This window comes from Equus caballus, chromosome 7 (genome assembly GCF_041296265.1).
Source record: "Equus caballus isolate H_3958 breed thoroughbred chromosome 7, TB-T2T, whole genome shotgun sequence".
Classification (NCBI taxonomy): domain Eukaryota; kingdom Metazoa; phylum Chordata; class Mammalia; order Perissodactyla; family Equidae; genus Equus; species Equus caballus.
Window position 1 is genome coordinate 17,510,593 of NC_091690.1, and position 63,988 is coordinate 17,574,580.

Here is a 63,988-nt window from a genome sequence, read left to right on the forward strand (position 1 = left end):
ACCATAAGCCCTTCAGTAAGGGCTACACGGAGGGTAGGAACAAGGACCCTGAGAGCCTGGAGGAGGGGGGACCCAGCCTAGACGGCCTGAGAAGGGCTTCATGGAAAAGAGGACCTGTCAGCTCAGCCTTGACAGACATGTGGGACACCATCACCTGACAGTCTCTCCTTCACCACTATCCCTATGTAGACATATAGGTTTAGTCTGAAGCAAGACATTTTAAGAAATCATCAGTGTGCTAATCAAACTGAAAGTCTTCCCCCAAAGACCAAACATTCTAACATAACCTTTTTTTCACTCAATGACAGTTGTTAACGGTGGGGAGTAAAAACCAAACATCAGTTTTAATTGGTTGCAGAGAATGAAAGGTAATCTCACTCAAAAGAGTAGAAAACCCAGGGGCCGGCCCCATGGCATAGTGGTTAAGTTTGGCATGTACCGCTTCAGTGGCCCGGGTTCGTGGGTTCAGATCCCAGGCATGGACCTACACCACTAGTCAGCCATGCTGTGGCAGCAACCCACATATAAAGTGGAGGAAGACTGACACAGATGTTAGCTTGGGGCTAATCTTCCTCAAGCGAAAAAAGAGGAGGATTGGCAACAGATATTAGCTTAGGGCTAATCTTCCTCAGCAAAAAAAAAGTAAAAAACCCATTGTGGTAATTTAGAATTTTAAAAGATTTATTCCTGCAAATGATCCATGAGCTTGCTCTAAATTCCCCTCCTTTCAGGTAGCCCCAAATAGATAGGTTTGCCTCACCTTAAGAAGACATGACTGTGAAAATTTGGATATGAAGAAATCTTGAATATATTAAGTTATTTAAAATCCACAAGGGGAACTGGTTAATCAAAGAAACCACACAGTGAATGTATTTCCATGAAATCAAAATCTTTTAATAATATGAACCCTCAATTTCTTTATTACATTTTTTACAAAAAGAAGTTTACGTACAGAGTTTTGTAAAGCAGCATACTAGTAGCTGATATCATAATGATGCTACATATTAACACTTCGTATTGATGAAGTATCATAAAAATCGCATGGCACATTACAAATATTTGGTAAAAGTAGTGTAGTAGCCTCTTTTAACCGTCAGGAGAGGGTTCCTAGGTTTCCTGGAGTCCACTTTAATGTTTCTGTGGTACTCACACTTGTATCTCAGGTAGTGCTCCCCCAGCCATTTTCCCGCCACTTGCAGTCACCAGACCTCATCTGTGGCCCAAAGGCTGTGAGGCCCGTGGACAATGACTACCTCAGCAGGACAAAAATCAGAAGGCTCCAACTGAGGAAACCCACTCCCCAACCACCATGGACTGCCCCTCCACCCCACCCCCAGCCCAGCCTGGACAGCCTGCGTTCAGGCCCTGGCCTGAGGCTGGCTCTCATCTGGGTATCTGCCCACCTGCTTTCTCACTTGTGCCTGCGAGACCCCAGTGTGGAACCCACATCTTGTCTGACACCAACAGGTACTGGTCCTCAAACATACAGAAACACAATGCTAGCCTTGGCTTCTGCTCTATTTTGATATTTCTACTCTTGATACATTATTTTGCCTTCCTTTGTAAAATCGAACCACTGGATCCAATCCAGTGCTGTAGAGTTTCACTCTGAGTCTGATAATTTTCCAAGTGTCCCTTCAGCAGGCAGGAGGCTCTGCTTTACCTTGGTGGGGCTCCCGGTTTCCCAGGAAGCCTCGGGCGCTCAGTGTGCCTCCTTCTCCAGCTACAAGACCGCAGAGTGGGTCTCCTGGAGGTTCTCCTCAAGCTTCAGGGCCAGGTTGTCGATACCAATGCTGGTGACCGGTGGCACGCTGCTTTCAGCCGGCTCTGCCGTGCGTGTCGGGGTGGAGCAGTACAGAATAAACCCCACCATGATGACGGTGAAGGACAGGATGTAGAGCCCTGAAAACTAGGAGGAGAGATGAACAGGCTATGGATTGCGTTCCCTCACATACACATCTTTGCTGTTGCCTTTTGCCAACTGTGCTGTGGGTTACCCTCTCATAGTCTTTTTCCTATAAGTTGCCTAGGAAGATGCTAATGCCCAAAACCCTTCCAGGATATACTGGTGGATGCATGGGCGCTGGCAACATAGCCTGGCACATCGGCCAACTGGATCCTTGGATGTCTCAGAAATGGAAACTTTGCCCTTGTCTGTGACAATCCAGCTGCGCCCCACTCCGCAACTAGTCCCGCATGGTGGAGAGAATAAAAGGTCAGCATGGATTCCATGAGAGAGCCCAATTCAGACTCCAGGCACAACTTACAATATCAGTTTGAAACAGAAGAACACGGGATATAAGATAAAACGTGGATGTACAAATGTGACATCTTCTCAACAATCCCTCATGTACGCTATTCCAGTAAAATTCATTTTGTTAAAATTTAACAAATTATCTTGTCTCTGTAGGCAAGTGTTACATAGTAAAATTTATGGTGACCAAGCAGTTCCAGATTTTAGAGCTAGAAAGACATCATTTTTCAGAAGGGTCTCAAGTCCAAAGAGGTCACTGGTGTAAGGTCCAGTAGGACAACCACAGGGAACAGAGCCCTGCAGGAGGCACCTCCTACCCTCTCTGTTCCCAGAAGGACCGATTACAGCAGGAGCCCATTCTGACAGACACATCACAAGACGGATGGAGCTCCCAGTGACCTTCTCCAGCCTGCCCTTTTTCAGAACTGAAAACAACCATCCAGAGCAAAATGCAATGAGGACAGAACACTAATTCATTATGTATTTCTACTGAAAATGACATTCTCACATACCCCAAAGTTTAAATAAATAATATTACGTACTCTATATTTGCTCTTACTTGAAATGAAGGTCCATACAAAGGTTTAAGTATTAAGGAAATTAATATTTGTTTTTAACAGCATAAAAAATAAAACACAGGAAGAGACTAGCTAAAGACTGACCAAGAACAGTGTAGTAAAAATTAGGGAAATTATGTAGCATAATCAAGGTGTAATTAAATGCCCAGGATCATTTTTTTGCTTGGAATAACCAAACTCAACTTATGAATGGTCCTGCTAATCTCATTTTAAAATTAAGAATGGGGCATGCCATTTTACTCAAGCCAATAAATATTTTTCAATTAGCTTAGATTTCATAGTATGCCCAATAAAAAGAGTTCTAATAAGAAGATGACAGAGAAAAGCAATAAGAAAGCAGAATGGATTGGGAAAGAAGAAGAGAAAGACGAGAGGGAGGGCCAGCCCAGTGGCACAGCGGTTAAGTGCGCACGTTCTGCTTTGGTGGCCCAGGGTTCAGCGGTTCAGATCCCAAGTGTGGACAGGACACCGCTTGGTAAAAGCCATGCTGTGGTAGGCATCCCACATATAAAGCAGAGGAAGAGGGGCCTGGATGTTAGCTCAGGGCCAGTCTTCCTCAGCAAAAACAGGAGGATTGGCAGTAGTTAGCTCAGGGCTAATCTTCCTTAATAAAAAAAAAAAAAAAAAGATGAGCGGGAGAGAGAGAAGAAAAAGCTAGACACACTCCTAAAGGTACAAGGAACAACAAAATAGGTTTTTGAAATGAGTCTTAAGTAGATTACTGGTCATCTCCAGCTGTGGGCTTCCGTGGGCCACCACTGGCTTTGCCGTGTTAACTTTTTACAGGTGCTCAATTACCTCTTAACCTTAAACCTTTAGAACTTCTTAAGGAATGGAATAGCCACAGCCCACCCCAAGGCAGGAGAAACTGCACTGGATTCAGTGACGATGTCGAGCGGAGCAGCCACACTAATTTCCTACCATTGGCTTTAACTCTTGGATCCAATAGGCAGCACAGTGCCCAACGCATAGCTGGTACGTACCAAATGTTGGTTGGGGGAAAAAATGTGATTCAGAAAATATTAGGGGAAGATAAAGCTATTGCGAATAGCCCAAACGTTTTGGTGGTCTTAAACGTTTAGAAGAAAAAGTATCGTATCCCTCTTAAGAAGGCAGTGATTAAATGGAGGCACCTGCAGAAGGGAGAGCCTCTGAGGGAGGGAGGTAAGTCTCCTGTATTAGACGCTCTTACCTTTTTGCTTTTTTAAAATTCTACCCTTTGTGTTTGGATCTATACCGGAAGTTTCCTGTGGCTACTCTGTTCAAAAAGTATTTACTCAAGATCAATTCCAAAGAAAGCAGAGTCCAACACAGGTGAGTGGAGACATTTTTAAACCTCTTTTTCAACTGTCTGTTTCAAAAACTCAGAGCCAAAGTTATTTTGGATACTATAATTTTCAAAATTGGTGGTGTAGTGGGCTTACGATTCTGTCTTTATAAACTACTTCTAAAATGCTAGTGATCTTCTTTAAGCTCTGAATAATCTGAAGATCACAGCTGACCTGATCTGTGCTTTATAAGTCTTGAAATGGCCTCTGACCAAAAACAATAAAATCTAATCTGAGTTAAGCGAGAGCATGTATGGGGCCAGCCCAGTGGTGTAGTGGTTAAGTTTGTGCACTCTGCTTCAGCGGCCTGGGGTTCGCTCATTCAGATCCTGGGCGCAGACCTACGTACCGTTCATCAAGCCATGCTGAGGCAGCATCCCACATAGAAGAACTAGAAGGACTTACAACTAGGATATACAACTATGTACTGGGGCTTCAGGGAGAAAAAAAAAAAAGAGGAAGATTGGCAACAGATGTTAGCTCAGGGCCAATCTTCCTTACCAAAAAAAAAAGAATGAGCATGTAGGGCATGCAGACACATAGGGACAAAGAAACATAAAGTGAAAGAACTGGAAAAGAATTTACAGTTTGAATGCTCCAGTTTTAAGAATAATAGTTTAAAAACATGTGGCCAAAAAAATGACACACAAAAAGGTTTTTCATGTTAAAGTTAGGAGCAGTTAAAGAGTAAATATCTATGTTAAGGGAGCTTATAATATGTAGTGACAAATGTACTCTCATTTCTTTAACCATACTTACTCCTTGGACATTATTTTACTTCCGAGGGAAAAGCAAAAGTTAAACTACTGAAGTTAAATCAATATGTTTGGTTTAAAAAAAAAAAAAAGCACAAGTGAATGGGGTCACACGTTATACCACCAAGCTCTCAGGTTCTTTGGGTATGGGTAGCTATCAACTGGCCTTGAACTGCAGAATAGAAACACCATCATCCCCTAGTGGTGGCCATGTGAAATGCAAGCACAGCACCACAAAAAAACAATTCATTTTTAAGGCTGACTTTGCAGCCCTTGGCAATTCCATTCTCAAAGAAAAAAAAATCTAGGTCTGTCAGGATCACTTCTCTGATTCACTCTGACTTTTGTTACTTTTTAATGATGCTACCAAAAAGCTATAAATACTCCTTCAGTCTTAGGTCAGGAATACCTCGACCAGCAAGTTTCCAAAGATAACAGCTGGCTCCTGTCACATGCAACCTTGCGAGGCAACATGGTTTATGCTTCTTAAGCAGAAATATCTGAGAACCCACTGAACTTGGCATTGTGAGTTCATGGCCAGTTCCTGGGAGTAGGGAAAGTCACTGCCAAGGATTTCTGCCTGGATACAAAATTTTACAGGGACAAAGAAATACAGTTGCTATCCCCTACTGAAACTAAAATTATCAAGTAAGAGCCAACATCTTAACTATTTGTTCAAATGACTGTGGGGAAAAAAGCAGATCAATAAGCATTTAGTGAAGGTAAACTAAGGAGAGACAAATTTCTAAGGCAGCAGTTCTCAAAATGTGGTCCAAAGACCTGGAGGGTACCCAAGACCTTTTCAGGGACTTGTAGGGTCAAAACTCTTACTATAATAACATTAAGACGTTATATGCCTTTTAACTTGCATTCTCTTACAAGTGCACAGTGGAATGTTCCAGAGGCTACGTGACATGGGCTATCACGATGCAGAAGGAAGAACCAGATGTGAGAATCCAGCTGTTTCCCATTAAGCCATACATTAAAGAGATTTTCAAAACTGTAAATCATTGCCATTTTTCTCACTGTTTTTTTATTTTGGAAAATACAGTTTTTTCATAAAAATATTTTATGTTAACATATGAGTTTATTATTTTCTTGACAAGTTAGTAAACATTTTTAAAATTTCTCAGCTTTAATTTCCAATATGGTAAATAATAGATGTATATTAGAGTCCTCAATTTTTAAGCCTTTAAAAGGGTCCTGAGACCAAACAGTATGAAGACTGCAGTCCTAACAGCTCTCAAATTAGCTGTGAAGTACAAAAAAATCTACTTATTTGTTCTCTCTGATGGATGAGATTTTTAACTTGATGAATACACAAGCTTGACAGTCTCATCTTAAAGAAAATAAGGAGAAAGGTGCAGTGGAAAGAAGACTGAATTATAAAACTAAAAACTTGGACTTAGGCTTGACTTTACCACTAAACAGCTGCTGATTAAGGGTGATAAATAAATGAAAAGCACTAGGATACATGAGGAAGCCATTTGGTTTAAAACTAATTCAGCCTGACCTTGTTTTTCCAAAAGGAGCTGACGTAGCCTGTTGATGCAGTGTACATCTGCTTTAAATATCTCTGTGTCCCAAAGACAAGAATGATGCCCCAAAAGATAGGGATGTACTTTCCCCATATAGGCATTTGTTTAAGGATGAGCCTCTCTTCCTGGGAACTAAGGATTAATTACCAACCTGCTGTGCTCACCTTGTGACCACTGACCACTGACCACTGACCTACTGTGCCACCTAAGCATCTTGTGACAATTGTAAAAGGGACATTCCTGTCATATGTGATGTATGCTCTTTGTTCCAAGATAGTATATAACCACTCTGTACATCCTGCTTCTTTGACGCCCTTCCTTGCTTGGGGAAGGAAGGCCCCTGGCTAGTCCTCAGATCTGGCTCATTATAAACTCAACCCAATTTTGATTTATAGATTGACAATGGATTATTTGCATCAACAAGGGTAAATCATTTCTGCACATAAACTCCCTAGGCCTTCATTTCCTCATCTCTAAAATGAGATAGTTCAATCAGTAATTCTCACTGGAAGGTGTACCAGACTCTCTGGAGATGCTGTTTTGTCAAACTACATATATGCTCTCTTACTTCCCTTGAAGACACTGATCCATTCTCCGCCCCCTGCTCCTCTTTGGAATTACTACATGTAACAAGAGCTGTTACTGATGGGAGGAGGTTACATTTATGAATACTGTGATGCTGTGGAGACAGGAAAAGTCTGAAAAAACACTAGATTAAATTGCCTTTAAGGTCCCTTCCAGATCTAAAATTACCAACAAAGATGGAACCATTCCAACTACTGCATACATGATAACACACCTATCTCCTTCCTTTCCATCAGGTGCCCCAGACTTTTTATCTGTGTGCCACGGCTTTGCAGCATAAAATTGTATCAAATCAACAGATTGTACACTTTAAACTTGTAAATCAATTATATCTCAATAAAGCTGGGGGGTCGGGGGGAGCTCAGAATGCCCAGCCTAAGTTAGATGGTCCTTCAAGGTCAAGAGCAGCTCTGGGATTGGTTGTTTAACACCTGGCAACATGTATTAGCATTTCCATACGCTAGTGTCCCAGGCCATACCAAAGAGGAAATTCACTACATTTTACCTTTTAGAAAAACCCTAGAAGAGCAAGTCTTATTTGGATCAATTTTCTAATTCAGAAGCAGTACCAAAAGGAGTAAGGACAGTCCCAATGAAATTCTTGCCAAGAGGATGAGGTTTTATTTTTGGATCTAAAATCTTGAAGAAACCCGCTACTTCTTTTGGACTAAGCAAGCGTTCTTATTTGAACGTGACCTGTTTGCTTACCTTATAGCCAAACAGAAAGAGTCCAAAAAAGAGGCTGTAGAGGTCCGCGGTCAGGATGCCCAGGTTGACAGAAGTGGCACTCGTGATTCTAATCACCAGAGGCATGAAGCTGTACAGGCAAAACATACAGAGGGCAAATGCCACAAACAGCAGAGCTGTGAAAAGATGGAACAGCTAATATTATAGGAAGAAATCAGAAGGCAAAGGTGCTTAAGGCTTGGCCGCATTATAAAACTCCCTGATCCTTTAATACGCTATCTACAAAGCCCCTTGTTAACAGTCAGCATTGCAAATGAGACACACCAAGCTCTCAGGAAAGAAAGAATAATAACGAGACAGGATGTCAACGAAGGACGTAAAAACTCAACAAGGTGTTGGATGGTCATGGCCATAAAATCTTGCTTATGGTGTGACTGACTCAACAGCTCTTACCACCCATGTCATCTACCCACCCAGGGAAGAGTGATGCCTGTGATAATAGGTAATAAAAGCAAAGGTCGAGAAAAATCACACATTATCTTTTGTTTGCTTTTATCTGGTGGGTTGGTTGGATATTATTTGTGTAACTGGACTCAGAATAAAGTCTTTTTAGAGCATCAAAGGCATTTGTTAGGTCCGTTATGTTTTTTCATCTCATTAAATTCAGTGCCCCCAGATAGCACAATATAACCACCCTCTTTAGAACAGAGCTGGTTATGTGGGTGCTGACTATTCAGCCAAATCTCTGCTTTGCAACCCCTTCTCCAATCTCACCCCAATACCCAACACACACACACACACACACACACAAGCAATGTAAGTTATTTAATTGAGTTCAATTATCTAAGCATGGTACATGAACTGCAATGGCACTTTACGGACTATTTAACTTCTTTCCACTCTTCATTAAATAAGGTTCCAAGCCTTCCAAACTGTCCTGCCACTGTTTTCTCCTACGTTATTTATTTGTGCAGATGCCTAGGAATCTCACATGGGAGCAGCCACGGAAGGTGGTGGGTGATTACACACCGTCAGACACCGTCAGATTATTCAGGTTCATGCTTCACAAATTCCATCAAGCAGACAACCTTCACAAGAAGTATGAGGACTCCAGATACAGATCTAATTGAAAGGTGTGACCAAAGGTCAGTCTTGTTCAGATTTCCTAATAAAGAAAGGCTATTTCTGAAGGTGAAGATTAAGAATTAACTTCTATGGAATTAAACGGAGGTTCATTTACAAGTTCTCAGAGAAAACTCAGTGTAAACCACTATAGCTCTCTGTGTATTGAACTACCCTGTGATTTTACAAAAATGTCTAAATACTATTAAAATGAAGTATTTCTTGATGCATGTTTTTGTCAGTCAGAGAAAAAGATACTGACTAAAAAGAATTATCATTTATGTACATACCAATTTTCCAGTCCCAGTGAATGCTGGCAATATCCTTATATTCCACAATCAATCTAAGATTAAAACAAAGGGTCACAGAGAGATCCACATACTAATTTTCACGATTTTATAGGCATTTTAGTTGGTCTACTTCGGCTAAGGTAAGGAATTATGTTGACTTTTGAATTTTTCTTGGGGTATAAAAATAACTATCTTTATAAAAATGACCAAGAATAAATCCAAAGGAGCCCATAAATATATATTTGACATCCTTAGGAGCACTCTTCAGTGGCAGTCAGCTACAGGAGGAAAACATGACATGATGTTTTCCCTTTGAATAGGAAGTTAATATTTTCTGGAAATAATTGAAAAAGAAAGTCTTTCCTGGTGATGCCTCTACCACACTGTGAGCAGGAATCCTAAGCATCACACATGTACAAGAAAACGAGGCATAATTCTTGATGTTTCAACAATCCTCTAATAGATATTTAGCAAGTGACTGATTTCAAATGTGAATTTGGACCAAATAAACAATGAAGGTCAGTAGTTGGAAAGTAAGCATTTACGACATATTTGCTTATTTCGCTTTTAAAAAAATTTTAGACTCTTACAGCTGTATGCCGCTGATAAGTGTTCCAAATAAGCCCACCATTCCTAAAAACTCCTGTCTGCTCAGCTTCTTCACGATGTATTCTTCACACACATTAGAAACGGCATAGAGGGAAGCCCCCAGGAGGACCAAGATGTCGCCGATCAGTACATCGCTACCTATGGGAAGTCGCAAAAAGGAACACATTATCAATGGGGAAACCTCTCTAGCCTGTTCCCAAGAGTTTATCTGGCTCAAGTTCATTCAAATATGATTTAATGGAAGGAGAAGCCCTGATTTCTAGAGGTTTAAAGACTCTTGCTCTCCTCACTTTCTGGCCCAATTCTGCTGTGAGGTTTCATATTGTGACTCCTCACAGACTAACAGACTGGAAGATGGTAGTCTACACCACAATGTAAGGCCTCAGAAAAGGGTTCTATGACAGGAGAAACTAATAGAATTTATTGAAGGGAATTAACTGAAAACTATAGAGAAGAAAGCCAGGTAAGCAAGGTCATTTCCCTCTTAATCTAAGGAGACAATGAAGTCACCTATAGATTGGGTGAATTCACAGAGCTTATTGAGATTTTATGCTGTCCATTGTCTGAACTTTGACTCAAAGAATATCAAAGTGTTTTCATCTAGAGTGACTGAAAAAGAAGTCAGCCATCCAGTGGACACCACGTCTCCTTTTTGATTAAAAAAACAAGAATCTACAGTAGGTTTTCCAGTAACTAATCCAAATGTATGGGCCAAAGGAAGATTATCGCAAATATAGAAAGAAACTGCTCTCTCAGGAGACAAAACAAAACTATTTAGTGTGAGAAAAGGGAACCAGGACTGTGGGCAGGTAGGAACATAAAGATTGCTCTGTGGAAGTGGTTACGATACTAAAAGCAAGTAAATCTGAAAATAAAATTTAAAAGATAATTAACCATGGCATGTTTTCTGCCTTTTACTAGGTCTCTGCAAAATAAAAGCGAAAACATAAGCAAAATTGTTTTCTCTGACTGAACCAGAAACAAGGAGCACAGTCTTACCTGAATTGTCCTCCCTCCCTGCTAATATGTCTGCACCAACCATAGTGCCTACGCCCAGCAGACAGACAGCCACGGCAACGAAGTGGATGACTCTGTATCTTGCATAGAGAATAAACCACGAGAGAGCCATCAACACAGGAATCCCAAAGCAATCCAAAAGCTGAAGGAAGGAGAAACAAACAGCTTAAAACATCTCTCATTAGCTAAGAGATGGGGAATTAAGTAACAATAGAAGTTGGCATTATTGAGCATTCATTATTGCAGCTCTGTACTAAATGCTTTACTCAGATTAACTCATTGAACCCTCACAGTAATGCTATGAGATTGTAACTGCAAACCCCGTTTTACACATGAGGAAAACAATGCACAGAGAGGTTAAATGAGCTCCCCCAAATCACACAGTCGAAAGTGAGAGAGCCAGTTGTTGAACCAGGAATTCTGCTTGAGGGCCTGTGCAATTTACCTCGACACTCCCACCTGTGTTTATCCTAAGTCCAGTAGGCAAACTTTCCTTCCTGTGTGTACCCATTCACTCAGTCAATAAATATCTAAGCACCTCACACGTGGAAGACACTCTGAGAGGAGCTGGAATACAGAGAAGAACAAGAGAGACACAAGCCCCACCCTCAGGAGCATATAGAAGGCTAGACAGACAGAATAAATCATCACACAACCAGAAATTTAATTGAAATTGGGCAATGAGCTGCAAAGAAGTACAGGTTACTATGAGAAAGCAAGCACACACCATCTCCTTGACAAAGTGTCCAGCCCCCCATGTGAGACACACACTTGCTCACAGCAAATGCTCTTGCTGGTCTTCATCATATACTCCTCCATCACTGTTGATCCTGGATCTAGAAAATACTTGCTACACCCCTGCCATCTGATATTGCCAGTCTGAAAAGCAGGGGGATGAAGAGTGCCAAAACTACAGCCAATCCAAAATCATTTGTAAGATAAAGGAAAAAGAGAGATTTCATTCACTTGTTTCTTAATTTCACAAATTTTGCAAAGCGCATTCAAGGACAAAATATATTCCTTGCACTAATCATATTCCTGAAACTGCCGTTTTATTGCTCACCCTGTTCTTTTTTTCACCTTGTCCCTGCTTCTCTCTCTGTTTAGTCTCGAACAAGGCAGGACCCTAAATCTCCAGCAGCTTGTGTGATCCTGCCCACAGTTCTTTACTGATTGCCTTTCGCTGCAATGTCATTACTGGGTCCGACGCGCCATGTGTAGGAATGGGCACCTTGCCTGTTATTTATTCCAACTGCAGAACTCTAATCTCCTAAGTGCTTTATCGAGCCTGCCTGAATAACAAACCATTAAACGATGAAAATGATAATAGCCTGTCCCGGAAGACACAGGCATAATTCAGCCATAACGACTTAACAAAGCCTAAACTACATTCCCCACCCAAAGCAAGTCACTCAAAAACTCTCACAGGAGACTCCCAGGGGCCTCAAATTGAGTCTTAAAATCAAACTTAAATCTGCTCTATTTTTAACCAGTTTTGGTGGGCAATGAGTAGCCATATAATGGAGTTAGAGTAAGAAATCACGACATCAGACCAAACGATCTCATGGGTCCCTTCCAACTCTAAAATTCCACGACTTCTCATCCGATAGCTACCACATTCAGTCATTTATCTACATCGATTCTCCTTTTCTAAATGCATTCTTGGTGACAGATGTCTTCTGCTTGATGCTTTTAGTTCCAAGAATCTCCCTATTTAAAAAAATCTTTAAAAATTATTTTACAGTCACAGTAAGCAAGGTACTAAGTAAGACCCTGGGGTGATGGGAGGCAAAGGTATAAAAATGAATAGACTCTATTAGAGACGAAATGGAGTAGAAAGGAGAAAGTCAAATTGAATGAGGCCTTAGAGAATGGAGGAGGGGTCTTCAAAAGGGTTGCATTCTAGAAAGAATAGAGCAGCACAGGAGAGAAGAAGCTGGCTGTGGGTGGGGAAGGGGTAGTGTGGCAGTAAAGTGGGCAGAGACGTGAGAAGGAACCTAGGCCGTGGGATGTGAGTGGCTACATCAGGAACTTCATGGAAACTACATTACTACTTGTAATTACAGAATCTTTAAAGGAGTCTTTAAGGAGATTCAAAGACCATCTAATTCAAACTTCCACCCTTTCTGATTACCCTGGCCAGAGATTTACTTAGGTAGAGAAAGATCTTAAAGAATTCCCAGGACAGGCACGTTCCACTGCTGGAGGGAGCTTTAGCTGTTAGATGTCTTTTTTATAATATACTCCTAGCAAGGACCGAAAGTACATAACTTTTGTTGACCAAATGCTTAGGTTTTTCTAAGAAGCTAGGATGAAAGAAATTATTCATGAATTAGTATAAAGCATGAATTTCAGTCACAAAAAAACCCAACTGTAAGTGTTTTGTTTAGCTGTGTTTAGACCTTGCACCAATTCAAAACTTCTAATCATCATTAGTCAGAGATCAAAGTTTACAGAAATCGTAGTCAAGTAATTAGACTGTGGGTGAGATTATGAGGGTAGATGTGACTAGAAAAATGCCGTTTTCTACATACTTCTACCCTTATTATCCACTGCTAACAGTACACTTAATCCTATCTGTGATGAACTTCATCCTCTAGGTAACTCCTGGTTTTAGTTTTTATGAAAATCTGGGTTTTTCATGTGTCTCCTATGATGTCTGTCTTAACAAATATTTCCTGTCTTGGCTTTTTATCCCATGCCAGTCAAAAGCCAAGAGGTTTGCTGAGGACAATGCTTGGCACAAAGTTATAGAAAAGACAATATTTAATAAAATGCATTCTGGTAATAATAGCACTCAACGTATATTCACATTGGAAAAATACTGAGTTTTCATTAATCCTTATCTTTTCCAAGTGAAACAAGTCTAATCTCACTTCAATTTTTCCACATTCTTAAAATTTGGAGGTCAAATAAGAACATCTCTGTTTCATATAAAAAAGCGATGCATCGAAAGTTATGAATTCATGAAACTGTGAAGTCTAAACCTGGCCCTGGAGTCTGTCTCAATTTCACCTCCATTTATAAAACATTTTGTTGTCAGTAATGGTGACTCAGTGTTATAACACACCCCAGAGCTGGCTAACATTAAGACAACTAAATCAGTCTTCCTCAATTCGGCCAAGTTGAAAAGTACTGCTATACAGGAACATTTTTCTTTCAATCCAGCAAGAATAAACCTAATAAAGGAACAGAAATGTAAGTTTTACTTTAGACTACCATCTCTACCCAAGATGTCTAATAGGTTTCTTCCAATCGCTCCTTTATCTTAAATATCAACTTTATTTACAAAGCTCCATGTTTTCTGTAACACAAAGGTACATCCACTTTATATGCCATGTTTGAGCAACACATAATACAGAACTCTTGTCAACATCACAGCATCAACTGCCAACTAAATATTTATGCTTATTTTGGTAGAAACTGTTCCAATGTGCTATGGCATTAGCAGTGTGGGCACTGACTAACTTGTATATGTTTTCACTAATTCCAAGAAACCTTACTCATTACTGCATATGCTCCACTGGAAAACAGATAGCATCCACCTGTGTTTGGGTTTTCTCCAAGTGAACAGGTTTTCAATAAAATTAGGTTAACACATACGAGTTTGGATTCTTCTGGCGAAGCTGTAAAATCCAAAGTGGTGAGAGGACCCCCCTCTTACCTGGACGCTGGTTAGGGTCGTGTACTGGTACGCTCTGACAATTAGGTAATTAGCTTCCACATCCGCTAGTCCCAGCAGGATGTACTTCCACCATTTTCTTTTCAAGATGTATAAAAGGTTACCGCTGCCTGGTTGAAAGAAATCTGGGTTAGTCCATGTTACTGGAAAATGATACCATGCACATTAATTTAGAGATTAAAGAGTCAAAGCAAAGGTATACACCGTGTCTTTTGAACGTGGCCCCTCCTGATGTCTGTTACTCATAACCCAAACTCCTGCGACAGCTCAGCAGAGTCGGTTAGATTTTTTCTACTATGAGCCCCAAGCTAAGGTGTCATTGCAGACCAAGTATTCCATGAAAGCACCAGAGAGAGAGTAAGTAGGAGAGAAGTGGTTCAATCCCCTTTCCCATTGTAACCGAAATATAATACCCAGATGTGGGTTTGGATTTTGCCATTCCTGACAAGCCACAGATTAGCCTAGGAAAGAAAATGTTTTCCTAAGAATTCATTGGTTATTTAACCTCCATTCATGGGCTTCTTCAAAGGAAACTCTGCATGTGGTCATTCTTTTGGAAGAGATGTGCTTTTAAGTGAAAATTAAGTTGGTGACAAGCTTGGAAAAAAAATTTAGTGCCACCATTGAAATAACACCTTTTATCCCCCAAATTCTATTTATTCAAGTTAACTGCGATTCCCTTCTTCAGAGAACTAGAATCATAGGAGATACAGAGTTGACGTATATATGAGAAAGCTTTATGGTAAGACAACCTACAAGGAAATAAAGGTAATGAGAATCATAACCAAATAATTATCAATAAAACCCAATTCGCAGGGACATCCTGAATACACAGAGTTAGTCTTCCTCAGTATGAGACAGCAGGGAAGGCACCTGACAACCATCCCTTAGCAGGACCTCACTGATGTGCTGGTGAACCACACGGACTTCCTAAAGGCCAACGCTTACAGAGAAAGGCAAAGTCCTGCCTTATTAACCATGTACCACTTCTATTTCCAATTCCTAAAGCTCTTGCCAAATGTAGTGCTTTCCCCTTAAGATGTTTTCCCCGCTCCCACAACTGGTTTCTATTTTCTTTCAAAAATAAGTTATTTATTGAGGCCCGAGGCACAGGGGGTGGGGTGTAAGACTCTCGCCCATGTTCACGCAGCTATAAATAGGACTATTCCACTACTACTTTGTGGATGAATAAACAGGAGGCCAGTTTACACTGACTTCAGCTGAGGGGCTACTCCCCAGGAGTCTGCTTATATCTGCAGGCCCTGATGAAGGAAAAATTCTGAGCCTGCATGACTGAACACCGGGCTGTGGAAATGGGGGTCAAGGGGAAGCCGGCCAGTGGGGTGGGCATCAGCCACCAGCTCTGGGGCTCCTGCCCACCCCCCCACCGCCCCCATCTCCTCAGGTTCCAGCTTCAGGTCCTTTAAACCCACCGGGGGCAGAGGCTTTCAAATTGGCTGGCAGCCTGCCCATGGGGTGGGGTGGGGGAGACCGAGCCACCAGGACTCTGGGGACACCCCCACACCCCCTCCACTAGAGCAGCTCTGCTTTGTCCAAGGTTCTGAGGGCACTTTCAACTGGAAAAAAGGTTCTGCAGTCAAAACAACTTTGGGAAAGCAGTCCCTAACAGATAAACATCCTTGTCAAGCAAAGAGGCCTTCTCGAGTCTACCCTAGTGACATTCAGGGGCTTGAATGCAGTGAATTCTGGGATGGGAGTCACAGGAGGGTGAGCATCTCCGATGCCCTCAGCCAAGTCCGATGTCAAAGCCACCCTGACATTCGTGGCCACAGGTCCCTGCTCTGCACACCGGCCCTGGGTGTGCCCCAAGCTGGGGGCTGTTTGTCTCCCGGGACCCAGCCCTGCCTCTGGGCATTTGCCCACATGGTTTCTTGTGCCTGGACTAAAAAGAGGAACTACCTATGGGCTCCTCTCTCTGACAAGCAATGTGTAAGGAGCTTGTCCCTGTTTTCTGTCACCCTCACTACAGACCTGTAAGCTGTCATTACCCTCATCTTAGGGAGAGGAAACTCAGGTTCAGAGAAGAGAAATGACTCACCTGAGCATTCATACCCCGATTGGTCTGACTCCAAAATATTCTTCCCACCGTACACTCACCTATCACCTCCCACACCCCTGCTTCTCTCCCTCCTCACCTTTATCCAAACCCTGCCCACACTCAGGGCCCGGCTGGCTCTGCTAGTGCACCTCCCTCTCTCTCGCCAGCCCCACCTTTGTAAATGCCATCTCCTCCCCTCCGAACACATTGCCCTCCTCCCACACCCCCTTCACGTTGCTGACTCCACACTGCTTGGGCATCACCTCTTCTGGGAAGCCCTCCCTGGATGCCTGGCCAGGTCAGGAGCCTCCTCTGGGTCCCTCGTCTGAGTTTCCCCCATCACAGATCCAATTGCTCTATCCCGTGGGCATTTGACTTTCTGCATCCTAAGGACACCATAACTTCTTCGGGGCAGGGTCCAGGTCCAACTGTGCTCACCACTACATCTTGTGCTGCCCAGCATGGTGCAAGGCACACCGTAGGTGCTCAATAAACACCTACTGAATGAAAAAAATAATAATAAGTTATTTATCCCGACACATAGGAAGGTAGCTAGTGAGAAATGATAATTCTACAATGAATCTATAACAACGTAACCAGCCAGTGATCAAGACGTGAACTCCTTGCCGATTCCTTGTCTTTGTTTCTCTCACAACAGACTTGATCTGTGTGCAATCAACGTTCCATTTAGCATTCTCCACTTAGCTGGAAATATATATGTTGGAGAGTGAAGTTCTTGACTCTTTTAGTGTTTTTAATATTGTCTCTTAATTTTATCATCCACAGGGAATAAAAATAAAACTTCACTTGCAATGGCACTTATATTTTTTTTTGACAGCTACTGTTACAGTTTGATGCTGTTTATTTTAACCAACAATTTCAGAGAGTTATGCATAATTCTCTAGTCACTATTTTCATAGAATTCAGAGGTGTCATACTTTTCTAATAACTTTAATAAAAATAGCAATAGTTTCCTGTTCTTGGTTTTGCCTCCTTTTATTTTTTAAGTGTCTAGAAGCCAAAAGTTTTTATGAAGATAATGTGTTGAAAAGGTAATTCTCCCATTTGACCTACCTGATTGAAATGTGAGCATCACTGTGTAAACTAGAAAAAGCAGGCAATAGTTGATAAAGCTCTGAAGCATGGGGGTGTTCACTTTGTATTTTTCTGCCAAATACTGGCTGGTGATGGCTGTCCCACATATGCACAAGGACAAGAGCTGACCCAGGGCAATTGTCTTCAAAATATTCCTAGAAAATAAAGGAGGAAATCAGAATAACTTGCAAGTAAGTTACACCTTTGACACACACCACACACACACACTTTAATGCTAAACAAAAAGGGAAACGCTAATTATTCCAGGTGGTTCTTTGTTTCATTTTATTGCTTACTGCATATGCACAAAAATTAAAGTGTTTGGGGGTGGGGGGAGGAGAAAAGGGGTAAGGGCACAGGTGTATGGTGACCAATGGCAACTAGACTTTTGGTGGTGAACATGATGTAGTCTATGCAGAAGTTGAAATATAACGATGTACCCCTGAAATTTATATAATGTTATAAACTAATGTGGCCTCAATTTAAAAAAATAAAAATTAAGGGGCCGGCCCTGTGGCCAAGTGGTTAAGTTCGAGAGCTCGGCTTCGGTGGCCCAGGGTTTTGCCAGTTCGCATCCTGGGAGCACCACTCATCCGGCCATGCTGAGGCGGCGTCCCACATGCCACAATTAGAAGGACCCACAACTAAAATATACAACTATTTACTGGGGGAATTTGGGGAGAAAAAGGAAAAATAAATAAATAAAATCTTTAAAAAAAAAAGGGGGGGGACAGCCTGGAGGCGCAGTGGTTAAGTTCTCATGTTCTAATTTGGTGGCCCAGGGTTGCTAGTTCAGATCTGGGGTGCAGACCTAGGCAATGCTTGTCGAGCCATGCTGTGGCAGGTGTCCCACATATAAAGTAGAGGAAGATGGGCATGGATGTTAGCTCAGGGCCAGTCTTCCTCAGCAAAAACAGGAGGATTGGTAGCAGATGTTAGCTCAGGGCTAATCTTCCTCAAAAAAAAAATTAAATGGACGTTTGTGGAAAAAGTGGTGAATTTCAAGTAAGGTCTGTAGTTCAGTTAAAAAGCACTGCACCACTATTAGTCTCCTGGTTTTGATCCCTGCACTACGGTCCTGCAAGATGTTCACATTAGGAGAAGCTGGGTGAAGGCTACACGGGAACTCTACTATCTTTGCAACTTTTCTGTAACTCTAACTTTAAAATAAAACCTACAAAAAGAAAAAGAGTAAAGTGTTGGATTTTGAGAGACTACATTGTTGTTCTTTTACATTTCTGATTTCCCTTCAGTACCACAAAAATACATATTCCCCCATTTCATTGGCCATCCATTTAGAGATCATTTTGATTACTTAGCTATGTCTTAGACTATTTAAAGTGTGTGTGATTTTTAAAAACTTAGCTTTAACTCTAGTTTTAAAGTCTTCCTATTCATTAAATGTTTAACATTTGTCGTCCTTTCACTCTCCCAGAGACTTGATTTCTTCGATCAGAAGCAGTGGCTTTCAATTTTACCTGCGTGTTAGAATCACCGGGCTTTAAAAACGCCTGCATCGAGGCTGAACCTAAGACCAACTACATCCTCATCTCTACGGGTGGGTCGCAGACATCGGTGACGGTCAAAGTTCCCCGGGTGCCTCCAACGTGCAGCCAAGACTATGAATCACTGCTCCAGGGGCAAGAACTTCGGATGCATAGAAGAAAAGACCCAGACCCTACCCTTTGGCTTTTGAAGAGAGAGGCATCTTAATAACCAACTACAAAACCACAGACAGCAAACTACAAAACAACAGTCTTAGAACAGTGGTGCACGCAGACAGCTGAGAGAACACACAGGTGCTACTGGTTAATTCTGAGTGAGGCAGGGGAAAAATTGGGAAAGGATTCACAGCAGAGGTGATTTTTCAGTTAGGTTTGTAAGTATATAAAGGATTTCTAGAGAAAGAACTGGGGAGGAGGGAATCCAAGAAGAAGTAACTATAGTACCAAAATGCACGGAGGCACAAACATGCGGGGGTGGGTTCAGGAAATATCAAGCGGCCCAGTGTGCCTGGGGCATAAGGGCAGCTGCAGAGAGTGGTGGACAAGAGGCTTGGAAAAGTAAGCAGAGGTCAGACTGTAAAAAGGTCTGAATGGCACACTGAGAAGTTGGGCCTTTGTGCCATTGACAGCTGGGAGCCACGAAGGTTTCTGAACAGAGGGTTTTATGAAAGCAGCACTGGTGGCTGTGAGAAGGAGGATTGATGAGAAAGGAAACTAGGCAGAGAAGCCAGGTAGAAGGCTAATATAATGCTGCAGGCAAAAGTGAGATCTGAGCTAAAGCCACGTCAGTGTGACTGGGAAGTAGAGAACAATATGAAAGACGCCACAGACGTAGAATGTACAGGACCTCGTGACCCATTAAACCTCAGGAGGAGGTAATGAAAATGATCTCTGGGTCTAGACTAGATGACTGGACGGATATGAGGCTGCTGACCAGGACAGGGAATACAGGATGAGAAGCAAGTTTGGGGGAGAGAAGGGCAGTGAGTTCAATCTGAGAGCAGTAGAAATTGAGAGGGCTGGAACATCTAAGAAAAAATAATAAGAGGTTTGTGACAGGTCGACTCTAAGTTGGCCCCCAGTGAATCACTGCTTCCTGGTATTTTTGCTCCATGTAATCTCCTCCCCTTGAGTGTAGGTTGGATCTATGACTTGATGCTAACCATTAAAATACAATAAAAGTGATGAGATGTCATTTCCAGGAACATATTACATAAAGTTATAACTTCTATCTTGCTAACCAACTCTACTGATTCTCTTCCTTGCTGGTTCTCATGAAACAAGCTGCCCTAGAGAGAGGTCCACATCACAAAGAACTGGGGGTGGCCTGTGGCCAACAACCAGCAAGGAACTGAGGCTCTTAGCCCAACAGTCCACAAGGAAATGAATCCTGCTGACATCAACATCAGCTTGGGGCCAGCCCAGTGCCATGGTGGTTAAGCTCACGTGTTCTGCTTCAGCACCCCACGGTTTGCAGATTCAGATCCCGAGCGTAGACCTATACACCACTCATCAAGCCATGTTGTGGCAGCATCCCACATACAAAATGGAGGAAGGCTGGTGCAGATGTTAGCTCAGGGCCAATCTTCCTCATCAAAAAACAAAAAAATCACAGCTTGGAAGCAGATTGCTTCCCAGTCAAGGCTTCAGATGAGACTCCAGCCCTGGCTGACACCATGACTGCAGCCTTGTGAGAGACCCTGAAGGAGAGGGCAGAGCAAAGCCATGCCCAGATGCCTGATCCATAAAAACTGTGAGATAATAAATGTCTGTTGTTTTAAGCCACTAAGCTTGTGGTAATCTGCTTTATGACAATAGATAACAGATACAAAGTTGAAACTCCAGACATTAGAAAGTTAAACCATATCTGTTTTGCTCTCCACTACATATCCAGTGCCTGGCACTTTGTTCTTACTCAATAAATATTTATTGAATGAGTGTAAATGGATAAAGAAATTATCATATATGCCCAAATATATGGTAACCCCAAATATAAGACACTTCCCCACTTTCCCAATGAAACGCAATAATCAGAGAAAGACAAGAAAGTACGATAGTGCCACGACACAGAAGCTGAGAGTGGCAAAACATTTTAAAAAAGGAAAAGATCATCAACACTACAATGTCAAAACCTAGAGAGAGAAGAGGTGGCGTTATGGCTGAAGAAACACAGTTGGATTGTCAAGCTGGAAGGTGCTAGATACCTTTGAAGGAAAGCTTTTTGTTAGCGGTAATGTCCAAAGTCAGATTCCAGGAAGCTGAGTGAGTAGAACATGAACAAGTGAAGGCACCAAACACAAATAGCTCTTTTAAAAAAATAATGAAAAGGAGAAGAGAGATGGGGAAAGAGTTTAGAACAAGCAGCAGAGTGGAGGACAAGGTTTTTTTTAATTATCTTGTTAAAGGATCAAGGAAACTTAAACACGTTCGGGAGATGAGCAGAAGGCAATGTGAGTGAAAACTTGAAGACTGACAAAAAGAGAATTAAAAACAGATGATGAAGACAGACAGTTCCTAGAAGGGTCAGGGACCAGGATTGAGAACATTGCAATCTGTATTTCAAATGTTCTCTGTGTAAAGACTCCTCCCAGAGTTGCTCTAAACAAAGGAGAAAACACCAAAACAGCAGAAGACACAGAATATCTGTTCTAAGAGTTTACAATGTATTCTCTCCTCCGGAATATTTGTTTCAGTAATTTGCAACTAACCTCAAACAATCCTAGCACAAGAGCAGAAAAAGAAACGGGAAGTTTGCTGAGTGAGACAACCCTTAATACACTTTATTTTTTTAATTTTTTTTTTTTTTGTATTTTTTTCAAGGAAGATTAGCCCTGAGCTAACGTGCCAATCCTCCTCTTTTTTCTGAGGAAGCCTGGCCCTGAGCTAACATCTGTGCCCATCTTCCTCTACTTTATATGTGGGACGCCTACCACAGCATGGCTTGCCGCGCGGTGCCATGTCCGCACCTGGGATCCGAACCAGTGAACCTCAGGCCGCCAAAGCGGAACGTGTGCACTTAACCGCTGCGCCACCAGGCCAGCTCCGCTTAATACACTTGTACAGCATCTACCACTCCCTACCATAGTGCCAGGCTATGAAGATACAAAACTGAATACACAGTCTCCGTGCCACAGAGGCTCAGGGACTACTGGGGAGAAACAGTCATGTAAACTAGTAATTAGGGCACAGCCAGACAAGTGCAAAAATGGGCTAGTTTAAAAAAACTTCAAGACTTCACTAGTCAGTCACAGTAAGGAAAGGCATTCCAAGCAGAAGGAATAGCATATACCAAGGCACAGAACCCTAAAACAATATGGCACATTCAGGGGTTTCAAGTCGGTTGGTGTAGCTGCTTCTCAGAGCGTAGGAGAGAAAAATGGCTGCAGATGAAGGTGGAAAAGTCAACAGAAGCCAGATCAAGAAAAGCCTGATACATAATGCTCTAGAGTGGTATTTTATCTTGCTAGTGGTAAGATCACTGAAATCTTCTAACTAGGAGGGAGTAAAGTGATTTGCGAGGCAGGAATTGAGCATTTCTGGGTCCCTAGCTCTGTAATAGTACATATGTCACAGCACATAGCACCAAAACATTACCCTTAATTCCTAACTTGGAAACCATGTTTCTTTAAAAGAAAGTTGGCAGAGACAAAGGAATCTAGAATAACACTGGGTTTTCTGGATCAAATACCTGGAAAGATAGCAACATGGTTAATCACAGTCTCAAAGACAGGAGAAAAAAGCACATTTGGAAAGGCAAATAACTCCATTTTGGACACGCTGGATTTTGCTTAATTGTGAGAAAATCAAGAAGAAAAGGCCAGTAGGCAGTTTGGAGCTGGGAAAAAGGATTGGGTTGGAGAAATAAATTTGGGAATCATAAGCACAAAAGTGGTAATTGAAGTTGGGATACAAATGAGATCACTAAAACATATGTACACCTAAAAACTGAAAAGAAAAGGGGGTGAAAAAGAAACACTCTGGGGAGGAGGGAGTGGGAGGAGGCAAAGGAGTAAAGGGGCACACGGGTACCGTGACGGATGGCAACTGGGCTTTTGGTGGTGAACAGGATGCAGGCTATACAGAGGTCAAATACAAGGAAGTACTCCCGAAATTTACATAATGTTATAAATCAATGCAACCTCAATAAAAAAAAAAAAAGAAAGAAATACTCTGGGAAACAGGAACATTTAAGGGGCCAGAGGAGGAAAAGGAAGTAGAGATGGGGATGAAAGGGTATGGCCAGAGAGGCAGGGAGAGAACAAGGCAGAAAGAACACTCTGGAAGTAAGAGAAGATGGTGTATCCAAGAGGAGACGCTCTACAGTTTGAACTGAAGCAAATTTCTCCTAATTGCTCTTCCCGCTCCACTCCCGCTCTCCACAAATCCAACCTCTACACTATAGCCGGAGTCAACGTTCAGAAGCTGATCCAGTGGGATCGTTCCTATGTCTAAAATCTTTCAGTGGTTCCCCTTTGCCCTTAGATGAAAGCCAAACTTTAAAAATGCCTACACGCCAACCTACCATCTGACCTCTGACCAGCTCTCCAGCCTCATCTTGGACTACTCTCTCAGAGCTTTAATTTTTAATTTAAAAATTTCTTAAAGGATATTTAAAATATAACAAAGTATAATGCATAAACAACCTGTATTCATATATCTATCAGGCAGCTTAAGGAATAAAACACTGGCAATATCAACATATCCCCCTTGTGTTTTCCCCAATCTCTTAGCCCTCCTGAGGTAATACTTTCCAGAGCTTGGTATTTATTATTCCATGCATTTCCATATATTTTAATATTTATATAAGTATTCCTAAGCAATAAATATCATTGTTTTGCTTGTTTTTACATCTCATATAAACAGTTTCATACTGTATGTATACTTTTGCAACTTGCTGTTTTGATCAACACTGTTTGAGAATCATCCACATTGATACATTAGTTCTAGTTCATTCCTTTCCATTACTATACAGTACTCCACTACATGAATATATCACACTTTATTTATCCATACCCTTATTGATATTTAGGTTGTATTCCAAATTTTTTTTTTGCTCTTGTAAACAATGCCTCTACATTCTTACGCATGTCTCCTGATACACATATCTAAGCATTTTTCTGGTTTTTAGCAAACTGGTGCACACGGGTTACTGATGTGCTAAGATAGAATCTCCTCGGCACTCAGGATGGCCTGATGGGGACCACTTAAGGCATCTGCTGGAAGCAGTGAACTCAGAGTACCCTACAAATATAATGACTTTCTATTTGGGTCATGAGGTTTAAAGGAATCATATTTAAGAGTGGAATTATTGGTCATAGGTCACAAGCATCTTCAACTTTACTTGTTTTGCTAGAATGCTCTTCAAGGGGTTCTATTCCCTCACGTAGTTTATTCTGTTACTCTCAAAAGGAAGGAAGTGAAGGAACCTCCACTCTTCAAGGAGGAGGAACAGTATCAGGAACCGGTCAGATCTAAAGACACTTTATTGGGCTAGTGAAGGGGATTTTCACCCAGGTGAGCAAAGGGTTAAGGACTTGCTCCCACAACAGTGTTCTATTCTTCTTTCTAGGGTTGCTCTGTTGTCTCAGGCTGATAAGGGAAACTGGATCTCGAGTTGCTACCTCCTTTCTCTTGTGCCCACTCCTTCCTGAAGGAGGCATGGTTTGCATTAAGTCTGGATTTTAGGCTGCCCTATCCTAGACATAAGAATTCACCACTTAGTCCTACTGGAGGGCACTAGAAGTCTACAAGTGCATGGGGCCAAAGCCAAAGAGTGAAAATTGCTTTCATTTTTGTGTCATTGTCCCCAGTCACATACTGCCCTCAGGAATCATTTGGAGAAGGGCACCTGGCCAAGGAAATGGCTCCAATTTCGTTGTTCAGTTAGTACCATCATAGCACACATTCTCAACATAATCCTCACAACAGCCCTGAGAAAAGTCTTAGCAGACCCCTGTTACAGCTGGGGAAAATGAGACTCAGCATGGTTCCGCAACTCACCCCCAGTCATACAGTTCATAAAAGGCAGAGGAAGTCAGTGCTCTCAGCTATTGAAAGACTACATCAGGAGGTTCAAATTTGCTTCAAGAGAAGAATCTAGGGAAACTTCTCCTCCTCTCTTCCTTGGAAGAAAGTCTCAGAATTGCCCATTTTTTTAAGTTGAAGAGACTGTGGCCCAGAAGATGATACACGAGCAGAGTCAATGCGCAAATTTTCTGACCATTAAACTTCTGCTGTCCCCCTCCAGCACATGGTCTTGGGACAGCAAGTGAGGTCATCCCTCACAGTTGATACCTTCTTATCTTCTGTATCTTTCTTCTCACTCTCCTTTCCCCATGTCCCTCTCTGTAGAGAATGTACCCTCCTTCACTTCTCCATTATGATTTTATAATATAACAGAGCTTATATTAAAAAACCCCTTCTTCAAAGGATCCTTGCTCCTCACCTTCAGGTCAGGAAAGGAGTCTAGCCTCATTTCTCTCCTACCAGTATGAAGATTGCTCCCCTGTATGTCAGGAAGGCATTGGATGTCCAAAGTACAGGGCACCAAAAATAATCAAGTGGCTGACAACCTAATCAAATCCAGAACATTTTTCACATCCTATAAAGGACTCAAAAGCAATTATACATTTGAAATAAGTGAGAATAAGAAGTGTGGAAGCACTAAGCCGTGTTCCCAAATTGACAAAATTCCTCTAGTAAGCTCATATTTGCATTCTAAAATAGCACAATTAAGCAAACTGTCCTCCAACTATAAAGTATAACCATCTTCAAAAAAAAAAAATGGAGAGTCACGGATTGAGTATGGAGATTTAAAGTTACAGGAATGCACTTCACTTGGCTCCAAATCATAATGACCTCATCTATAATGGAAAAGCAAGAGAGCAAGAGGAGAGTGAGTGGGTGAGTGAGCAAGAGAGAGAGAGAGGGAAGCTGAAGGGGATGGAAGTTGAATAAAGAGAGAAGGAAGAGAAAAACACAGACTTGTAGAGAGAGTTATCAAAGCCCTCAAAACATTTTTTGTTACTTATGGCTTCACATTTAAGTATTTGCATTTCACCACAAGGTCCTAGTTTGTATGCATTCTGAACTGAACACAGGGACTCTCTACACCGTAACAAAACCTGTTTCTTTCTAAGGGAAGCTGCCAGACGCAACGTGCATCTAACCGTGGGATATATCCTGTCACGGTTTTTCAAACGGAATCTCCACTGAAGTGAACTTCAATGGCAGGATATGGTTCAACTTCAAGACTTGTTTCCCAAGGCAGCTTCACGCTGTGGGAGCCAGGGCATCAGAAAGCCAAGCAAACAAGAGCTATGGATCATTGCGGGTAGGGCTAGGAAACAGGTGGAAGATAAACTGAGTAAGGTCACTTCTGACCACATTACTATTGGGCTACATTGTATGAATTTAAGCACTTAAGGATTGAAAAGATTTTTAAGGCATTTTATTATTCCCCTTATTTCTTCCAGAGAACCTAAGTACACATCTTAACATCCCTCCCATTCCAAAACACATACTCAAGTACATGCTTTCTTGAAATTACATCTTCTTTTATCTATTTATTCAGTCAGTAAGCTCTTGAGTCGTGTATTCACTAAAGTTTGTTGGGCACCTGATGTGTGCCAAGCACAAGGAATTCAGAATTTAAGACCCACATATTTCCCAGTCGCCAGACCCTCTTCTCCCCAGACCAGATCAGGAGCTCATACTGTGTGCCCTGAAAAAAATACCACATCCCTCTATCCCAGCACCCACCCAGCTTGTGGTTCTCCTTCCCCAATGATGCTACACCCCAAGAGGACAAGGACATTATATCCTCCATGATGAACAGAGTGCCTGGCACATACAAGTGCTTAAAGGATATTTGCCGTTGTTGAACACGGTAAGGAGCTTTCTTTCTAGTGAAGGAGACAGCCCTCCTAACACAGAAGCACAATAAAACGGGAAAGTGTCAAAATCGAGATATGTTTGTAGCCAAGGGGAAGGAAGGGTCAAGACTCTCCAGAGACAGTTCACAGAGGATGAGACACTTGATCACAGACCAGAAAGGTGAACAATTTCCAGGAAGATTCAGGAACAAAGGAAAGGGTATCATGTGTTTCTACCTAATTCAAATACTACATGCATAAAATAAACATTACAGAAAACATACATGCAACACAAGGATGGGAGTGATTCATTTCTTTACTTCTTCATTTGCAACATCGAGTTAGACCAACAGTCCGCTCCTTAGGGTATATTAAAAAAAATCATCAGAGGCTTTAAAAAAAAACACTGACAGCCCAAGCCAGTTGAATCAGACTCTCAGGAGGTGGGGTCCAAATACCAGTCTATTTTAAAAGCCTCCTCGACAAATCTAATACGGAATGAAGATGGCACCACTGAATTATTCTCTCCCTATTATTTGAAGTAAAAAGGAGTTCCAAATGACTGATAAAATGCATTGTTTAAATGCAAACCACACTTTTTTTTTACTTTATGTCTCAATAAATCTGTACTGCTAGGTTGCACATTGTCAGCTAAAGGCAGGATTTACTATCAGAGCTAAAAGACTTCTATAATGCATAGCTTTATTGGGGAGATTTTAAAATCCATCACATCTGCCACCTGTAAATACCTGGTACAGAATAATAACTTCCAGCACTTCCATAAAAATCCTATTATAAATCTGAAAAGAAATATTCATTTAGACCAATTCCTCACATTTAACACACAGGTTATCCAGTGTCTATTACTAGAGCATTTTAAATTATATTGGAAGCAAGCTACAAAAATCAAGAAGTAGTTTTTCTTTACACAGTGAGCAGCAGTCTAGAGGACCTGTTATATTCTTTCCATATCTACATTTCTATGACTCAAAAATTTAGCAATTAGTGTATCGTCTACTTCTAATAAGCATAAGTAGCTAGCAGTTTGGAAAAACCCACATTCTGATGTAATGAAGGCATATTCAAAACTCAAAGTTGCCAAGAAAGCCACATTTCAAAGAAAGAAAAGGCAGTCATATATATTATTACCTTAAAAGGAAGGCAAATTTGCATTTTCTTTTTCCCCATTGGATTATGTCTTACTTAGACTAGGCACTCAGTAAATGTTTATTAAATTAATGAATAAATGCTGCAATTAATTACTGAGATGCCATCATGTTAAAAAGGCAAGGTAGACAAATTTTGTAGATAGGAGATCCTTAGATGTGAACTCAAGGAATGTTATAGTGGAAGGAATATGAGCTCAGGAGTTCGATAAAACTGGGATCTAAATTTAAATTTGAAACATGCAAAATAAGAGAAACAGGAGCAGACAAGTGAAAAACAGTGGTTCGTGTCATTTGTTTTGTTTTGTAAAACGCTGGTGGAGACAGCACCCCAGGTGTAGCCTTCAGGAAAGGAGGAACACAGTGGAAGAAACTCTAGACTTTGAATCAGAGGACCTAACTCCAGCTCTTGTTAGTGTTAAGAAATTGAATAAGTCAGCCTCTCAAAGACTGTTTCTTTTTTTTTTAAATGGGGGTTCAAGGGTTAATTGATGTAACCTATGTAAAAGGACCTACCACTTTAGGTACTCAATGAATTGCATTTTCTTTCTTCCTCTGGCTCACCCAGGCTTTTGGAAACCTCTTGACCAAAGGTGTCCAATAGAACTTTCTGCGATGGAAATGTTGTATCTATGCACCATCCAATACAGCAGCCTCTAGCCATATGTAGCAAGTAAGCACTTGAAACAGGGCTAATGTGAATGAGGAAGTGAATTTTTAATGTTATGTAATTTCAATTTAAATTAAAATAGCCATCTGTGGTTAGAGGTACCATACTGGACAGTGTAGCCATGGCCCAGCATTGTCTAATAAAAGGTACTGCAGTGATAGAAAAGTTTGTCATCCTCATTTCAATAGCCACTTGAAATGTGGCTAGTAGTGTGAACAAGGAACTGAATTTTTCAATTTATTTCACTGTAATTCCTTTTAACTCAGATAGCCACATGTGGCTGGTGGCTACAGGACTGAAGAGCACAGCTCTAGACTAGTGCTTCTCAAACCTTAATACGATATGCATCACCTGAGGACCTTGTTAAATTGCAGGTTCTGGTTCAGGAGGTTTGGAGAGAAGCTGAAGATTCTGCATTTCAAACCTTTCACGTGATGCCTGTGCTGCTGGTCCACGGACCACACTTTGAGTAGCAGTGCTTCCAATTCTGAGGTCTCTCAACTCTAGGAATCCATGAAACTGGCGATGGGAATCCATGGGCTGTTCTGGAGCTGTTTTTTTTTGACACTTCAGAAAGCTTAACAGTAATTCTGACCATTGCTGGTAAGAATGCAAAGTGATACAATCCTAAAGGGGAGGAGGTGGCAATTTCTAGCAGTTTTACTCGTAGGAATCTATCCCAAAGATACTCTGGCAAAAATACAAAAGGCGTATATACAGGCTATTCATTGCAGCACTATTTATAATAGTAAAAGACTAAAGAAAAAACCTGCATGTCTAACAATAGAGGACTAGCCAAATCAACACAAAGGGGTACGGTGCAGCTGTAAAAGCAAGGCCAACGCTCCTGTGCACTGATCTAAAGCAACCGCCAGGATATCTAAAAAAAGAAGCAAATGTGGAAGAATGGGTATGGAATGCTAACATTTACCTATATTTGTTAATATTTTTAAATGGAAAGATAGGACAAAAACTGTTCTTAAAGTCACCTATAGGTCAGGAAAGAGCAAAGTAAAAGATAGATGTCCAAATATACCTTCTTTTATAGATTTGTCTTTGAAGCTATGTAAATATTTTACATAACCATGAAACAAAAATTAAATTTTAAAAAAAGCTGCATCTAAAATAAAAAACAAAACTGAAAATGATGGGGCCAGTCCAATGGCGTAGCGGTTAAGTGCGCACATTCCACTTCTCGGCGGCCCAGGGTTCGCCAGTTCGGATCCCGGGTGCACACATGGCACCACTTGGCAAAAGCCATGCTGTAGTAGGCATCCCACATATAAAGTAGAGGAAGATGGGCATGGCTCTTAGCTCAGGGCCAGTCTTCCGCTGCAAAAAGAGAAGGATTGGCAGCAGTTAGCTCAGGGCTAATCTTCCTCAAAAAAAAAAAAAAAAAAAAAACTAAAAGTGAACTTAATGATGTGTTAAGTTGGTGGCAAAACCAAGCAGAGAAGAATTATTTCAAGTAACTTTAAAACACACTAATTTGGCAGTACCCTCCTAATAGAATATACTATAGAAATAAAAAGAGCTGTAAAATATTTTAAACTGTTTGGAAGTGGCGTTGATATTATTTTGAGACTGTGCATGTGTACTGTGGAATAAAGTAAATAAGAAACTATATTGAAGTATAGATTTTTGCTTCAGGAAGAAGGAGATGAAGATGTAAGATTGAAGAGGTTAAGTTAAAAACCCTATAGTTCTGAACTTTATGAAAGTTAGAATTAACTAATCAGGCATTTTATTATTTTTTAATTTATGTTTCCTATCTCTGTCCATTGAAAAGCCCTGAAACAATGACCAACCAACTAATGAGGAATACTCCTAGTGCCTAGAATATGGCAACTAAATGCTACTTCCCACTAAAAAGAACTAGAGCTCCTTGGAAATGGCTGATTTCAGGCCTGGGGCAAGAAAGGTACAAAATAAGCCTGGAACACCTTACCACACCAAATGGCAAGAGAGCTATCAAAGACTAGTGGAGTGAGGACAAAAAGACATTCTGAGCATCCACACGAATGACTGCAATGGATTGAAACACCCCAAATATGTCAGAATTCATAAGTTAATAGCAATACTTAAAATTAAAATAAAATAACACTCATTGGTCATCTTTGGAGGATGCTAGGGAACCAACCCATTACTTTGAAAACTGGTAAATGAAGGGAAAGAAGCAAACATTTATCCCGCCCTTTCTACACAAATTATACCTCAGGGTAATGAGTTGATGACGGGGAGTTTATCTTTGTAGAAATATGTGGATAATAAATAAAAACGGAATGACAGAATATCATTTTACAGCCCCTAATAAAATAATGAACCTAAGCAGTAAACCTCAATAGTTTCTAAAATAAAAGACAGACGAGCAAACCTTATGCTCCTCCTGATGGCAAGGCATAACATCTAAGACACATTCTTGCCAAAAAAAATAGGACCACAGAGTTTTTGACAGGGGTCCATGGAGCATGTGCATGAAAATATTCCAGGGAATCTATGAACTCGGCTGGGGAAAAAAATACATCCTGATTGTCAGTAACATTTAACTGAAGTTTAACATTCCCTTCAATTACGATCACAGGTAAGAAACTGCAGCAGTACTAACAGTACCTAGGACTTGTTGCCAAAGAATTCACAGACATTTTCAAATCATACAACTGTTGCAAAATTTCAAAATATCATTTACATTCATCACTACTTCAAAATCATGGTAGTTAAAGATCAATTGTGAAACCAGCAAACAGTTAGCCATTGATGATTAAAAAGCTAGTAACTAAAGCTTTTTTTCCTTTTTGCAATTACTGATTATAGCTTTAGCTGTTTAACCCACCCATTGTTAACTGTGCTGTTTAGGCAATACGCTACTGACTCCCACTAGGTTCCTATAGATAACATCTCCCTGGAGCCTGGGTCACCATGGTAAGGGGTGTTTTGAGCTGTTTTTCAGGAATTAGAACCCCTTGCCCACTTCAGGCCGGTTGAGACCACCTCGCCCCCCGCTACTCCATAAATATCCCTGATAAATTTTCAGGGAAGCGGATTTGAGACTCATTCTCTCACTTCCTCATTTGGCTGCCTTGTGATTAAAACCCTCTCTCTGCTGGAATCTCATGGTCTTGGTGTTTGGCTTTCCAGGCAGCGGGCAAAAATGAATCTGGTGCAGTAACAACTGGGAAAACTTGTTATTTAATGAGCTTTTTTTTTTCTTGAGGAAGATTAGCCCTGAGCTAACATCTGCTGCCAATCCTCCTCTTTTTGCTGAGGAAGACTGGCCCTGAGCTAACATCTGTGCCCATCTTCCTCTGCTTTATAGGTGGGACGCTTGTCACATCATGACTTGACAAGCAGTGTGTAGGTCCGCACTTGGGATCCAAACCAGAGAACCCTGGGCAAACATGCAAACTTAACCAGTGCACCACCAGGCCAGCCCCTTTAATGTGCATTTTAAAGGAGAAAAGCACATATATTAACATATATTACAATATGTTTTTAATAATTTAATACCTAAATAGTTGCAATTGGTTTCCATTATAATCCTATGTATTTTATTTTATCCATTTAAAAACATTCTGAGAAGAAGATACTGTAAACCCACCAGAAAGATACAATCAGCAAAACCCAGGATGTGGAAAACTCTACATGATGAATGAACTGTTTCTTCAAAAATAAACTGCAAGAAAAAAACAGCAAGAGAAAAAGGAAGCCTCAGAAGGAAGAGATATAGATATAAGAAACCGTTGAAATGTATGGGCCTCATGTACATCTTGATTTGAACAAACGATTTAAAAATTATGTGATAATTGGGGAAATCTGAACATGGACTAGATACGTGATATTAAGGAACCATTGTTAATTTTCAGGTGGCATAATGGTATTATGACCATGTTTTGTAAGTCCTTATCTTTTAGAGATTAATACTAAAATAATTATGCATGAAATTATATGATGCCTGAAATTTGCTTTAAGATAATCCAGGGGAGGTGAAGTGAAGAGGTGTAAATTAAACAAGATGAGTTGATACTTACTGCAACTGGGTGACAGATACATCACAGTACATAATAGACTCCACTTGTATTTAAACTTTCCCATAATAAAAAGGTTTTTTTAAAAACACCTAACAGAAACCCTACATTTACCTCACATATATTTGCTTTCGGCTATAATTACACCATCCAAGTGTGGGAACACTCATTTCCTCCTGTTAATCAGAAGCTTTAGTGTCTAATTAGTTAAAAGAAAGAGAAAATAAATTATTATTTAACCAATGCAAGTTAGAGGAGTTTCAAAATCTATCAAAATATATAATTCCTGGCAGAAAAACAATCAAAGAGGTATAATGGAGGAAAACCCTAAAGACGGCTGACCTAATACAAAATGCCTCACACTGCATTCTGCTTAAGACATGTGCTTGGCTCCCCAGGTAGGTTGTAGGCTTCTAAAAGGCAGAAACAATGTCGTAGTCATCTTTGTTTAGCCAGCACGTGAATCAGGATGGGCTGGCTGAATTGCTGCAAAGGTGAAAAAATGCCACCAGAGAGAGGTCTTTCTGAAGGCTCTATTAGTCTATCTGCAGCAGGGGAACTACAATGGACCACAAAAAGAAACCATTCTACATTGTAACTTGGAAATGTGTCAACCCAAATACCACCAGAAAGCATTCAACTTTAAAATGAAAACGTAAAATAAGTTGCAATGCACATTGAAATGAGACAGAGCAATAGCGATCTACTCTGCTGGGCAATATAAATTCTAGAAAAAGGAAAGTTGCCAAGTTATCACAGTTTCTCCAGTCCTCATACAGGAGCAAGAGTCCCCTGATCCATTAACAAGTCAATCTCAACTGCCTGGAAGGCAGATACCAAGAGTAGTAGATACGGTGTCATGAAGTAGGGGGTGGGTCTAGATCCAGCACGGGACTACATCCAGTCACTTTAGTTGAAACTCAGGATGTTTTCAACCAAAGTGAACGTCAACCTCCGGGCCTTCCCAACTCAGCTACTTCCTGGAACTGTTTCATTCTATTCTGACTCTGCAGGAACAAGAGAGAGACTAGAGCCAAAGGCTACTAGTGGAAGGGGAAGTCAATGACTACATTGATTGATGGATCAAATTGCCTGATTGAGCCTTAAAATTCACAGAGAATTTGGGTGGGATTAGAGGACATTTTTTGGTTGTTTTCTTCTTTATCCATTTTGTACACAGCAAGGTAACACTGAAGACTTCTTTTTTTTTTTTTTTTTGAGGAAGATTAGCCCTGAGCTAACATCTGCTGCCAATCCTCCTCTTTTTGCTGAGGAAGACTGGCCCTGAGCTAACATCTGTGCCCATCTTCCTCTACTTTATATGTGGGACGCCTACCACAGCATGGCATGCCAAGCGGTGTCACGTCCGCACCCGGGATCCGAACCAGCGAACCCTGGGCCGCCGAGAAGTGGAACCTGTGAACTTAACCACTGCGCCACCGGGCCGGCCCCATGAAGATTTCTGGACTCCTCGTTTTGAGTCCTCATGTTATTGGGGATTCACAGCTCACCTTCCTTCTTTTATTTCTCCCCCAACTCCTTATGCCCTGTGATTCTCTGTTGACAATTCAAGATTTCCAAACTGCTGACTTAAAGCTCCTTGGACTTGCCAATGGGGTATCCATCATCATCAAGTATTATTTATTTATTACACCCATGCTAATGGACCCCATCAGAAGACCTTACTTTATGTTTTTTATAGTGTCTCGCAATTTACAAAAACTATTCTATACCCTATCTTATTTGATTTTTGATCCGTTTAACAATGCTATAGGGTTACAGACAAAAACACTGAGGCTGAGAGAGGTGAATGGGTTGCCTAACTGACGTTGTTCAAAAGCGGCAGAATCAGGTACGAAATACAAACCCACAGCACAAAGTAGAACGCTTCTGCTAGCCCAAGTTCCCTCCCACAGGATTCTGTTAAAATAACTTCAAAATAGAGGATCCATTCCTTCTTTTTTTTTCTTCTAACCATATATTTGATGAAAATGGATGAAGCTACAAAAATACAGGTTGGCTGATTCTAATTCCATCTCTGTCTGTTAATTCCTCACCTTTCATCTGAGCAGTGAATATGACTTCAATATTATATTTTATAATAGAGAATGTATCCTATAACTGCAAACTCAGTTATTATAGAATAAATTAGCAACTATAGAATTATAATTATTTGGCATTTTACTTAGACTTTTGTGTGCAAATATATCCTAACATACTCCAAACAGTTTAATAAATACCGTCCACACTACTGAAGTATGCAACCTTCTGCAGTACCTGACAACTTTAATTATCACATTATTATCCCACAGCTACCAATATCAAATCCTCCGGAAAATTACAGTTAAGCAGAAAATCAAAAGGACTTTAGTTGAAGGGACCAGCACTCAATGCCTTGATTGGCTACTGAACCTTAAAACACACACACAGAAGTGTGGAGAGAGAGAGAAGAGCCACTTGAGGTATTTGAAACTAACTGGACCTATGGACCGGACAGAGCACACCTGGAAACCTGCAGCCTTGTCCAGGTTGCTGATCTAGCTCAGGGACAATCAAATCAAGTGTCTGTTTTCAGGTGAAGCAGGAGCCTTTGCAGTAAGTACACCACTCCAGACGTTCTACCTGGGGCCTGCAACGTGGGAATTTTCCTTGCCTGCTTAGCGGCAAGAGTCCAACCTGGAAAGCAACGTCAACAGCCCACAGTGGCCTTTATTACCGTCCTCGTAATCATACCCAGTTCAATTCAGCAAATATTTTTGTAGTACCTAGTAGAATCCTGACACTGTGCCAGGCTCTGGGAATACGGAGAAACAGAGCCCCTGCCTTCATGGAATTCACAATACAGCAGTGAAAAAAAAAAAGCAGTAAAGAAACAATTAGGATGAGACCATGAGACCTAACCTAATCTGAGATTTCACAGAAGGCCTTACTCACGAAGCGATGGTTCATCTGAGACTTGAAGAATGAAGACAAGTTGTTTGGATCAAGTGACGGGGGACAGGAACTGCTGTTCCAGAGGGAACAGTATTGTGAACTCTCAGCACGACTGGAGCCTGGAAATGCAGCTCATCCAAAGGAACTACCAGCTACCAAATGTCTTCCAACCTGTGGTAGAACTTGAAAAGAGGCTGGCGACTCGTGGTTGATTATTTCAAATGATGAGCATGTGCAAAAGGTTGTGGGTTTAGATGAGCTGAGGTTTTCTGGACATTTTACGAATTATTGCTTACATTTTTACCAACATCCAGGTGGTCTTATTTCTTTGTGCTCTAAAGCTATTTTTATTACAACTATCTTTAGATTCTACCACTAAATGCAGTAGGCAGACTAATGGCTCCCCCCAAAAATGCCCATGCCCTAGTCCCCCGGAACCTGTGAATAAGTCTCCTTATATGGTATGATATTGCAATATAATAAGAAATATATACTTTGGTCTTTGCTCCTGGCTAGACCTCCTAAAACCCTTGTAATTTCCTAAGTGATAAAAGTGTAAGGAGCATCTTTTGTTATACTTGGTTCTTGTCGTCAGTTGCTGAAATAGCTCCAGAACGATAAAGGTGAAAGGAGGGTCTTCTGCTATTCATAACAAGCCCCTTTCAAGCACATCCGAGTTTAGGGTAATGAGGTAAAAGTGACCTTCTGGGTGAAGCCCCTAAGGACGGGGGGTTGGTTGCCAAGGGTACCAACCTGTGATTAGAGGGTTGGAACTTTCAGCCCTGGCCCCAGGGAGGGCAGAGGGGCTGGAGGCTGAGTTAATCACTCATGCCTATGAAAACAAAACCAAAAGGATTCAAGTCCTTCCGGGTTAGTGGACACCTTGAGGTGCTGGGAGGGTGGTGCACCTGGAAAGGGCACGGAAGCTCCATGCCCCTTTCCCCATACCTTGCCCTACACATCTCTTCCATCTGACTGGTCCTGAGTTGTATCCCTTTATAATAAACTGATAATCTAATAAGTAAACTGTTTTCCTGAGTTCTGCGAGCCACTCTAGCAAATTCTTAAGCCAGAGGAGGGGGTTGTGGGAACCTCTGATTTATAGTCAATGGATCAGAAGTATAAGGTGACAACCTGGAACTCATGACTGATGTCTGAAATGGGGAGGGGAGGCAGTCCTACAGGACTGAGCACTTAACCGGTGGGGTCTGCACTAACTCCAGGTAGTTAGTGTCACAACTGAATCATAGGACACCCAATTTGTGTCCAGAGAGTTGGAGAACTGGTTGATATGAGAAAAAAAAAACCCACACATTTGTTGCTGGAAGTACTGAGTATAGGAAAATACAGTTTTTTCCTTTTACATAGCAAAAGGGATTTTGCAGATGTGAATAAGGTTAAGTACTTTGAGATGAGGAGATTATCCTGGATTATCCAGGTAGGCCCAATCTAATCAGACGAATCCTTAAAAGGGAGACCCTTTCCCAGCTGTGGTCAGACGGAAATGTCACTAACAGGAGAAGGGTCAAAGAGATGCAACCTTTCCAGCTTTGAAGATGGAGGAAGGGGCCACGAGCCAAGGAATGCAGGTGGCCTCAGAAGCAGGAAAAGGCAAGGAAATCCATTCTCCCCTAGAGCCTGCAGAAAAGAACCCCACCAACACCTTCATTTTAGCCCATGAGACCCGTGTCAGATTTCTGCCCTACAGAACTGTACAATAATAAATGTGTGTGTTTTAAGCCACTAAATTTGTGGTAATTTGTACTGACAGCAATAGAAAACTAACAGACTAAGTCAACAATGCGTGTGATACTTTAAAACAATATTGGAATCATAATGTTATAACCATTTACATTCATCTCAATGAATTGCCTTAGTAACGAGATAATCACATCAAATAAACAGAGTCTATTAAATAACTGCCGACAAAGCTGCTCAGGAGCCATCCTGGATTAAAACACTTTCATCACTTGCCAGGAAGAAAACAAAACCATGCCATCAAGCCAGAAACTCTCCAACTAGTTTTATGCAAACCAACAAAAACAAAAATTATAAAGCCAGTGATTTCTCCTTATATGTTATGTCCTGCATGACTCTTAGATAGCGAAAAGTACAGGAGAAACATATTAATACTCTTTCACCCTCTATACAGTAAAAGGAAAGGAGGCAAGTGCCAGCCACTATACTGAGCTCTTACATATATGAACTTACTGGATTTTCACACAGCCCTAAAATGTAAGTATCCTTTTGCCAAAGTTCAAGTCTTTTAACCAAGCTCATATGGCAAATAAATAGCAGCACTGGATTAAAATCCAAATAAGATTCAAAAGCCTGTGTTCTTTCCATTCTGCCACATTAAGAAAATGAAATAATTATGGGAAGGAAGAGTAGGAAATGTCCCCAGTTCCAGAATGATGACCTTTCAATTCCTACGGCATTTGGGCTGTAACTGTCTTTCCCCTTTTCTACATCCCGCCTGTAGTGTTTTATATGTTTGTTGCATTTGCTTTACTGGATTATAAATGCAGAAACTGTTTCATGGATATTTCTGTCTTCTCTTATACACATATCTGTACAATGTCTAATACTGTTACTATAGTTACTATTATTATTGTCACTATTACTATTGTTACTGTTGCTATTACTGCTATTATTAACAGTAGTAATAATCATATCTAACACTTACTGAGTGCACCCTCTGTCCCAAGCACTGTTCTAATAATTTCACAATTTCATAGTCCTAATTCATTTAATCCTCCCAAGAATTTTATGAGGTAGGCACTATTATCATTGCTATTTATAGATAAAGAAACTGAGGCACAGAGATGTTAAACAACTTGTGCTATATCACACAGCTAGCAAATGGTAGAACCTGGAGAATGCCCCAAGCAGCGTGGCTCGTAACCACTGTTATATTGGAAGTACACTACTGGCATCTATTAGGAACCCAAAAAACCCCTCTTCTTACTCTAAAAAAAGTGAGGTGACGGGGCCGGCCTGGTGGTACAGTGGTTAAGTTCACATATTCTGCTTCTTGGCGGCCCAGGGTTGCCAATTCGGATCCTGGGTGCGGACATGGCACTGCTTAGCAAAAGCCATGCTGTGGTAGGCGTCCCACATATAAAGTAGAGGAAGATGGGCATGGATGTCAGTTCAGGGCCAGGCTTCCTCAGCAAAAAAGAGGAGGACTGGCAGTAGTTAGCTCAGGGCTAATCTTCCTCAAAAAAAAAAAAAAACCATATAATAGTGGGGATTATGATACCAAGCAGAGAGAACAATTGATCTCTAACAAGTCATCCAGCATCTCTAACAATAGGCACTGACTGATTAACACGACCCCTTTAATTATATATTCTACAATTATTTTAATAAGGGTTTTGTTTTTTTTTTTTTTTGAGGAAGATTAGCCCTGAGCTAACTGCTGCCAATCCTCCTCTTGTTGCTGAGGAAGACTGGCCCTGAGCTAACATCCATGCCCATCTTCCTCTACTTTATATGTGGGACACCTACCACAGCATGGCGGGCCAAATGGTGCCATGTCCACACCTGGGATCAGAACCTGCGAACCCCGGGCCTCCAGAAAGTGCGCACTTAACTGCTGCGCCACCAGGCCGGCCCCAGGGGTGTTTTAATGAAAATGAGAGGATATGAAATCTATTTATGATATCCTCCCTCTGTCTTCCAGTCTTTGATGGGCTGAAATGAGAAAGTGTGAGACACGTTTTCAAATCACCAATCTGGACAGGAGTCAGAGGAACTCGAGTACTACAGCCGAGACGGGAGGAGGGGGTAGCATAAAGTTTGGGCAAAATCTGAGGACTCGGCGTCTCCCTCCGGAATCCTCCGTCCTCCTAGACTCCTCTGTGAGAACGCGGAGAGGGGCGCCAAAGGCCAGGAACAGGAGCTCCCGGAGGGCCGACAAGGGGTCGCAGGGATGGGGAAGGGGCGACTGGGAAGGACAGGATTAGTACTGAGTACCGAGTGCACTGCCGCTTCAAGAGTCTGGATGAGACGCTTGACGACCCTGTGACAGACATACACCCTCTCTCTACCCTCCTCCGTCTGGCACAGGCACTGAAGAGAACAGTATAACCCTGTTCTCAACAGGCAGCCAAGAAGCCACAGCCCATAAATTTTTAAATTCCTAATACTGCTTCCCACTGAGGCAGAATAGAAAGTTTGGAAGGACTATTTTTTTTTAACTATTGTAAAATCTAAATACGACTCCCTGTGAACCATCAAAACAAAAATAGTTTTCAAAACTTGAGGGTTTTGTTTGTTTTTTGTTTTGTGTGATCTGAACTGTAAAATGTAATCCTCAGAAGACAGAACAGAAGAATGAAAGAATAGAAGAATGAAACCAACAGGGACAGCAAAGCACAAATAAAGAGACAGGCAGGGAATCCCGGTGTGGTTTGGGTTCCTGGCTGCAGCTGCTCCTCTCGTCTCTCTGTGGTTTGGCACTTTAGCTTTCTTCGAATTCTGTAAAGTAATAAATCCTCTTTTTTCACCTATGCCAGTGGTGAGCTGGATTTCTGCTAACAACCAAACTAATACACTCATCAAACACCAACCAGGCACCAGGAGAAAAGAGGAATATACGCCTGATCTAGAAAGTTCCTAGAGACTTGGCCTGTGACAGAAACGCCAGGCGTAAGGGAGATTTCCTGTGAGTCATGTTAGCCCCGCCAGCCTTTCAACAGTTCTCCGGCCTCAAACCAGAAAAACTCCCTCCCCTCCTGAATCAGCTTTGACTGCTCCTAATTTCATCCAGCCGACTCTTGACTACTCTCACACGTTTCAAATGAACTGCCATCCAGCAGGAGAAGTAAATGAGCATTAGTGGGGAACCTGATGCAAGCCCCTAATATTTTCAACTTTCAGCTGGTATCTTTTTTTTTTTTTTGAGGAAGATTAGCCCTAAGCTAACTGCTGCCAATCCTCCTCTTTTTGCTGAGGAAGACTGGCCCTGAGCTAACATCCATGCCCATCTTCCTCTACTTTGTATGTGGGACGCCTACCACAGCATGGCTTTGCCAAGCAATGCCATGTCCACACCCAGGATCCGAACCGTCAAACCCCAGGCTGCCGAAGCTGAATGTGCGCACTTAACCGCTGCACCACCGGGCCGGCGCCTCAGGTGGTATCTTTAAAATCCATGTAAACTGCATTGTGTATAGAGCAATCTGTTTAACCTAAAAATAATGTGCAAAAGATGGGTCTTTCACAGGTAATACGAGTATTTCATAGGTAATATGGGTATTGCACAGAAGTGGAAACACGTAAAGCAATAAACATACAGAGACCCAACTTCATTAGTGATCCTGGATATGCAAATTAAGAGATACTCTTTCACATTCATTTCACTGTCAAAAATTTAAAAGTCTGATAAATACCAAGTGTTAGAAATGATGTTTGTTTCACAGGATTTCTCATACTCAGCTGGTGGGAGTGTAAATTGGTACAACCACTTTGGAAAAACAGTTTGGCATTATTTTATGAGGTTGAACAGACACATACCCTACAATCCAGCAATTCCTCTCCATGTAAATGTGCACGTGTGTGTATAAAAAAGCTCTTATCCATGATCAACAGGAGCCATGTAAAAGAATGTGCCTAGAAGTCCTGTTCACTACAGCAAAAAACCTGGAGAAAACTCAAATGCCCATCAACAAAATTAATGAATAAAGTGTGGCATATTCACAGGAAAGAGTATTATCTAGAGTCAAAGGAGGGGTTTTGCAGCATCAGGCAACAATATGGATGAATCTTAGCAATGCGATACGGCAGGGAGGATAAATCCCAACAGATTACATGTAGTATGATATCCTTTTAACCAAGTAAAAAATGATAATAAAAAACATTTTTTTAGAAATACATAGAGGTACAAAACTATGTAAAACCGAGAGCAAGTACGGGCCGGCCCCGTGGCTAAGTGGTTAAGTTTCTGTGCTCCACTTTGGCAGCCCAGGGTTCACAGGTTTGGATCCTTGGTGCGGACCTATACACCACTCATCAAGCCATGCTGCGGCAGCATCCCACTAGAAGAACTAGAATGACCTACAACTAGGATATACAACCATGTCCTGGGGGTTTGGGGAGGAAAAAAAAGAGGAAGATTGGCAAGAGATGTTAGCTCAGGGCCGATCTTCCTCACCAAAAAATCCACAAAAAAAAATTAGAAAATAAAACTGAGGGGCCGGCCTGGTGGCATAGCAGAAGTGCACATATTCCGCTTTGGTGGCCCAGGGTTTGCCAGTTCGGATCCCAGGTGCAGACATGGCACTGCTTGGCAAGCCACGTTGTGGTAGGCGTCCCACATATAAAGTAGAGGAAGATAGGCATGGATGTTAGCTCAGGGCCAGTCTTCCTCAGCAAAAAGAGGAGGATTGGCAGCAGTTAGCTCAGGGCTAATCTTCCTCAAAAAAATAAATTAAATAAATAAATAAAACTGAGAGCAAGAGAATGGTGAAAGGAGGATTCAGGATGGTGACTATCTCTGGGGAAGAAGTGGGTGGAAGAGAGGATGACCAATAGGCGATGTAAATTACTGTCACAATTCTAGTTTTAGAGCTAATGGTGGGTTTACAAGAACTTACTGCATAAAATAATTAATTTAGCCTTTCATGGGCCAATGATGAAAGTGTGTCATGAGCCAGGGATTATGATTAATCCACTTCCATTCAACTGGAGTTCAAAAACTAAATTAAATGATGCTCCAGGAAGATGCATTATATTTATCCTGTGACTTTATATACTCTCTGGAACCCCTGGGAATACAAATATCCCAGAGCAAAAACCCCAGGGAGTAATTTGTCCAAGGCCTGTATTTTCTGTTTGCTGCCCAGCTCACAAGAGGCAGGGCAGCACAGTGTTTAGGAGCACAGGCTCTGGGGCCAGATTGCTCTGGGGAGTTGGAGGTAAAGCCTGGTTGCATTCCTTACTACTGTGTGACTAATCCTGTTAAGGGAAACTCCTTAACCTCTCTGTGCTTCAGCTTCCATATGTATCAAATGGGGCTAGTCAGGATAGTATTATAATTACTGCAGAAAGTTATTGTAAGGATTACAGGAGTTAATCCACCCTGAGGTCCTGGAATACTGTGGTTCCTCTAGGTACACAGAGTAATAAACTTTACTCAGCAAAGATTGGCTTTTATAATTATTTTTCTCTCTGACTTGAGTGCACTGTGAAAAGCTTGGGAAAGCCTCCTCTAAACTCTTCTGGGCAGGCTCATCCCTGCCTTCTCTGGGAAGCTCTGAGTCACCCAGCACAATCCTAGCCTCAAGCTCCCAGTAAGGATTTGCTGGACTGAAGAAACTGAGTCACTGTATTCCTTAAATACTCTGGTTTCCAAGGAATGACTAAAAAGAAGTTTGGGTCTTAACTGTGGTTTTTCATGGAATCTATCTCTGCATCATTAACATAAATAACCAAGTTTTTGTGACATGTCACTTATCTGATTACTTTAATTAAGAGTCCTGTAATAACCATCAAAAGAAAAAAGTCCCCAAATCTGTGCACTAAGTTTTTATAATTTGTTAAAATGAAACCACTTAAATCTTTATACAGGGCCTATTTATACTTTGATTACAAGCACTTCTAAGAAACTGGGTTATGTGGTTTCTACATTGTTAATAGGTTAGAAGTCATAATTTAGAAAGAAGGCTGGCTCCCAGAGATGTGCTCAGTAACACAGAAAAAATCACATGAGACAACTGTGAGAAAAAGTCAGAAAAAAAATAAGACAATTCACGTCAGAGGCCCCTGAGCAGATTACTGCCACTTAGCAGGATAATTAAAGTTCATAATGATAATCCTGAATCATGAAGAAAGGGTGATATGTGAAATATACTTTGTTTATTAAAAGGCAAGTAGTCTCATATATTTGTTTTAGATATACCATGAAGCCTTTATTTCAAAATATCTCTGAAAACTCCTCTTCAGAAATAGCCTAATTTTATTTCAGTCCTAACTCTTACAGTTTATTTACCAAATCTGGTTGTAAATAGGTTTTTATGGTTTCAGTTCACGGCCAGGCACAGAGTAGCACAGATACATCAAAGATGAAGTACTATCTGTGGCCTTAAGGCATTCTCCCAGGTTAGTGCTAATTACCTTGTACGTCACAATATGTAGACGTCATGAGTTAGGAACAGGTTCCCTGAAGGGTACAGAGGAAGGGCACCCAACCCAAGATGTGTGTGAAGAGACCAGAAGGAGCCAGGGAAGAAGACTGCCTGACTTGGTGCTGTCTACAAGAGACTGTCACCAGCCATAAGAAGTCAGATAGGACAAGCACTCGAAGAGAGAACCACAGGAGTAAAGGCGCTGACCACAGTGTGTACGAAGGAATCAGTGGTTTGTCGTAGTTGCTGGAGCACCACGTGAGAGATGGATGCTCTGGGAGACGAGCCTGGAGAGGGAACTGCGGCCAGTGATAGAGGGCCTTGTAGTTCATGTCAAGAGGCTTGAGCTCTCACAAAAGGACAAATATTGCAGGACTCCACTTATATGAGGGAGCTAGAATAGTCAAATTCATAGAGACAGATAGTAGAATGGTGGTTACCGGGGGCTGAGAGAGGCGGACGCAGAGTTAGTGTTTAACAGGTACAGAGTTTCTGTTTGGGATGATGAACAAGTTCTGGAAATGGAGAGTGGTGATGGTTGCACATCATTGTGAATATATTTAATGTCACTCAATTGCACACTTAAAAATGGTAAAAATGAATAAAAAATAAAAAAATTTTTAAAAATAAAAATAAATAAATAAAAAATTTAAAAAATTAAGAAAGATTAAAAAAATGGTAAAAATGGTAAACTTTATGTTATGGTTATTTTACCACAATAAAAACCACTAAAATTCTAATAATGTTCAGGTAAAGAAAGAGGGTGAGGGGAGAGGAAGGAAGGGGAGGGAAGAAGGTTGGGGAACAACAACCAGAAGCAGCAGCAAGAGCTAGTGCTTGAGCTCCATCCAGTAATCAGCAGCCCCCAGATTTGTTTCAGCTGCAGAACCTTTCTTCAGACATCTTGCATAAAAGCCAAACTATAGGGGCCCCATGGCCTAGTGGTTAAGTTCAGTGCACTCCATTTCAGTAGCCCAGATTCAGTTCCTGGGCGTGGACCTACACTACTCATCAGCAGCCATGCTGTGGCAGCAACCCACATACGAAATAGAGGAAGAGTGGCACAGATGTTAGTTCAGGGCAAATCTTCCTCAGCAAAAAAAAAAAAAAGCCAAATTATAAAACAGGCAAAGCAACAGACCTGGTGGGGGTCAGAGGCTGGCCCAGAAGCCCACCAGCTCCTATTTCCAAACTTGCCCCTATAATGGATCCTAAGGAACCTCCAGGGAACCCTAAGAACTCCCTCAGTTTGCAAACCACCGGTGCAGGTGACGGGAGGAAGCCAAACGGTTTCAGCCTGGACATGATGCAATGAGATTTCTGAAATAGTAAAGTGAATCTGGTCTTTAGGCTCAAATGAAACCTCACTTCTCAACTCACATCTCAGCTCTGTCTCTCACCAGCCATGTGCCCTTGGGCAAGTGACCTATCTGCTGTCCCAGAGACTAAAAAAACTATTTTTATAGGTTTGTCATAGGACTGATGAGATGTAAGTAGGATGCCTGATACGGGGTGAATTCTATTTGATGGAGCTATTGATACCCTTTAGTTTTATTTGGCATCGCTCTGGCTCCTGCGTACAGTAGTGAGATGATCTGGGGTAGGTGGAGGCATGGGTGGAAGCTAGGATAAGCATGCTAGTGAAAGACAATAAAAGCCTGAATTGAAACAGTGACAATAGGGATTGGAGGGGGAAGCGGACTCAGAAATATTCTGGAAATGCTCTCAAGATGGGGATTAAGCACTGGCAGCCATCACCTCTTCTTCCAGATCAAACTGAAGAACGGAGCAGAGATAAGCAGAAATAACCCAAGGTTGTCTAGAGCTGGTCTAAGGGAGGGAGACGACTATAGCCTAGGGCAGAGAACAGCCAGAGCCCCAGTGGAGGGCATGCTGGAGAACAGCTTTCAAAATCCGCCCCTACCTCTCCCCTTCACTGCATGGGGACAGTTACTACCTGTCCTTTTAACAACTACCCAGAGTGTCGAGAAGTTAATAAAAAGGTTCAGGCTGTCCACCCTCCCCTTCCAAGCTCCTAGGGCCAATGGGCTACAACTTAACGAACCTGCCTCCCCCTTCTTCTAGAGCAGCTGATGAGAAAGCCATGGTCATAGAATAGCCTGATGGAGGGGCACCCAACAATAGCAATCAACAGTGGTTCTCTGGTACTCAAAGATTCTCCAAGCTGGGGTTCATCTCCTCCCTTCTAATTAAAGTCACCTGGAGAGCCTCAGACCCGGGCATGGCCATTGGCTCCTCCCCAGTACATAAGGGGACACGTACGAGAACGCTCATCACAGCACTGTTTGTGGAGGCTGGGAGTTGGCAGCTACCTGGTCTCCGCCACTGGAGGACCATGGAACCACAGAATACTTTGTAGCAGGTAATTAGAAACAACAGGCTAGATCAGTGGTTCTCAACCACGGGTGATTTTGTCCCCCAGGAAACATTTGACAATGTCTGGAGAGATTGTTGACTGTCACAACTCAGAGGTGAGGTGGCGGGGTGAGTGCTATACTGGCATTGAGTGGGAGAGGCCAGGGATGCTGCCACATCCTACAATGTACAAGACAGCCCCCCCCCAACAAAGAATTATTTGGCCCAAAATGTCAATAAGGCTGAGATTGAGAAACACTAGACTAGATGAATAAAGCAACATGAGCAAAAGACATAGTGCGGAACAGAATTTTTTTTTAAAAAAGAGATGCGGTCTATTATAAAATTCCTATTTGGAATTAGGGATTCATTCAGCCAATCATCTGATGTTCATTGTGTATCTATTCCAAAGCAGGCGCTGTGCTTGGTGGAGTCTACCACTGTGACCAAAACTAGACAGGATTACTCACCTCCCAGAGTCTAGGAGAACCGGCAGATACTAATTAAAATAATCTCACAAATAAAAGGGGGAAGGGAGGAGACATTTTGGAGACTGGTAGGATCTCAAGTTCCCCAATCTCCCACTTGCACAGGCCACATATTTGCTTACATAACACTACAGAACACTACCCTTCAGCAGGGCTCCACACCAGCTTAGGATTGTGCTGTGCACAGTAGATGTTTGTTCAATGAACAGATGAAGGCTGTAGATTCAAACACCACTAACTGACTCCTTCAAAAACTTCTGGGCTGTAACCTTTGAAATGAGGAAACTGAACTGAATGGAGGAACCAAAGGACCAGGCCCTTTGTTGGACAATAACAAGGAGTTCGTGTGTAGATTGACCGACTACTGTTGCTCACTCCTCCTCAAGCCCATGCTCCCCTCACACCAAGCTACTTGCAGTTCCTTGAGCAAACCACGCTCTGGCACCTCCAAGCCTGGACTGCCCTTCCTCACCTAGTCCACCTGGAAAACTCTTATTCGTGCTTCAAATTCCTGATCACCTTCTCTGCTGAGCTCCCTAACCCCACCTCACCCCGGTGGACTTGATCTCTGCCCTCCTTCGTGCCATCTGTACTTTGTGCTCATCTCTACAGCACTTACTATAATTTCTTTCCATAATTTGATTATGAGCTCTCTTGGGAACAGGAACTAAATCCTATTCATCTTTATAGTCCAGAGACTAGTCTAGAATGTAGAACATCATAGATGCTCAAGGTTTGGTGAAATGAAAGAATGAATGAATGAACACATGTCCTGCACTGTGCTACAAAAAGAATGGGATAAAATCTATGCCCTCAAAAAGCTTACCATCTATTTGATGGGAAAAGGATAAATATGTGGAATAATAATTAAAGATTTTTGCTAGAGATATAAACTTGATATTCATTATAAGGAATATGCCTTTTTTTCATGTATGAATTAGAGTATATGTGTTAGGATGTAAACTGCCAGATGGTATACAATTAAATAAATATCCTCAGGTACTCCTGGAAACCCATATCCTCCTATTACAGTATTTGTTATTTGAGTTGATAGCAATAAATGACAAAAGCCGAAATTACAAGCAGAGCCCACTGGGAAACATACAATGCTCGTTATCATGAATGCCTGGCACACAGTGAGTGCTCAATAAACTTTTATTGAATGAGTGATCTGATATTCTTAATCAGAGAAAAGTTATCTGTCCACTAGTGAGGTGGGTAAATGAGGAGTTGGGGTTACCTAGACTATATCCTTCTCATAATGAAAACAGAACCAGCTCCAGCCCAAAACTTGTCCCCTGTATTTAGTATCCAGTTGCCAGAAGGGCTATTCTTGCCCCATTTTGGTAAAAGGAGTAGAAAAGAGTTGTGTGCTAACAAACTATCCCTCTGTATCCTATCCAAGTGGTGATAACATATTCACTCACGAACCTCCCTCCGTCCCCCAGGGTTCCCTGGCCACAGCTGGGGATGCTTGGAGAGAAGCTCAAATTTTGGAGATGAATTTTAACCTTGAGAGTTTAAAATACTGAGTAAAGGAATACTGGATATATGGTAAACTGCACTTTTCTGATTGTTGGGTCAGACAAGGAGAAACCACAAATCAGAATCCAAGTGTCTGGATGGTTGCCAGAGGTAGGATTGAAAACCTTAATGAACAAGAGTTCTGCCAACTGAAAAAAAGCCCCAACTCAAGACCCTTGAAATAAAGATCAAGAAAGGGAAGAGTGCAGGGAGTGTAGCAGACTGGAAAGGAAGCCCCAAGAAGCTTTGTCATCCCTCATTCATTTATCCATTTATGTGCTAAGGGTTATGGGAGATACAAAAATGAAACAGCCTTGATTCCTGCGGTTAAGGACTCCATCCATCAGGAATGTAAGATGCCTACAAATAGCTCTCACACAGCGAAGAAAGTAAAAACCCAAAAGGGAGGTACCAAAAAAGTGTGTTCAGAGACAGAAGTCTCATATAGGAAGCTGTTAGATACTTCTGACAAACATACCAGGATTTTGACAATATTAGAACATCCAGAGAAAAAAAAATCATTGCCAATCCTTGTTACATCTTGCTAAACTGATATCTGCTATTGTCTGTGCCATCATGAGGGCCTCTGGCATCTTCTGGAGCAACACCACATCTTCCCATCACCCAGGAGTGGATAGCTTTTGCTGGGTGACAACTATCCTGTGCAGAGTAGGACCGTGAGCCAGGCTGTCTGCCCACTCCTGTGTAGGCAGCCACTTAATTCTCACAATAGCCCTACAAAGTAGGCACTGTTATTATCTCCATTTTACAAATAAGTAAACTAGTCACAGAGAAGTTAAGTGACTTGCCCAAGGTCACCCATCTGGTAAGTGGGACAGGCAGGATTTGAACCCAGAATCAGTGCCCTTTGCTATTACACTATACTGCCTCCAGCTGAGATCTTGTGGTTAAATTTATCAGGACATATACAGCTGGATGATACCAGGTGATTTTTGGCCAACTTTCCCCTTTAAACACATCCATCTATTTAACACTCTATTTATTCATATGACAAAAATGCATATACCAGTTATTGATCTAACCTTGAAAATGGAGTGGCTTTTCAGGACATGGTTTTCACAACCTTTAAAGGGAAATTCGTTTTGTTAACCTGAAGAAAAAAAAAAGAATCAAATGCCGTTTCACGAGGCGCCAGTGGCCAGCAGGGGTTAAGGTGCACTTTAGACTGCGGTTTGCAGGCACCACCCCTTGTAGGTCATCTCATGGTCTTGGGCAAATCGCTTAGCCTTCTTTGTTACTCCGTCTGCAAAGTGGGTGTAACAACGGTGTTGTCTCATAAAGTGGTAAGGATTAGATGATGATATCCTCACAAATTGCTAAACACAGTAGTTGACACAGTGATGCTCAATAAATGTTGGCTTTCATAATTTAGGTCCTGGGTTACCTGTATTTTCAGAATGCAAGTCCTCCAGTAACCACAGAAATGCTTTCCCAGTCTCAGAGTCGCTGCCAATCCCTTAAGCACATTTCTCTCTATTTCCCACAGAGCACAGTGACACCAGAAGCAGGATCCTGGACCCGAGCCCCGGGGATGGCCCTGTCGCCTCACTCAGGCCCGAGAAGGAGGCAGGCTCTGGACTACGTCCGGGCGGCACCACGAACTTAACCCAGATTTCTCACTTGGGTGAACTCATCTGTGAGTGGAGGATCACCAGCCCTGTCTGACGGGCTCGGCAGCAAAGAAATGCGGGCGCCGGCACCAGGAAGAGGCGCTCACTCACCTGCCAAGCCCGAGGGTGGGCACCCCACCTTCACAGCATCCCTGGGGACTTGGTCCCCTCCCCGCTGGGAGGCCACCGGGGAGCGACCTAACATTGCCCACAGGGTGAATTTCCCCCAAATCCTCTGAAATACATCCCCACGATTTCTAAGAGGGAGCCGAGGGAGGAACAGGAAGCACTGCATAAAGCCAGGTAGAGAGCAACATCCTGGTGCACATGTTGAGTCGCCCGAACCGGCTCCAAAGTCTGTGCCGCCGCCGCCTTTCCCCCGCTCCCGGGCCGCGTGTCTCCGCGGCCACGTGCGCCCGGGTCCCCAGGCGGCAGCGCCCGGGCGCTCCCCGCCGCTCCCGCCGCCTCCTGCACTCACCAGGTGAAGAGTTTGCCTTTTATCCTGCACAGCAGGCTGGGGGGCGCGCCCGCCGCTCCCGGCGCGTACGGCTGCGGCCCGCCCGGGCCCGCCGGCGCGGGGGCCTCCATGGGGAGCCGTGCGATCCCCCGCGCCCGGAACCCCCCGAAGTGCCGGGGCCCGGAAGACGGGAGGCGGCGCCTCTGCCGGCGGGGGCTCGGCTCGGGCCCTGCGCCCGCGCGCCCGCGCTCGCTCGCGTCCCTCTTGCTCCTCGGCCGGGCTCCTGCCGCCGCAAATCATTAACTGTCAAGCCCCTGGGGCCAGACAATACATTTGCAGATTACAACCTGGCACCTCCGGAGAGGCAAGAGGAGAAAGGGCACTTCTTTTTTTCGCCTTGGCGGTTGAGCCTCAGCGTTGGGCGATACCCAATATGCATTTCAGGTTTTTATGGTTCCTTGTTTAAATCAGCAAATGAGGTGATACGAGGTAATGCCAGCGTGTCCTAATCTAAGAAGCAGTTAGGTTTAACTGCCTGAACTTTGCTAACTGGAAAGGGCCGGCTGACCCTCCCCTTGACCTCCCAGTCTCTCTCCTCCTGACGTTTATAAGAGATTTCCCATCTAAAAGAACTGAAGACGCTTTATTACTGTGTTTCTTTTCCTTGCAAAACACGAGCAAAATCTTAAAAGGATCCTGGAAACGTGTCTTTGTGGTGTGTCTCCTTCCTCATGGGCGTGGTCGGTTGGCCCTTCAGTAGTCAGTTGTCTCGGAGGTGCCAGCGAAGGGGACGGTGCCAACCCCTGGCGCTCAGCCAGGATGCACTGGGCCTGGGCCACATCTTTCGATGCTTCTGCGCACCAAGGAGGGACTAGGAACCGGGGTGGAAAAGTTCCTGACTCTCACTGGCAGGAGGACATCAATGGGTCTGGTAGAGCCCCTGCCTCCAGAAAGGAGGCGATCAGGAAAACAAAAGAAAAGGTGTTGGGACCATTTTTTTTCCTGACCACCTCCTTCCCTGGGCAAGGGGTAGGGCGGGGAGGGGGACAGAGGGGTCGGTGAGGAAGGAGAAAAATACTTTAGTTCCCCCCCTTTATCCGCGATTTCGCTTTCTGGGGTTTCAGTAACCCACAGGTCAACGGTGATCTGAAAATATTAAATGGAAAATTCCAGAAGTGAACAGTTCGTAAGTTAAATCCCTCCCCGCCCCCCTCGTCCGCCCCCGCCCCCCCCCGTCCTCCCGCCCCCTGCCCCCCCTGTTGGGTCCTGACCTAGACGTGAATCATCCCTTTGTCCAGTGTATCCATGCTTGCTACCCTCCCGTTAGTCACTTAGTAGCTCTCTTGGATGTCGGATGACTGTCCCAGTATGGCAAGGCTTGGGTTCAAGTAACTGATTTTACTAAGAATGACCCCAAAGCAAAAGAGTAGTGATGCTGGCAATTCGAATATGCCAAAGAGAAGTTGTAAAGTGCTTTCTTTAAGTGAAAAAGGTGAAAGTTCTCGACTGAATAAGGAAAGAAGAAAACCATATGCTGAAGTTACTAAGATCTATGGCAACTTTTACTACAGTATATTGTTATAATAGTTCTATTTTTTTATTGTTGTTAATCTCTTACTGTGCCTAATTTATAGATTAAACTTTATCATAGGTATGTATGTGTAGGAAAAAACAGTATTTGTAGGGTCTGGTACTATCCGTGGTTTTAGGCATCCACTGGGAGTCTTGGAACATGTCCCCTGAGGAGATAAGGGAGGGACCATGGTAAATGGAAATTCAAACGGGCTGGCAGTTCTGGGAGAAGAGTCAAAGAGAGAAGATAGATTTTGAAAAATGGAATATAGTTTTAGGAACCCAAGTTTAGCAGGTACCGGAACCCCAAAGTTTAGGTGAAATGATTTTTTTTAATTGTTGAAGTGAGATGGGGAAAATACTGAAAACTAAGAACAAGGTCATCCTTAGAGGCATGACTGAATATTATGCTACAACCACATCATGAGACACTATGAGGACATTCAAGAGAATAGAAAAGAGCTATAGTTGAACTTTGAAGGATTTTCTCTAGCTATCTTTGAGTGAAAAAAATAAGATGCAGAGAAGTGCCTTTAATGTGATCTCTTTTTTTTTTTTTTTTTTGAGGAAGATTAGCCCTGAGCTAACATCTGCTGCCAATCCTCCTCTTTTTGCTGAGGAAGGCTGGCCCTGAGCTAACATCCGTGCCCATCTTGCTCTACTTTATATGTGGGACGCCTACCACAGCGTGGCTTGTCAAGCGGTGCCAAGTCCTCACCCGGGATCTGCACTGGCGAACTCCAGGCCCCCAAAGCTGAACGTGCGAACTTAACTACTGCGCCACCAGGCAGGCCCGTGATCTCATTTTTGTAAAGCAAACAGCACATTAAACCTTGTACATTGACAATGTTGAATTTTACCTGAGCCCTGTGCCCCTGAAAAATAGTGATGGTTAAGAAACCTCCCACCCTTCTGTGCTCTTAGAAGTGGCATGTTGCAAAGAAACCGTTGCCCACATGACTTAGGTAAGACCCAGAGATGCTCCCTTTTTCATCTATGAAAAGGCCAGACAAAGACCCTCCAAGTTCCCATCCTTTGCCTCATAAATGATTGACTGAACTGCTTGTCCCCCTGACCAATTGGAACAAAAGGCTCGTTAACCAAACTGGTTAACTTCCTCTTCTTCCTCTAGGCCTGGGAACTTTCACCCACCTCAGCCTGAGCCCATGTGACCCCTCCCACCCCCACCTTAACAGGTCCATTCCTGAGAATATGCTTGCCTCAGGGTAAAACATTCTCTGATCTACCATCCATTCCAGCCACCCTTTCATCCACTTTCCCCCAGACAGGGAAGAGTTCCCCTCCTCCTATTGCAATAACCCCCACCCGCTTGCAATAATTCTTTCAAATAAAGAATTACCTAAATCAGATTTGGTTTTTATTTGACAATATGTATATGGTTATGTGAGCATGGAGAAAAGTGTAGGATACATGTCAACACAAGTGACCTTAAAAAAGTTAAAGGATGCAGAAAGAAATAGAAAAAGAAAACAGCACTTAAAAATACGCTCCAGCATGTACGATACAGTCCCTTTTATACAAATGTGTGTTCTGTATAAATATGTGAGAGTAAAAGATGGATTTAGATACTATGGCAGGCTGAATAATGTCCCCCTGAAATAATACCCAGTTCCAAATCCCTAGAGCCCGAGAATGCTGCTTATATAGCAAAAAGGACTTTGCGGAGGTGATTAAATTATGTGTTTTGAGATAAGGAGATTATCCTAAATTACCTGGGAGGCCATAATGTAATCACAAGTGTCCTTATAAAAGGGAAGCAGAGGGAGATTTACGCAGAAGAGCAGGTGATACGATGATGGAAGCAGAGATTGGAGTGATGCCCTTTGAAGACGGAGGAAGCGCCACAAACCAAGGATTAAAGGCGGCCCCGAGAAGCTCAGAGCCTCGAGAAGGAAGTAGCCCTGACAACTTAAGCCTTAACTGCAGCCCAATAAAACTGATTTCAGACTTCTGACCCCCAGAACTGTAAGAGAAGAAATTTGTGTTGTTTTAAGCCGCTAAGTTGGTGATCGTTGGTTATAGCAGCCACGGGAAATAAATGCAGATGTATATACACTATCTTGTAGAGATCGTAATATACTGTCAAGTGAAAAAAGCAAGTTGCAGAGTTGCAAAATAATTGTATAATAGGATTCCATTTTAGTAAAAGCCACCAATTTAGTCGCTAAATATCTTTATATATACATATACATCTATATATGCATATATTTATGCTTGCTTGTCCTTACATGAGCAAGAAGAAGGGTGTGGGAGAATACACACCAGGCTATTGATATTGGTTTAAGTCATGAGAGCGGTGGGGTCAGGGGTGAGGAGAGGGAATAAGGGAGGAGAAATTGTGCTTTGTGTTCTTAACTATGGGCATATACTACTTCTGTAATTTGAAAAATATTCAATTAAGACGTTTTTCAATACGTCACATTAATCCTAATTTAAAACATGTTAGGTTTAACATATCACCCCCACAGGGAAATGGGGCCAGGAAATATAGCCAACCACTAATGTGGATTCTAAAGTTATGGACAGGGGCCGGCTCCGTGGCTGAGTGGTTAAGTTCCTGCGCTCTGCTGTGGCGGCCCAGGGTTCGGATCCTGGGCACGGACATGGCACCGCTCGTCAGGCCAAGTTGAGGCGGCGTCCCACATGCCACAACTAGAAGGACCCACAACGAAGAATACACAACTATGTACCCGGGGGCTTTGGGGAGAAAAAGGAAAAAAATAAAATCTTCAAAAAAAAAAAGATATACAACTGTGTACAGGGGGGGTTGGGGAGATAAAGCAGAAAAAAAGAAAAGAAAAAGATTGGCAACAGTTGTCAGCCCAGGTGCCAATCTTTAAAAATAAACAAATAACTTTAAAAAATAAATAAATAAACAAATAAATAAAGTTATGGACAAAGTTCTATGTGTTTTCTAAACAGAAAATCCTCCTTAGAGAGAAGCAACAGTAGTACTGCTCTAGCATGGCTGCACAATGAGCTCATCCCCTCACTGAGGGTTATTGATCAGTCTACGTTATTTTGGTATCAGGATTAAAATACATTGCTCTATGGGCACCAATCCACAAGTTTTTTCAAGGAAATTTACTGAAAAAGAATTATTTAGGTGTTGGAGGTTTTGCACGAAATAACCGTCCTTTTTCAAGTACTAAAAAACACCTACCCTTATTGAGCACCTTCTGTGTGCCAGATACTTTATATACACTTTCAATCCTGTTCCAGTTGTCTACTGTATGTATCAGATCACCCCAAATCTCAGTGGCTTTAAACAATAATCATTTTATTATCTCTTGCGGTTTCTGTGGGTCAAAACTTTAAGAAGCTCTGGGCCGGGCGGTTCTTGCTCAAGGTCTTTCATGCAGTTGGTCAGAGGTAGCTGACGCTAGAAGGCAGAGGCATGGGGGGTGGGGAGGTGTTAGGACTGGAGCATCTGGGGGCTGATCAGCAACCCCCTCTCCTCTTAGTTCCATGTGGTCTCTTGTCGTGGGCTAATCTGGGCTTTCTCACGGCCTGGCGACTTTAGGGAAGTTGGTCTGCTTACATGGCAGCTGGTTTTCCCCCCAAGCAAGTGTCCTAAGAGAAAAAGGTCAAAACATTGTGGATGTCCTCCAGCCACAGACCGCCATGAACATATATGCTGTTAAACAAGTTGAATTTATTACTCCTTGCAGCAAGGGAGAACAAATCCCACGGGAGAACCATTGGATGATTCAGTAAGAATGTTAGAAAGAACCTCTTATAGGATTTGGGCTTTGGCTGAGTGATTTGAGGCAAAGTCTAAGGAAGAAGGGATTGATTTACTGTGGATTGAATGCTGTCAGATTGGATACAATTCTAGCTGGTATCTCAATAAATCTTATGTAGATGGAGGGCAGACTAGGGTGAGAATAAATCGGCAATTGGTAAAGAAGTAGCAGTCACTCATTTTGACCAAGAGAGAAGGAGAGTTGGTATTTTGTGGGTGGCACAGTGACCTTGTTTTTGTGCTTAGACAAAATTATGAACTGGCCTTGCTTTGTCTCATTTTATCATGGTCTCAGAGTAATCTTGTCTGAGGATGGTACTCTGTGAAATTGTTTATGCCCAATAAAAGAAAACTATGGCTTAGCTGTGTGTGCCAGGCCAGCTTCCAAATGTTAAAAGACTGCTTACTTCCCCCCTCAGTATCTCCTTTCATGACCTAGCCTCAGAAGTCACATAGCAGGATCTTTACCACAATCACAAGCCCATCCAGACACAAAGGGAAGGAACATAGACACTGTTATGGACTGAATGTTTGTGTCGCTCCAAATTTTGTACGTTGAAATCTAATTCCCAATGTGATGGTATTTGGAGGTGATAATTAGGACATTTGGGAGATAATTAAGTCATGAGAGTGGAGTCCTTATAGAGGCCTGAGAGCTAGCTCCCTCTTTTTTTGCCAAATGAGGACACAATGAGGAGTCAGCAGTCTGCAGCCCAGAAGAGGGTTCTGACCAGAACCTGATCACGCCAGTACATGGTCCTTGGACTTCCAGCTTCCAGAACTGTGAGAAATAGATATTTGTTGGTGAAGGCACACAGTCTGTAATAATATGTTTGTGTTTTTTTTCCCAAGGAAGATTAGCCCTGAGCTAACATCTGCCAACCCTCCTCTTTTTGCTGAGGAAGACTGGCCCTGAGCCAACATCCCATCTTCCTCTACTTTATATGTGGGACACCTACCACAGCATGGCTTGATGAGCTGTGCCATGTCCACGCCCAGGATCTGAACTGTTAAAACCCTGGGCTGCCAACATGGAGAGCGTGAACTTAACCACTCGGCCACGGGGTCGGCCCTCAGATGTTGGTTTTAACTTTCAGTCAAAAAAATAAATAAGTTTTGGGGATCTAATGTACAGCATGGTGACAATAGTTAACAATACTGAATTGTAAATTTACAATTCACTAAGAGAATAGATCTTAAATGTTCTCACCACAAAAAAAGAAGGTAACAATATGAGGTGATGGATGTGTTAACTAACCTTAATGTGGTCATTGTTTTACGAGATATACGTGTATCAAATTATCACATTGTACACTTTAAATTTGCACGATGTTGTCAATTTTATCTCAGTAAAGCTGGAGGGAAAAAAAAACCTTATTTTAAAAGATCCTGTTTGTAGCATCCTATTAAATATGCATATTGCCACTACACTTAAGACTCGCAAAGTCAAATAGCTTCCTTGTTCCAGCTAAGCCTCCTTATTTTCTCTTTCAGAGGTGTTCTAAGAATCTTGGTGTCCACCTGTCTTGGATTTGAATTGCCAAAAGTGCACAAGCTACCAAAAATGAACATGTCAGAATTATTTGTCATTAAACAGAGTGAGTCAATAATACTGTGTGCTTAGATGGCAACTTTGAAGAATTCACATTATTACCATTATCTTATTATAGGGCAAATTGTAAATCAATCAACCGAGTATTGGTTGAATACAAATTATGTGCAGACCACAGTTCTGGATATGATCAGCAATATTCAAGACGTGAAAAATACTTTCAGCTTTTCTTCCATCTTTCTTTCCTTCCTTCTCCCGACAAACATTTTTTTTAAAAAAAAGATCAGCCCTGAGCTAACATCTATTGCCAATCTTTTACAAACATTTTTAGAACACCTACTGTGCTGAGGGCCCCATGCCATGTGGCATGGAGAATATAATAACAAATAAGACTTGGTTCTCGCCCTAAAATCGTCTACAGTTTAATAAAGAAGACTTGTACACAACCCTAAAGGACCTCATTATCTATTCAAGAAGAGAGGATTCTGAGAAGTGAGCTCTTTCCTAGATTCTTCCTCAGGGCCGGCCAGCTCTCACTTCACCCCTTCTTTCCTGGCCACATTCCCAAAAGATTTCTCTTCCCTTCACCTCTTCCAGATGCTATTGCTTGAATCCTTTTTCCTGAGATCGACCATCCTCTGAAATAAGAAGTTAAGGGTCAACAGAAAGGAAACAGACATGGAGTCGAACAAAAAATAATAATAATGATAAAGGAACAAAAAAATCATCTGAAGAAACTTAAAGTTTGTAATTAACCATAGCTAGCCCTTGTTGTCTAGTTCCGTGGTTCTAAATACCATCCATAGCTGATGACTCCCAAATTTTATCTCCAATGTGGGCTTCCCCTGAGTTCCAGATTCATATATCTAACTGCTTACTTGATATTTCCACCAGGAAATCTTAAAGGCATCTCAAACGTGGCCCAAACAAAACTATTTCTGTTTCCCCATTACCTGCTCTTTCCCCGTTCACTCCCATGCCAATATATAGCACCTAAATCTATCAGTTCTCATGCTAAGAATCTAGAGATCACACTTGATTCCTCCTTTTCTCTTATCCTCCCATTCAATCCAATAGCCAGTCTTTTATTTCCATTTCCAAAATATATCTTAAATCCACTTTACTTTTCTCTATCTCCACCACCCTAGGCCAAACCACCAAAATCTTTAGGCTAAACCATGACAGTACACTCGATTAACTTCTTACTTATTCTATTCTTGCCTCTGTACAATTCATTATCCAAAATGCCTAGGAAATAAGGTTGCTTTCTTGCTTATAAGCCTTCAATGCTGCCTGTTATATTTAGAATAAAATTTAGGCTCCTTACTCTGGCTTGCCATGGCTTTGCCTATCTCTTCTTCTTGCATATGGTACTCTTTTTTCCATTCCTCAAACTCCCAGCTTGTGTAATTTCCTCTGCAGGAATAATCTTCCCCAGATTATTGGAGCACAATTTCAGCCTTGTCTCAGGTCCAATATCACCTACTCAGAGAAGGCTTCCCTGACGTAAATTAATCCATTGTCTCAGTCTTTTGCTATCAAATTGATTGGTCACATTTTTATCATTGAAATTTTTATGGGCTGAATTATGTCTCCCCAAAATTCATATGTTAAAGTCGACCAGGGCCAAGGGGCAGAGCTACAACCCTGGTAAGGTAGGAAGGCAGGGCCACCCCAAAGGACAGAGCACCAAGCCAAAGAGGATAATACTCAAGCCTTAAAATCTAATGGAATTTGCCTTGCTGGTTTTCTGACTTGCTTGGGACCTGTGACCCCTTTCTTTCTAACTTCTCCTGTTCAGAATGAGGAATGTAACCCCTATGCCTGGTCCACCATTGTATTTTGGTAGCAGATAATTTACCTGGTTTCACAGGTTCGTAGCTGGAGGGGAACTTTTCCTCAGGAGAGTCATACCCTGAGTCTCACTCATACCTGATTAAGATGATATTTAGATAAAATTTTGGACTTAGAGTTGATGCTGGAGTGGGTTAGGACTTTTGAGGCTGTTGAGATAGGGCAAATATCTTTTGCTTGTGAGAAGAACATGAATTTTAGGGGGCCAGAGGGCAGAGTGTTTGGGGCTGAACTGTGTCCCACCAAAATTCGTAATGTCGGAAGTCCTACCTCCCAGTACCTCAGAATGTGATGACATTTGGAGATAGGGTCTTTCAAACGGTAATGAGATAAAATGAAGTAATTAGGGTGGGACCTAATCCAATATGACTGGTGTCCTTTTAAGGAGAGGAAATTAGAACATGGATATTTACAGAGAAGACCGTGTGAGGACACAGGGAGAAGATGGCTATCTACAAGCCAAAGAGAGGCCTCAGGAGAAACCAACCCTGCTAACACCTTGATCTTGGACTTCCAGCCTCCAAAACTGTGAAATAATAAGTTCTGTTGTTTAAGCCACCCAATCTAGTACCTTTTTATGGCAACCCTGGCTAACTAATTCAGAAATTATCTGAAATTGTCTTGTGTATTTAGTTACTAAGTGTTTCCCTCCTCCAAAGAATGTCCTGCCCTTCTAGTAGGAACAGTCTGGTAAGTGCCTTGATAATCACGTTAGAACTCAACAAAGAGGCTAAACCATAAAGCATTCGGATAACCTCCTCCAAAAAGATTTCTTTCGATCTCTCCATACACATCTTCTACAAATCTGAATGTTTTAATCTCAGTGCCCCTCTCAAGGTCTTTCTCCTTCCTCACTCTCCTGCAGTCATTCTCAGCACCCATTCCTTTGGCCATACCAAGCTACTTGTAGTTCATGAAACACACCACTTTGCATGATTAGGCCTTTGCACATGCTTTCCCTTTGCCTAGAATGATCTTTGTCTGCTTAGACCAGCAAAGGCTTTAAAACTCAGCTCAGGGGTTCCCTCCTTGGAGAAAACTTTTTAAAGCCTCTCTATTTTATATTTGTTTTCTGTTTCATTAATTTTTGTTCCAATCTATATTATTTCCTTCCTTCTACATTATTTGGGTTTATCCTTCCTTTTCCCTAACTCCTTAAGTTGTTTTCTAAGCCCATTAATTTTGCGCTGGATCTCAAGAGATGATAATAGTTTTGATATCATTCAGTTCTAGGTATTTTCCTATTTCCATTATGACTTCTTCTTTGACCATCCCTTAATTTTTAAACATAATAGGAGTTTTTAGTTATTTTTCTGCAATTTATTTCTTTTCTTTTTTTAAAATTTTTTTAAAGATTTTATTTTTTTCCTTTTTCTCCCCAAAGCTCCCGGGTACAAGTTGTATATTCTTCGTTGTGGGTCCTTTTAGTTGTGGCATGTGGGACGCTGCCTCAGTGTGGTTTGAGGAGCAGTGCCATGTCCGTGCCCAGGATTCGAACCAATGAAACACTGGGCCGCCTGCAGGGGAGTGCGCGAACTTAACCAATCCGCCACAGGGTCAGCCCCTCTGCAATTTATTTCTAACTTAATTGCATGATAACGTAGCGTATATGATGCCAATACTTTGAAATTTGCCAAGAATAGCTTTAAGAACTAGGACACAGTCAATTTTCATAAATGTTTCACATGTGTTTAAAATAATGTGTATTCTAGGGACCAGCCCCGTTGCCAGTGGTTAAGTTCATGCGCTCCACTTCGGCAGCCCAGGGCTCGCTGGTTCGGGTACTGGGCACAGACACGGCACCACTCATCAAGCCACGCTGAGACAGCATCCCACATGCCACAACCAGAAGGACCTACAACTAGAATATAAAACTATGTACTGGGGGACTTTAGGGAGAAGAAGAAGAAGAAGAAGAAAAGAAGATTGGCAACAGATGTTAGCTCAGGTGCCAATCTTTAAAAAGAAAAGAAAAGAAAAGAATGTGTATTCTCTAATGTTCTAATATGTCCATTAGGTCAAGCTTAATAATGGTGCTCTTCAAATATTCCATTTCCTACTGATTTTTTGTCTGTCTGATCTATCAACCATTGAAACATTTGTTAAACTAGTGATTCTCAAAATGTTTTTCCTGAACCAGAAACGTCAGCAGCACTTGAGAACTTGTTAGAAGTGGAAATTCTCAGACTCTACCCTCAGCCTTATGAATCAGAAGCTCTGGAGTTGGGCCCAGCAATCTGTGTTTAAAGCCTTCCATGGGTTCTGATGTGCACCAAACTTTGAGAACCAATGCGTTAAACGATCCCGCTATGATGGGGGCTTTGTCAGTTTCTCCTTATAGATTTGCCAATATTTGCTTTGAGTATTTTTAATCTTTGTTATTAGGTATATAGCAGTTTTAAATTGTTATATATCTCTAGCGAATTGGATATTTTATCATTATGACATGACACTTTATCTATAGTAATACTTTTTGTGTTAAAATCAGTTTTTTCTGATATATAGCTTCTCCAGCTTCCTCGTAGTTAGATTGGCTTGGGTTATTTTTTTTTTCCATTCTTTGCCTTTCAATATGTCTGTATGATAATGATGTTTATACATCTCTTGAAATAGCATATAGCTGGATTTTGTTTCGTTTTTCAATCTGACAATCTTTTCATTGGAGTTTAGTCTACAGAGTGATTACCGGAATATTTGGATTTATTTATACCAAATCACTATGTGTTTTCAACTTGTCTTACTTAATTGTATTTTTTGCTCTTTCTTGTCTTCTTTTGGATTAGGTGTTTTTTATCCTTTGCTTATTTGGAAGTTACATACACTATGTCTATTCTTTTGTGATTGCCCTAGCTATTCTAACATACAGACTTAACAAAGTTTAAAATTACTCAGTGTCTATCATCTTCCCAAACAATACAGTAACCTTAGACTACTTTAACAACTCCTCCAACTTATATATGATTGTCTAGTAATTTAATTCCAGCTTGCTTTTTCTCCCGCACAAAGTAAATGAATTTATTATTGTTTCATACAGTCACCGATTGTTTAGAATTACCTAGGGCCAGATTTATGGGTGTGTAACCTATGCAGTCACATAGGGCCCCCTGCTCAGAAGGGCCTCATCTTGATTTCATGCTCGGCTGTTTCTATCTTAAAATTCTTAATAATTTTTTAACAAGGGGTCCTACATTTTCAGGGTCCGGCACTGAGACTCAAAAATTATATAGCCAGATGTTCCATTAGGAATCTTTCTTTCTACTGAATTACATCTTTAGAACTTCCTTGCCTTTTGATGGTAAAGTCTCTATATTTCTGCTTGTCTGAAAATATCTTTATTTTGCCCTCTTTGTTTTTTAAGATAGTTTTGACAGATACAGAGCTTTACATTGACTAATATTTTCTCTCACCACTTTGAATATATTTTTCCAGTCTTTACTGTTGCAATTGAGAGCCAGCCAACCATCTAATTACCTTTTCTTGATAGGTGATCTCACTGTTTTCCTGTGACTTTTTACCGCCTTCTCTTTTTCTCTGATGTTGTGCATTTCACTATGATGTATCTAGATGTGGATTTTTTTCCTTGGGATTTGTTTGGCTTTGTTGGGCCTCCTGGATCTGAAGATATCTTTTGGTAATTTGAAAATTTTTTCCATTATCTCTTCAGATATTGCCCTTTCCCTATTCTCTCTATTATCTTCTTCAGGAACTCATTTTAAATATACTTATTCTGTCCTCCGTATCTCTTAATTTCTTCCATATTTTCCATATCTTGCCTCGGAACTTATTCTGGATAATTACTTCAAATCTATCTTCAATAATGTTAATTCTCTTTTTAATTGTGTCTAATGGCAGTTTAAGTCAATTTTGAGATTTTCACTTCAATTATTTCTACAGGATAGCATGCAGATCTATTGTCTCCTCTGCGTATTTTCAAGCTTCGCTCTTATTTCTTTAAACACATTAAACAAAGTTAGTTATATTCTGTCTTAAAATTCCAAAAGCAGAAATTTTTATAGGCCTATTTCTGCTCTTCATTTATTCTATCATTTCTCACTAATGGTGACTCATTTCTTTTAAACTGTTCTATTCTTTGGAATATTATCTGTGAGTATTTTGATATCTAGATTGGAACTGAAGTCCCACAAAGATGAGTTACTTTTACGAGGGGGAGCTACCAAACTAGGACAACTTTAAATGAAATTCTACACTGGAAGTTTTTTGAGCCACACATGTAGCATGAATTAGAAATGCAAAACTCATAAGAGCCATCTTGTGTTATGAATCTTCAAGGGATATTTTTCACCTCCACCAAGTCTCAAGTTAAAGACAGGCATATTTGCATCAATGACATATGCAAGAATGTCCATAACATCTTTGTTGATAATACCCCTGCAATATCTTAATATAATAAGAAATACGTATTTGGTCTTTGTCCCCAGTTCCTGGCACAGAGTTCCTAAAACTCTTGGAATTTCCTGAGTGACACTGGTAAGAGGAACATATTCTGTCATTCATAATAAGCCCCTTTCAGTCATATCTGAGTTTATGCTAATGTGATGAATCTTATAGGATGGGTTCTGGTTGTCAGAGAAATCAACCATGTGATTAGAGGGTTGGGACTTTCAGTTCTACGCCCTGACCTCTGGGGAGGTGAGAGGAGCTGGAAATTTAGTTAATCGCCAATGACCAGTGATTTAATCCATCATACCTATGTAATGGAAACTTCATAAAAACACTAAACAGTGAGGTTCAGAGAGTTTCCAGTTTGGTGAACACAAAGAGGTGCTGGGAGGGTGGTGCAACCAAAGGGGGCATGGAAACTCTGTGCCCACCCACCTCCAACACCTTGCCCTATGCACCCCCTCCATT

General features: G+C 41.8%; 1 protein-coding gene across 4 annotated transcripts; it reads right to left on the reverse strand.

Moving 5' to 3' along the window:
* Positions 1 to 867: 867 nt before the first annotated feature.
* On the reverse strand, positions 868 to 50,668 carry SLC35F2 (solute carrier family 35 member F2). 4 transcript variants are annotated; one of them, XM_023644744.2, is made up of 8 exons: positions 50,397 to 50,668; positions 17,579 to 17,754; positions 14,428 to 14,555; positions 10,746 to 10,905; positions 9,728 to 9,884; positions 9,138 to 9,190; positions 7,747 to 7,901; positions 868 to 1,909 (listed from the first exon to the last, which is right to left on the reverse strand). In XM_023644744.2, exons 1-8 carry the CDS (start codon positions 50,504 to 50,506, stop codon positions 1,724 to 1,726), a joined length of 1,125 nt encoding a protein of 374 aa, XP_023500512.1. In that variant the 5' UTR covers positions 50,507 to 50,668; the 3' UTR covers positions 868 to 1,723. The 4 variants fall into 4 exon arrangements, with proteins under 4 accessions (XP_023500512.1, XP_070129681.1, XP_070129679.1 ...); XM_070273580.1 differs by lacking the exon at positions 50,397 to 50,668 and adding an exon at positions 49,693 to 49,883; XM_070273578.1 differs by lacking the exon at positions 50,397 to 50,668 and adding an exon at positions 49,331 to 49,865.
* Between the last annotated feature and the right edge of the window lie 13,320 nt (positions 50,669 to 63,988).

What these genes read in the sequence shown, in the direction of transcription:
- SLC35F2 (XM_023644744.2), bottom strand. Translation starts at nt 50,506, where the DNA reads ATGGAGGCCCCCGCGCCGGCGGGCCCGGGCGGGCCGCAGCCGTACGCG. An exon ending in CGACCCTAACCAGCGTCCAG is followed by an intron (nt 10,906 to 14,427) that starts GTAAGAGGGGGG and finishes TCCTTCCTTCAG; the next exon opens with CTTTTGGATTGCTTTGGGAT. An exon ending in CTTATCAGCGGCATACAGCT is followed by an intron (nt 9,191 to 9,727) that starts GTAAGAGTCTAA and finishes TTTTAATCTTAG; the next exon opens with ATTGATTGTGGAATATAAGG.